We start from the raw sequence: 70,436 nt of genomic DNA on the forward strand, positions 1-70,436 counted from the left end.
TGGAAAGGATCTAGTAAACGGCAAGCTTACCATGAGTCAACGGTGTGATACAGCAGCAAAATAAGCTTATGCTCTTTAAGCTGCATCAGCAAAAGAATAGTGTCCCGATTAATTAACAGTGCTGCTCTATTTTGCCTTGGTCAGATGACATCTGGAATACTGTGTCCAGTTCTGGACACCACAATTTAAGAAGGGTATTGACAAGCTGAAACGTGCAAGGAGGCCGACCAAGATGATCAAGGGCCTGGAAAGCAAGCCTTATGAGGAACGGTTGAAGGAGCTGGGTATGTTTAGCCTGGATAAGAGGAAACCAAGAAGAGATATGATAGCCAGCTTCAAATATCTCGAGGGCTGTGGCACGGCAGATGGGGCAAGCTTGTTTTCTCCTATTCTGGAGGGTAGGACCCAAACCAATAGTTTCAAGTTACAAGAAAGCAGATTCATTCACGAAGAACTTTCTGACGTTAAGAGCTGTTCAACAGCAGAACAGACTCCCTCAGTCGGTGATCAACTCTCCGACCTTTGAAGCAGAAGTTGGTCATCTGTCATGGATGCTATAGTTGAGATTCTTGCATTGCAGGGGGTTGGACTAGATGGCACTTGGGATCTCTTCCAACTCTAATAATAATAATAATTTTTATTTATATCCCGCCCTCCCCAGCCGAAGCCGGGCTCAGGGCGGCTAACAATGGGGGGGGGCAATCTGCCATGCTACTTCTATGTGCATATGACATGAAATCTGGTCCTAAGATAGCAGGGTTCTGAGAGTGTAGAATGGACTGAGGCGAATCACATTTTTGAAAGTTCGTTGCTTTCATGGTGAGTTCCGGCACCCTTTTTCCTAGAAGAATAGCACTGGGTGAAAGGATTTTATTTTGAGCATTACTTTTTGACTGACACCAAGTCAACTCTGGTCTCTTCAATAGCCGTGAAGCAGGAAGCAATAGAGAAAAATATGATCTGCAATTTATACAGGACAACGGTTACACGACAAGCACAAGCTGGATCTATCAAAGCACTCATTAAGGAACAAAAACCCTCTGGCAATCAGGATACGAGATCCATTTTCGGGGGTGAGAGGCTGTGAGCTCACATCTAGGGCTGTCTTGTACATTAAGATGCATCAGCTAGCACTTTGTAAAGTGGTACCTCGGGTTACAGATGCTTCAGGTTACAGACTCTGCTAACCCAGAAATAGTGCCTCGGGTTAAGAACTTTGCTTCAGGATGAGAACAGAAATCGCGCAGCAGCAGAGGGAGGCCCCATTAGCAAAAGTGGTACCTCAGGTTAAGAACAGTTTCAGGTTAAGAACGGACCTCTGGAACGAATTAAGTTCTTAACCCGAGGTACCACTGTACTTCCTATTTATACCGTGGTCGCTGTGTGCCTTCTTTGTGTGCGAAGAACAACACCTAAGAGTCTTATGGCCTGCCAAAGCTTCAGCCATAATAAATGTGTTGATCTTTTGCAGTGTCACACAATTCTTCGGTGCAAAAGTCTTAACATGGCTACTCCTCTGTTGTTGTTGTTGTTGTTTTAATGTGCGTTTACTTTGGGTGTCTCCGCGAATGGAAACCTTGGGGCGAGAAGCGCATCCGAGAGTTTCTTTCTCCTGCACGAGAAGATAAATGCTCATGGTGCTCCCCGCCCACTTTAACATCCTGTCTCGCCCAAGGTGATGCTACTGCTGCCTTGATGTGAGTGGGCTAGCAACGTCGCCATAGCAACGTGGGCCTGTGGGCGGGAGGTTTCAGATGGCATTGTAGGTGTTCCTCTTCCATTCTCCCTGTGGGTTAGTGATGATGAGAGTTGCTTCAGCATGGCTTATCATGAGAGGTATTGGTTGGGATAACTCGAATCTCGTCTGCCTTCTGTCTGTGTGACTGTACGTCTTTCGCACTGCATTTGTGGATATTAGCTCTGTTTCATTGGCTTAGCAGCTTTCAGTAAGGTTACAACGTTCAAATTTTGCTCTCGATGCTGGGTGACAATGTGGTCTAAACCACTGAGCCTCTTGGGCTTGCTGATCGGAAGGTCAGCAGTTCGAATCCCCACGATGGAGTGAACTCCCGTTGCTCTGTCCCAGCTCCTGCCAACCTAGCAGTTCGAAAGCACACCAGTGCAAGTAGATAAATACGTACCGCTGCAGTGGTAAGGTAAACACCATTTCTGTGCGCTCTGGTTTCCATCACAGTGTTCCATTGCACCAGAAGTGGTTTAGTCTTGCTGGCCACATTACCCGGAAAGCTGTCTGTGGACAAACGCCGACTCCCTCGGCCTGAAAGTGAGATGAGCGCCACAACCCCATAGTCGCCTTTGACTGGACTTAACCATCCAGGGGTCCTTTACCTTTACCTTTTACCTTGATGAGTGTGTTGGGTATAAGCAACCTTGCATGCCTCCAGTCAGAAGAGGGCAAAGTTGAGATTAACAGACAGGCAGGGGAAACTAAAACTTGGGGGGGGGGTTCTGTCCCAAACTCCCAGGTTCCAACTCCCCCCCCCCTCCTGTATGTGGCAGCCATGAAACAAGTTCTCATTATGCAGACTTAGAATCCAAAGCCATCCTTTTAAATATGAAGAAATGAGCCTTTTTTCTGTCACCAGTGGAACCCCTGTGTGATTTCATAGAATCATAGAGTTGGAATAGACCACAAGGGCCATCGAGTCCAACCCCCTGCCAAGCAGGAAACACCATCAGAGCATTCCTGACATATGGTTTTCAAGCCTCTGCTTAAAGACCTCCAAAGAAGGAGACTCCACCACACTCCTTGGCAGCAAATTCCGTTTATCTACTCTTTTTAAGTAATGCTGGTCATGTGTGAATGAGACAGAACGTGTGGTAGGAAGGGGAAACTCCAGCTTCTGGGCTTCTAAACCTGCTCTATAAACTATAAACCTATTTTATTTTGAAACCGAAATGAGTGCTGTATTGTTCTTAGATATATTTCAAATCTAAAGTAATACAAAATCTACCCAAACCCCAAAATGACACCCTCCCGCTGGATAACGACAAAGAGATAGGGAAAGTTGGAAACAGGAAAATGGCATACCTCTGGATCTGACCCTCCCCCCCAAAAAAAAGCTTCGTGTTTTTCATACTAAAGCAATGTTCGTTTTCTACGTGCAACCAGAAGCTCACGCAGTAGCCCACCTCCTGACAAGCATGAGTCATCAGGAGCAATTTACGCCAGCTCTCCACTTTCTGCACTGGTTATTAGCAGCTTCAACCCAACATACTGTGGGTCCTGTCCTCTCTGCTATCGTAAACATGAGGATTAACTGAGAACATCTTCTTAAGCGTACCGTCTGCATGCAGTGAGGCACGTCGAGAGATGTTCTCAGAGGCTGCCTCACAACTGCAAACTCCCTTTCTTGTAGAGCTGTTTTCCCACATTTGGGTCCTCAGATGTTGTGGGACTACAATTCCCATCATCCCTGGCCACTGGTTGTACTGGATGTGGATGATGGGAGTTGTAGTCCTACACATCTGGGGACCCCAAGGTTGGAAAAGGCTGCCCTAGAGGTTTGCTGAACCAGTGCATCTTTCAAACACGTCACATATTGGAGCTCATATCCCGACATATTGGAGCTCATGTCCCGACATTTCCGCCAAGGAACTGTACATGGGATATCTCACAACAGCCTTGTGAGGCGGGTGGCTGACCTGAGGACGACAGGTCACCTAAAGAGTACGAGAAAAGGACAAGCCGAAATTAAGCCAGTGGAAAAACAAATGACAGAAGGAAATGAGGGGTCAGACTTTGTTTTACAGTGGTACCTCTGGTTACATACTTAATTCGTTCCGAAGGTCCGTTCTTAACCTGAAACTGTTCTTAGCCTGAAGCACCACTTTAGCTAATGGGGCCTCCCGCTGCTGCCATGCCACTGCCGTGCGATTTCTGTTCTCATCCTGAAGCAAAGTTCTTAACCCGAGGTTAGCGGAGTTTGTAACCTGAAGCGTATGTAACCCGAGATACCACTGTATATGTGTTTAAGGAAACTATCCAATGCTCAGCTTATGCTAATGGTAAAGGTAAAGGTAAAGGGACCCCTGACCATTAGGGCCAATCGCGGACGACTCTGGGGTTGCAGCGCTCCTCTTGCTTTAATGGCCGGGTACAGCTTCCGGGTCGGCATTACTAAGCCGCTTCTGGTGAACCAGAGCAGCGCACGGAAACGCCGTTTACCTTCTCACCGGAGCGGTACCTATTTATCTACTTGCACTTTGACGTGCTTTCGAACTGCTAGGTTGGCAGGAGCAGGGACCGAGCAATGGGAGCTCACCCCGTCGTGGGGATTTGAACCGCTGACCTTCTGATCAGCAAGTCCTAGGCTCTGTGGTTTAACCCACAGCGCTACCCGCGTCCCTTAGCAAGTCTACTCGGAGTTAAATACCATCTGTAAATCATTTTCAAGTGGTTCTCCTTCAGGGAATAAAACGTTCTTGACCATTGGACCCGCTATCGGTCTCGTCCGGAGCCTGTCTGAATGCAGAGGAAGAAACATTCAAGTAAATGCAGTAATTATTTCCTAAGGCTGCAGTTCTCTGGAATCCTATGAACCTAGCAGTACTTCTAACAGTACAGTCCTATATATATGTCTATGCAGAAGTTAAACCCCAGTGAATTCAATGGAACCTGCCTTCATGCAAATGTGCATAAGACTGCAGCCTAAGTAAACATGTACAGGACTGAGTTGCACAAGGGCAGATTGTTAGCTATATTGCCCTTCAACCAGGCATTGTAAAATGGGATCAGTGAGCCCTCCAGTGGTATTTTTCAATGTTACATGATGAGAAAGTAATAGCAAAGAGTATACTGCACATAAGTATGGTAGTCTATTTATATAAAAAGGTAAAGGTACCCCTGCCCGTATGGGCCAGTCTTGACAGACTCTAGGGTTGTGCGCCCATCTCACTCTAGAGGCCGGGAGCCAGCGCTGTCCACAGACACTTCTGAGTCACGTGGCCAGCGTGACGAAGCTGCTCTGGCGACCGGCACCAGAGCAGCACACGGAAACGCCCTTTACCTTCCCGCTATAAAGCGGTACCTATTTATCTACTTGCACTTAAGGGTGCTTTCGAACTGCTAGGTGGGCAGGAGCTGGGACCGAACAACGGGAGCTCACCCCGCTGCAAGGATTCGAACCACCGACCATGCGATCGGCAAATCCTAGGCGCTGAGGTTTTACCCACAGCGCCACCCGCGTCCCTGGGAGTCTATTTATATAGTATTTGCTTTAAAAGGTAAAGGTACCCCTGCCCATACGGGCCAGTCTTGCCAGACTCTAGGGCTGTGTGCTCATCTCACTCTAGAGGCCGGGAGCCAGCGCTGTCTGCAGACACTTCCGGGTCACGTGGCCAGCGTGACAAGCTGCATCTGGCGAGCCAGCGCAACACACGGAACGCCGTTTACCTTCCCGCTGGTAAGCGGTCCCTATGTATCTACTTGCACCCGGGGGTGCTTTTGAACTGCTAGGTTGGCAGGCGCTGGGACTAAACGTATTTGCTTAGTTTTACACAAATTCAATCTTTTGGAAGTTTCACGCAGCATCATTACAGAAAGCCAGTTTGAAGCTGTTGGAATAACCGCCAACCTTGGTACCATCTGTTCCCTTTCGTCTGCCTCCTCATTTGAAAAATATATAAATTACAAAATCTAAACAGAATGTAAGACATTGAACCCAAACCGTTCATAGACCTGAGAAAAGACAAACATTTTGGTTGGTTTTGAGTTTGTTTGTTTTTAGCACAGTGAATAATGCTTTCAAAGGTGAGTGCTGAACTTTCTTTTCAGTTAGGACCTTTGTTTTATTTTCCTCTTTCTGTTTAGGTGATCTTCTGCACAGCCATCATGCTCTACATTTAACAATTATGGGAAGACTTACACCACTGTAACTAGAAAATTTTGAATATAATCTTTTACATACAAATGACTGGTTCAGATGAATACACAAGGCTTATTGGGCCCTTGATGTTAATCCTGGGGATATAACATTTCAAGATTCATAGGAAGGTGTCATTGCATTACTTAACTGTGACTGCAAGCACACAATACATTTAAAGCACATGTCTTCCCCCAAAGAATCCTGGGAATTGTAGTTTGTTAAGAGTGATGGGGTGAACTACTCTTTCCAGCATTCTTTAGGGGACCTTGTGGGCTTTAAATGCACGATGTGTACACAGCCAGAGTCTGGAACTGCAATAGGTAATCTTAAAAAAAAAAAAAAAAACAGATTTAGGAAAAATTGAATACCACACTATTCTGCCTTCAAATTCTGCATTAATAAAAGGAAAGTAGTTACTAAGGGGAAAATATTCTAAATTCCAAATTACCAGCTCCAGTACAGAGCAGGTCAACAATGACTGCTTTCCAAATATTTATGGGCCTTGCTTTATCTGAAGACCCCCAGGCGATGTATATTGGACCAGGAACCAATTTCTGAAAGGAAGATGAAGGGCAGGTTAGATGAGCACAGGTGAGGGATATGTATTCAATTCAGTTGCATTTCCGGCTTAAACAACAATGGCACAGACATTCTGGCATTGGTAAGCCAATTAACACATATAACGTGCTAAATACATATATATGTTTCAATCCACAACTGATAGATCATGAAAGCCATTATGTCAGAATAAATTAATCTTCAAGGTGCTGCAACACTGTTTGTTGTTTTTCTTTGCAGAAGAATGACATGGCTAATGTCCTGGAAATTACTTTACATTTATTATCAAGTCAGTGACACTAAGGCATTGGAAGTACTGTAAACACAACACCAACCAGATGCAAACAATGCTCAGACAAGATAAGAAGACCGCTGGAAATACAACACCCTGACAAATAGATAAGCACACCATGTCTCATTTTGAGAAGGGGCTAGTAGTCGAGAAAGCAGATTCCAACCCATTGGCTAAATGGCCTTTTGCCACCTTAAAGACTAATAAACATATTTATTGTACTCTCTGGAAGTTCATTGTAATGCTAGAGAGGGCTCTTCTGGACTGGTTTGCTTAGATGTTCTGTCGGGAACACTATTTCCTCCCTCTGGCATGGCGTCCTGGTGAGTTTGTGACAGAAGAAAGGTTTGAACGAGGGACTTCCCTACACAGGCTTAAAGAAGTGCCACTCAAAGGGCATGAATGTAAGGCACGGGTGGGGAACCATTTTTAGCCCAAGGGCCACATTGTCTTCTAGGCTAGCTTCTGAGGGCCACATGCCAGTGGAGAGCAGGATCAGAAGTAAAAGTGTGCAGAGCCATGAATGCAAGATTTTACCTTTTCATGGCAGGCTACATAGACTTGCACATCCCTTTCTATCCTCCATTCTGCCAAGCAATAGGCATTTTCAGAGTTCCAGGGCACACTCCAGTCAGGCAAAAGAGCCCATACGGTGTGGGCTAGGGAGAGATTGTGTGGTTTAGGCAGAGTCCCAACAGCCAATGAGAGAAGTCTGAGGGCTGCATCCAGCCCCTGGGCCTGAGGTTCCCCAAACCCCTGGTGTAAGGTCACATTTCTATCCCTCCAACCCCTGGCAGCTCTCCCTCCTAAAAATATATCCTTCGGATCAAAAAGACCCTCCAGAATAAAATGGCCTAGGTGCATGGGCTGAGAGGGGAGAGGCGAATTACAGAAATCCAGGCAGAGGCACATTTAAGACATTATAGCGTTTTTTTGGGGGGGGGGATTTGCAGTCAAACAGTGCTAGTTAGTATGTGAAGAGGTTAAGGACCACAGAGTTCTCAATTTCTAGAGAAGACACTGTGATGTCACATCCCCTCTTCTCCAAGGAGAGAGGAAGTAAGGTTTGCTTCCTGTCCCTCCTAGCCCACCCCGCTGTCTCTTGAACCATGTAACTGAAGCTGAAGCTGGGGCTCCAGACTTAGATCATGTCTTTGATTCCAGCTTCTGTATTTTGTAACCAAGAATACCTAAGCTGTGTAGTTTCTGATGTGGCATTGAACGATACGCAACTGAGACCTCTGATTACTGTAAGTAAAGCTTTTAAACTTACTTGACATTGTAGTCCATTCACTCCGGGATGGTTAGAGGCAAGGGGACCACACTGACAGCACTTAATACTGAGATGATGATGATGATGATAATAATAATAATAATAACAATAATAATAATAATAATAATAATAATAATACTTTATTGTTAATAATAATAATAATAATAATAATAATAATAATAATAATACTTTATTATTTACACCCCGCCAATCTGGCTGGGTTTCCCCAGCCACTCTGGGCGGTTTCCAACAGAATATTAAAATACAATAATCTATTAAACATGAAAAGTTTCCCTTAACAGGGCTGCCTTCAGATGTCTTCTAAAAGTCTGGTAGTTGCTGTTCTCTTTGACATCTGGTGGGAGGACGTTCCACAGGGCGGGTGCCACTACCGAGAAAGCCCTCTGCCTGGTCTAACAGCCTATATTTGCCACTTTGCAAACATTGTGCCTATTTCTTTTTTGGCTAGAGAGTGAGTCAAGTCCTGCATACTTTTTGAATTCAGACAGTCAACTGTTTTTGTTTTGCACTTTCCACACACATGTGGAACTTCAGGATTAACTGGTATTCTCCAGTTATTTCCCAACATTGTGTGGGGAAGGGCTTACTTTACACTTACTTTGACAGTTTTTCTTGCTGCTCCCTTAGCTTGGAGTATGTCTAACTGACCTTTTTTCTATTTGTTTCTCCAGTGTGCATAATGAGGTGAATGCATTTCTGCACCCAGGTGAAACTTTGAACGAGACATCAGCATCCATAAGCGACTATCAGGTGGTCTGGTAGATATAGTACAGTGGTGCCCCGCAAGACGAATGCCTCGCAAGACGGAAAACCTGCTAGACGAAAGGGTTTTCCATTTTGGAGGTGCTTCGCAAAACAAATTTCCTATGGGCTTGCTTCGCAAGACGACAATGCCTTGCGAGTTCCTGCGGGGTTTCCCCCCCCCTTTTCTAAGCCGCTAAGCCGCTTATCCGCTGATCCGATCAGCAGATAAGCTGCTAAAAGCCGCTAATGGCGCTAATCCGTCAATGGGCTTGCTTCGCAAGACGAAAAAACCGCTAGACGAAGAGAATCCGTTCTGTGATTCTCTTCGTCTAGCGGTTTTTTCGTCTTGCGAAGCAAGCCCATTAACGGATTAGCGCTATTAGCGGCTTATCGGATCAGCTGATAAGCGGCTTAGCGGCTTAGAAAAAGGGGGGGCCGCGGGAACTTGCAAGACATTTTTGTCTTGCGAAGCAAGCCCATAGGAGATTCGTTTTGCGAAGCACCTCCAAAACGGAAAACCCTTTTGTCTAGCGAGTTTTCCATCTTGCGAGGCATTCATCTTGCGGGGCACCACTGTATTTAGGATGCTTCACTGGCTTTTATGGAGAATTTAAAGCCCTATTTCTATTGTTTCCAGTGTGAGTGAAGGAGGCACTTTGCTTGAGGTCATGTCACAGACAAATGGGGGCCATGGACCAGTCGTGAACACACTGGGGCTTGTAGAGTAATTCAAGATCAATCAAGCACCCTTTATAAAACAAAACAAGCAGAATATCCAGAAGTCTGTTTAAAAAATAACAATACATTGAAGCTCAGAAATTCAAAGGCCTGGAAGAATTTTTAAAAATGTTTTACTGAGAACTAGAAACTGCAAATAAGAAAGTGGGATTTGGGAACAAACTTCGTTCTATACATAAAGCAACTCCCAGTGATTTGTGTGCAATTGCTGTCTGCTCTCCTTGTCTCCTCAGCAAGGGACAAGTTTCCCCCTTCTCCCTTTCTTACTCCCTTTCCCCTTTGTGCCATATAATTCAGATTGCATACCAGCAAGGAGGGACTGTCTTTATATGGGAATGTTTACAGCAAAGCGGGGCGGGGTGGGGGGGAATGCTTTAAATCCATGACACACCAAATGCAAATTACTTCCATCCTAGTTGTGCAAGAGCCGCTGTCTCCAGTTTAGAAATAGTTTGGGGTGGGGAGAGCCCATATATGCAAAACTGCACAGAAAATTAAAGCACTGGTTTAGCAAACTTTGCACACGGCCAGGAGCGATATAGGTTGCCATAATACCCGGTGGGAGTTTGCTTCAGTGAATTCAAAGCGGGCTTACTCCAGAGTAAGCAGAGAGCTCTGCCCTGTTTGCAATTCCAACGGAAAAGGATGCCGAAAAACCCACCCAAATTTTATGAACGCATTAATGTATAGGTAGGTAGCCGTGTTGGTCTGCCGTAGTCGAAACAAAATAAATTAAATTAAATTAAATTAAAATAAATTAAAATAAATTAAAATAAATTCCTTCCAGCAGCACCTCGCTCGCTCTGCAAGGAGGTAGCCAGGAATACAACCCCTTCCAGGCAGACAGCGGAAACAACCCAAGCGCGCTCCCGCGGCGGCGCGCAATGGGGGGGGCTCGAGGGGAAGAAACTCAAACTCCCACCCAAGTTAAACACGGAACTCGCCCAGACGAGGAGAGTGTGGGGCGCGCACGCGCAGTTCGCGCCTGCCTTCCGGGGAGGAGACAGAGAGAGAGAGAGAGGGGGGCGGGGCGGCAGGGCGTGGAACCGAATCCCCACAGGCCCGCGACAGTCACGCGGGCAGCGCGCGCCCCGATTAGCCCTCCGCCGCCCAATCAGCGTCGAGCTGAGGGATTCAAATCGAGTCCGGGCGGGCGGGTGGGCTGGCTTTAAGGGGCGAGTTAGTTTAGCGCTGCCGCCGTCGTCGCCGCCTGAGGTGGGAGAAGGAGGAGAGAGAGAGAGAGGAAGGGGGCGGTTTCCGTGAGGCGCCCGTGGTCGCCGCCATCATCATCGTCGTCTTCGTCATGGCCCACAAGCAGATCTACTATTCGGACAAGTACTTCGACGAGAACTACGAGTACCGGTGAGGGAGGCCGGGGGGGGGGGGTCCCGGGGCGGCGGCGGGCCTCTTCCTGCCCCTTCGCCTGACGAGGCTGCCGCTGGGCCCGCCGCCCTTTCATGGCGTCCCTCGCCGCCCTCCGCTTTCCCTCCTTTCTTCCCGCCCAGGCTCCCTTCCCAGTACCTCAGGAAACGGGGGGGAGGGGGAACAGAAAACGGCCTCGGGCCTGTTTTTCCTCCCTCCTCCTTTCCCGCCGGCTGTGGGGGTGGGAACGGCCTCGGGACAAAGGACGGCGCGGGGCGAGGCCGGAGGAGGCCGTTGCGCCTGCCCGCTCTTCTCAGGCCCTTTGGGGAAGGGCTGGCGCCGCGGAGGGAAGCGCCTGTTGCGGCGTGCGCGTGATTCGAACCCAGCTCCCTATCCCGCCGCCCCGCTCCATTTTAGCCCCGTGGTAACTTGCCGGGCCAAAATCCGCCGCCGATGAGCTTAGGGAGGGGGTTTGGGTCACGGTCTCTCGGGCCGCCACGGCCATTTCAATAGGCTCGTTTCCGCTTTGGGCCTTTGCAACGTTGACTTTGCGTTTTGCTAACGGGCAGTCTTGCTAGTGGCATAGCCTCCCAGCATTTCTCTGACGAAAATAGGGACGTTCCATTCCATAATAATAATAATTATTATTTATACCCTGCCCATCCGACCCGGTTGCCCCAGCCACTCTTGGCGGTTTTCAACAGACAATATAACAAAAGAGAATATTAAGCATTTTTTTTAAAAAAAAAACTTAACCTATACGGGGCTGCCTTCTGATATCTTCTGAAGATTGTCCAGTTCCTTGGCTCTGGGTTTGCTTCACTCCATACCTGCCAACATTTCTGCGATGAAAATAGGGACATCCTAAGGAAAAGCAGGGCATTCTGGGACAGCTTCTGAAAATCTGGGAATGTCCCTGGAAAATAGGGGCACTTGCAAGTGCCTGCAGATAACACCATAAAAGTCACTTAAAAGATATTTATTGCCCAGTAGTGGGAGAGCCAGACTTTTGTTTCGGGTTTCCTGCATGGATGCAGCTTGCAAGAAGCAAATGGAAGTTTACAAGCCGCCTGATCCTGAGTTTCCTTGTTGCATAGCAAGCTGTCGGGTTTCTCTAAAAGGAATTAAAAATCTAAAGTAGATATGAAAGAACACCTACAGTGCTGTTCCTTCAACTTAGGCTATTATGTACAAGTAATCAAAAATCACAGGCAGAGGTCCAGCATGAAACTTAAATGTTCAAGCAGTTCACAAATGCTATGGAGTCTGACATAAAGCTTCTTTACAAGTTGTACAGAACTAATTGTGGCTGTATAAATGTGACTTGGTGTGTTTTCTGTCCCTGGCAGGCATGTGATGTTGCCAAGAGAGCTGTCAAAGCAAGTACCAAAAACTCATCTAATGACTGAAGAAGAATGGAGAAGACTGGGTGTTCAGCAAAGCCTTGGCTGGGTCCACTACATGATTCATGAACCAGGTAAAAAAGGACATTTCTACCTAACAAGCTATTCCAGAAATACTTTCTGTAAAGCTTTTAGGATGTCTTGACGTGGGAGAGGGACAAAGTCACTTCATACATTAAGTAGCAAGGGCTAGACAGAAAGTGTTTACTGAAAACCCTATATTATCGGCCATTAAGTGGGATGTCTGGCCACAGACTTATAAACAAACTTCCTTTTTTTTCTCTTTACAGAACCACACATCCTTCTATTTAGAAGACCACTTCCAAAAGGCCAGCAGAAATGAACAGCCTCTCTAAGCTTCTGGAACTTTATGTATAAATGTATATATGTTGGTAGTATTCAGTGAATACTTAAGAAAAATATACAAACAAGTCATTACCTGTGCATGAGCTGTATTATTCACAGCAACAGAGCTCAGTAAAATGCAAAGTAGGCTGCTATGGTCTTGAATTCTCACTTAACAAGTTAACAAGTGCCTATTTGATTTTTTTTCAGTTTTGTTCAATAAAGTTCACAACTTTCATGTAATGCGTTGATTATAAAAATCTTCAAAGATCTGTGCCTTTTTATTCTTAGTAATGAAGCTTCTTCCAACTGTTGAAGCAATTCATCCTGTGGCTTTTCAGCTGCTGAAATAAACATATTTTTAATGCTAAATCTATGCATTTCATGATTTTAGTTTGCTACTGTCCACATTATAAAAGCCATATATTGGTACTCTATAAAATGCAATACAATTGATGACAATAATATAGAGGTTTGTTTGTAGTATTTATATCACTTACCTAGAATTTGTTTGCTAGAATCATTTTACAAGAGAAGGAAAAAACAGGCTTAATGGCTCAGGTGAGTACGAATAAGAATGATCTACTGCCCTCATCCAGCTCTGTACAGGTCTGCTCAAGAGAAAGATCCTGTGATGAGCTGCCTGGTTCCCACCTCTCTCCAGTAGCAGCTGGTCATGTCTTCTCTTCACTAGTGTGTCTTTTTATTCAGAGCCAGGTTGGGATAATAGGAAATAGGAAGCAATTGTAAAGGAGGGGGGATAGCAATAGGTCCAAGTTCATTCTTTGGTAGATGCTTTTACCCATGTCAAACTGCACTGAATAGCAGAATACACCCCCAGTTTCCTGCCCCAGAGATTGAAGTTCAGGGGATGGTTGCTGACTTGTCTAAAGGCATTTGCCTAGCATGTTTACTACTGCCGGGTCACAGCAAACAGATTGTGGCTACCTACTTGGGGTGGTCAGAAGTCATTCACTCCTGAATATGGCCGTAGTCGGTAGGTAAAGATAAATGTGGCTTAATTTGACAGTATTGATTTGCATTATCAGCTCTCCATGAAGTTTCTGTTTAGTCTCAATGAAATAGTAAAGTTCTTTGAAAGTGTTAGCCAGAACTCTTCATAGACTGAGTTTTATTGCTTCTTGTAACCTGGAGTCTATTTTCATAGGTCCCAGCAAAGGGAATATTTAATGTGATGCTAAAACATGGCAGTTACCTGGAACATGTTCCCCTTTGATTACTTGTTGCTCATGTACAGCATTTTATTTTATTTTTAAATGTAGAGCAATATATTTTGTATATGAAAAATTCCGATTCCATTTTTTTCCTATAAATGATGGCAATATAGCAGATTTGCTAGTTGTTGGAAGGTGGAAATCTTGTTGAAACACTTTGACTTCAATGAGCTGAGCGTGTTTTGCACAGACACAAATGCATATCTTCAACCACAAGAGCTACCACAAATTAAAGAGATTCTTAGGAAGCTTAATTCTGTACCAATGTCACACTCTGCAAGGTACCTTGCTTGCTCTCAGAATGACCACATCCACATTGCTTCTCAAATCATTCAGTAATCACCAGAATTAATAGATATTCTGGAGACAATTGAATTGTATTTTTAGTTGTGCAAGGATATATTTTTAATTAAATGCTAGATCACATACCTTTCCTAATGTAATTTTCAAAATGGCAGTGCTATAAAATCCAACTTCATTGTTGCCTATGTCACTGTTGTGTTGCAACCTTCACGCCCTGCCCCATACAGATGCAGTGAGAATTCAACTGCTGATTTAGGCTATAGCCAGGTCTATTCAGAAGCAAGCCTTATTCAATTCAATGGGACTTACTCCTAGGTAAGTATGTTTAGTATTACAGCCTTAGACATCTCTGGTGTGGCATGACAGAAATAAAGCAGGCAGCTGTACAGTTTACTGTTACTTATTTATATTGCACCCTTCCAAATGAGTCCAGGGCAGTGAACAAATCAATTTTTTTTTTAAAAAAAAAACATAAATATAGACATCCAACCAGTGATTTCAGGGGTGCCAGGAACAGCCATCAAACGGCTGGGTAAAGGGAATGTGTTTAAATTCCTACTGAAAGCCAAATACTGAGGGAAGCATGCCTTGCCACAGATGAGAAGCTACCACTGAAAAGGCAGTTGGGTCAATTCCAGCCCCTAGTGGTTGACATTGGATAGGTACTCTGTAGTTAGGAAGTCCAAAGCCATTTTGAACTTTATATGCCAGTATTAACGCCTTGAATTGAGCCTGGGAGCTCACTTCCCCAGATACTGGCACAAATGGAAATCAATAATGCCCAGAGCAATAAAAGGCTACACTGCAAAATACAGAAACTTGCTTGGCAAATTATTTTTAGGCTGTTTCATACTTTTTCTTGGTGACCAATTTTGAAAGGATAGCTCTGTGTTTTGTTTAAAACTGCCCTAATAATAGAGTATTATTAATACAGTTGCTATCATTCAGTGTATTTTGTTGTAAGACATTTTGGGTGGGCTACATCCAAAAATGCAGAGTATAAATGATTTTATAAAAAATATGGATGTATATGTTTTTACCCATAAAAATTATATATAATTTCTATGGGTAAAAACAATTCTTAAAAGTAAAACAATTTCTGTTAAAACTTGCATAAATGTTTGCCATTAGTAATCCTGTATCTATAAAGATTGCTCATTTTTATAGCTCACAAGAGATTGAAGCTGCAAAATTTCTGTTGTACACACTGCCTATGCGGTGAAGCTAAAATTGATATAACACATTTTTTATAGTATATAATGTTAGATAAGAAACAGGAAAGTGGTGTCTGTGCATTCATAGCAGTAAGTCATGACTGTCCTTTAGACAACTGATTAAATTATGAGACAAATATATTTGGCACAAAAAAAAGTTTGTAAGTTTAGTTTTATTGATTTTTTTGGTGCAATTGTAAACACAGACGCAACCTCAGCTGCACAAACTATGACTAAAAACATTCAAAATACTACATAATGAGACATCATAAAGAAAGCTCTGCATATACACGAAACTCACTTCCTAGTTGAATCTGGTAAATTATAATGCATGGATTTCCTATTACTGCAGCTGCAGCTGTGTATCTGAAGAAGTGTGCATGCACACGAAAGCTCATACCAAGAACTAACTTAGTTGGTCTTTAAGGTGCTAGTGGAAGTAACTTTTTTATTTTGACTATGGCAGACCAACACGGCTACCTATCTGTAACTGCAGCTGTTTTGTTATTGTTCCAACTATTTTCTTCATTGGAGGAATCCGAAGGTAATGGGTCAATAATATTGATAAGGTGTATTGATACAACCCAGATCATGCCATATGCTGAAACCACTTCCCTTCCTTGCTCTCCGTTATTCGTATATAAACAATCATGCCAAGCAGCGTGGAAAAACTGGCTGCCCATCATCCGCATTAGGAGACGCTAAACAGGCGCGACGGTTTCGGTAGCGCTAAGCCGGCCTTTCCCTGTTGCCCCTGGTGTCATGGCGGCGGTCACGCGAGCCGGGGCGCGGCTGCTGATTGGCCGCGGCCCCTGGCGTTTAACCCTCGAGTCGCGCGCCCGCCGCGTCTTTAGTGCGCGCCGCCGGGCCGGTGGTAGAAGGGCAGGGTGGAAGCCGCCGTTGGTGGGGCGTTGACCTTTTGTCGCCCCCCACCCGCGCCATGTCTTCAGAGAGGGAAGCGGGCAGCGAGGTAAGGCGGGGAAGCGGCGGCGGCGAGGCCGGGTCTGAGGGGAACGGAAGGCGAAAGAGCGGCTGCCTCCAGCCTCCCCGCGCGCCGCGGCTGGTTGTTATGTAAACGGCGGCCGGAGAGGTCCTGGAAGGGGAAAGGCAAAGGCGCTCTCCGTTCTGCTGGCTCCGCTGAACCTGCTCTCGCTTAACGTGTGTGTCTATGGCTCAGGTCCTGGCAGGAGGCCTGAACAAACAAACAAAAAAGGTGGGGGAGGGATGCCCTTAAAAAAAAAAAAATCCCACTCATCCCGAAGAAAGTCTGTTTCTCTCTGCAGAAAGGAAAATGAGGGACAGCAACACCAGAGAGCAAAAAACAAGCCTCCCCTCTCAAGTGGTGCTCAGAAAATAATAATAATAAGTTTGATATAGCATGTCTTTCTTGTGTTGTCATCGGGAGAAGGCACTGCAAACCTTTTCCTCCTTTTTTTTTGGCGTGTAAGAAGTGCAATATTGAGTATATTAGCCAGATTTTTTTTAAAGGACTGCTTCCCCCCCCCCCGGGTTTTAAGCCTTGCCTCTCTGCCCCCCCCTTCAGTGTCTTCTGCTTGCCACCACCAATCTCTTTTCAGGACCCCACTGCTTTGCTTTTAGTGGCTGTGCGATAGGGAAAGGAGCACATGTTGAATTTTTTTTTACCAAACGCGCAAAATACAAGTTTCACCTCCTGAACTGTTGTCGTCTTCGCAGGCAAGACCTCTGACAGGGGAGAGGAATGGCAGCAGCTTGTTTTAAGAATACCGGCTGCGTCGTGTGTCCTAGTCATCAACTTATTATTATTTTATTTTATTTGTTTTATATTTAATTTTTATACCACCCTTCTTCTGAAGAACACAATATAAACTATTGTAGCACTTTGTGCACATAAAATACGTATACAAAAACAGATCACCTTTCTTGATATGGTAGCAGAAACCCAACATTACCGTTTGGCCAAATAGATTTGAACTAAACCAACTTGGTCAAGACTTCGTCAATCATAAGGCTCTGGTTTGGGAAGCTTTTGCTTCCTTCAGAATTGCCTCTTTCCCAGGAATTGCCTCTTTCCCAGGAATAAAATTCCAGAGGTATGACAGTTTTGGGTGCTAGTGCTTTCCTTTCAGTGCAGATATAGTTTACAAACACCAAAAGAGAATAAATGCTGTGTAGCAGAAAAATGGTAGCAAGAGAAACACCTCCCACAGTTGCTCTTTTCACTCCTCTACACTACCCTAGCCTTTCAAGCTAAGCAAAAATAGTTGGTTACTATTATTTGTTTGCATGTAATGTGTAATTTTGTCCAAATGCTTACTGCTTTATTGCAGCATGGCCTAAGTTTTTAGAAGCAATTACCCATTTTGATAACTAGGATTTTGTTACGAATTTCGTGTCAGATTATGCCTAGTAGCTTCAAGGATTACACATTAGTTTTGCTTTGCTAGAGATGAATGTAGTAAATGTAGGGAGAAGTAGTAAAATCTTGTTCTTCACATAGAATTTGATAGGTTGTGCATCCACTCCAGCATAACTCTTGACCATGTGTGCTTTGCAGAATAGCTTCAAATATTTTCCTTTTCTGAATTCAGTTAATCAAAGTTTTTCACTCAGCCTGGAATAGAAGTGTCCTGTTTTTACCTATTTAAATGATACGATAGAAACAAACAAATGAACAATTTGCAGTTTTGCTTTGAAATCAAGTGTGAAAGCTTAATCTTGACTAATTTAGTTTCACTTTGCTGGGGAACAGCTGGATTGGGGCCATTCCATATCTCTGTCCATAGTAAGGAAGGCGAGTAGTAGAACACTTATATTGCATGCAGAAAATCCCTGATTCAATAGCTGTTATTTCCAGGTAAGGCTCGGAACTATTTTTGCCTGAAACAGCTGCCTCCTGGCAGTGTGTAGACAATACTGAGCTGGATGGACCAATAATCTTGACTCTGTATGAAGTAGCTTTCCATATTTTAGCCATTATATAAACCTGAATTCTGTATAATTAAAACCATAGCATTTCCCTAATGGTAATAGTGGGAAACCTGTGGCTGCCAGAGGTTGTTGGACTTTAGGATCCAGCAGTCCCAACCACCATGCCCATTGTTTGGGGATGATGACAGCTGGAGTCTAGCAATATTGGGAAGCCACAAGTTCACCCTATATATGGGTGGTATTTATATTGGGTGTGGTGAGCAGGTGCTGCTTTACAAAGTTTTTTAAATCTGTGATTCTAACATATTTTTTGCCGTAGAATCTGAACACTCGTTCCTGATGTAATAATACAAATAGGTCAGGCAAATATAATAAGGTATCCAGCAAACTCGGCATTTGTGCAACAATATGTACACGGTTTCTAACACAACTATTCATGTTATGGACTAAACCTCTAGACTTGTTTTCAACTAAGTCCTACTCAAAGTAGACCCGTTGAAATTCAAGAGCCCAAGTTAGTAATGGCCATTGGCTTCAATGGGCCCACTCCTGAGTAGGTCTAGCATTTAATACTACCCTTGGTGTCCAGTTGTCCCTCTGTTTCAAATGCAAGTACAACCACCAGAGGGTGTTCAGTGAACAGACTTTTGACTGTCAGCTGAATGCTTTGTTTTCTCTTAGATTCTTGTAGGGCCAGTGCAGATGTAATGCTAGTTTGGTCATTAATTAGGGTGATGGTATTGGGAGTGGGAAGCAGGCTCTTCTTCTTCTTTTTCATACTTCTCTGTACTTCCCTTTCCCCAACTTTAGCATTATGTCACACCAAGAAGCTGAACCTGGGTAAAGGCATGTGTGTGTCTAAGAGAGAAATTCTTGCATGAGAGGGGAGAAGTTGGGGCCAGGAGGGTGCGCATGAGCCTGAAGCCTGCTTCTAGTCTCCTAATCATTCTTAATAGCTAAACCAGCATTGCATCTGTATTGCCTGCCTATAGTGTATTTTCTGCAGCTGCAGAGATTAGTTTCCACCCCCCTTATACAGTGGTGCCTCGCAAGACGAAAAGAATCCGTTCTGTGATTCTCTTCGTCTAGCGGTTTTTTCGTCTTGCGAAGCAAACCCATTGACGGATTAGCGCTTTTAGCGGCTTATCGGATCAGCTGATAAGCGGCTTAGCGGCTTAGAAAAGGGGGGGAGGGGGAAAAACCCGCAGGAACTCGCAAGACATTTTCGTCTTGCGAAGCAAGCCCATAGGAGATTCGTTTTGCGAAGCACCTCCAAAACGGAAAACTCTTTCGTCTAGCGAGTTTTCCGTCTTGCGAGGCATTCGTCTTGCGGGGCACCACTGTAAATGCAAAGTTGAGATGTTGCATGTGCTGCAGCCAGATACTCTCAGAGTTTTTACATTAAAAAGTAAAATGAAACTTCTGTTCTGAAGCAGCAGTTTGCTTAAGCACTAAAATTCTTGGTGCATTTTTCAGTGTTCTGTTACAGATTTATTTTTTTCCTACTCGTTTTGGTTGAGCAGAAGAACGAGGCACCAGCTTCTCCTTCTTGTGTGACAGTTTGGTTCACATAGATGGGGCTTTTCACTTATTTTGGTTAATCTCCAAGTGCATGTAGCCAAAACCCATTTTGTTTCTCAGGGCATCAAGTTATCAGCAGAGGTCAAACCGTTTGTCCCCAAATATGCGGCAGTAACAGTGGCATGGCCAGAACCCTCAGAAGCATGTGTCTTTCCTACATACTATGGTACATGCTACCCATATGTTCAAGAGCCACCAGTGGATAAGTATGTACCCTTCTACGTCTCATTTCTTGGGGGACTGTTAACGTACCTAAGTCTTTAATTTAGATGCCTTAGCTGTTTGGCAAGTTAAGTGCATTTTGGTCATTAATTGGGTAAGCTCATTCAATGTTTTAGGCCACAGCATTGAACCCACCTCTCACGGGACACATTTCAAAGAGGATGGTGACTTTGGGCTTTTGATCCCTAAACATTAGTTTTATTGCACGTGGAATTACTGTAACTGGGATTTTGCTCTCAAAGCCATCTCTCTTTGCTGCTTTGTGGGAAGGTGGTACCTGCACAGTTTTAAACTGTCCTTATTGTTTTGGGTATACATATTGGGGGTTTGTTCTGGCACCTTTTTTCAGTAATCTAAAATCCGCATATTAGCAATCATATATTTAAATAACTACAACTAATCAGCAATTGCTCAGGTTTTTTTTCTCCTGTAAGAAAGAAGAATTTTATGTCTAATGCAGGCTTCCTCAACCTCAGCCCTCCAGATGTTTTGAGACTACAGTTCCCATCATCCCTGACCACTGGTCCTTCTAGCTAGGGATCATGGGAGTTGTAGTCCAAAAACATCTGGAGGGCCAAGGTTGAGGAAGCCTGGTCGAATGGCTACTAAGGATGTGTAGGGGGTTGACTTATTTGAACAAATTAAATCAATTGCAGTACTTTCCCCAAGAACTGACCCCAAAACACAGTGTATTGGGTAGTAATAATACCATGTTCTTTGGTGGGGTGTAGAATCATGTTACCTTATAAATGGGGTTATTTGTCTGTGTGATAGAAGTCCCAGCCCCTAAGGCTTGCATACCTGGGAGGTGTATCATAAGTTCTACAGTAGTCATATGGCTACCATGCTTTTCTATGACATTTACCTAAAGCAAGCTCTAAAGGCTCAGAATGCAGTGTGTCTTTTGCAACATGGTGCTCTAAATTGTGTGTGATTAAGATATAGCTTCAAGTACCTGGGATGGTGGGGCGCTAATTGACTTTCATTGGAAGCAATGGAACTTTTGGGGGATTTCTAAAAAAAAAATTCCATTAAAAAAATATAGTCTACCATTTAATCACCATAGGCAAAACCATGCTCTTTTAAAAGTTAATTATTGTGAAAGGGGAACAGTTCCCTGACCCACCCCCAGGACATATTTTTGAAGGGCACTGGAGACTTCTTGGGAGAAGGAGAATCTGCAAAAAAAAATCTTTCTAGCTCTTCTGTAATTAGTTGGCTCCTGCCAACCTAGCAGTTCGAAAGCACGCCGTGCAAGTAGATAAATAGGTACTGCTCCGGCGCGAAGGTAAACGGCGTTTCCGTGCGCTGCTCTGGTTCGCCAGAAGCGGCTTAGTCATGCTGGCCACATGACCCGGAAGCTGTACGCTGGCTCCCTCGGCCAATAAAGCAAGATGAGCACCACAAGCCCAGAGTCGGCCACGACTGGACCTAATGGTCAGGGGTCCCTTTACTTTTTTACTGGCACAACATCACTAAGATCAGCAATAGGATATCACCTTTTGAATATAATGTACACCTTTTCATTATATTATTGCTTGCAGCTTAGGGAAGACATTCCATACCCTAAATTTGATGCGTGCCCCTCTGATTTTAACAGATCAGCCTTACACCACATATTTTGAACACTACCATTTTATGCTTACTGTTTCTCAAAGGGTTGCTTGGGCTGCAATCCAAACGCCTGGTTGGCTGTGACTGCAGTAGCACCAGTCAGCGCAGAAAGTGGGAAAGAAAATATTGCCACTTCCCTGTACCAGCTCCCAGGCTGGCACAGTGAAGAAACCTGGAGCACGCCTATTGCCATCATATGATGGGCAGCAGGGCTGGCCCCCGGGCACCACTCTCCTCACCCTCCCCACCCCTATTTCGTGGGTTTCTGCTGATCGCCGCCAGCTTCTACCCAGCTCTCGGGTGACTGCATGAAGTTCCTTGATGGCAGGACTTCCTTTCCCTACCTCCAGGGGTGGCGGGGAAGCTGTCAGAGCTGAGCAGAGGGAGATTTTCACCCCCTCCAAGGTCAGATTTGGGGTTCCTGTGTTAGTAAAATAAATGGGTTATTATGCTTATGGCTTAAATAGAATTTGTTTTGTAATCATATGATAAATTCTGTTATAGCCTAAGCATTCGTTTTCATTATATTTTTCCTTGCAAACCTTGTCATGTTTGTCATGTGTCCCACTAAAAATATAATAATATGTTTATTTAATTTAGACAACAGACTCATACTCAAGATGCGCCCTGGGATACTGCCACCTCTCATTCTCAATATCGATCTCAGAGCCTTATGGGATGTGGTTCGCTTGGGGAGTATACCAGTTCTCCTTATTCAGTTAATGCTGCACCAAATGTATATGCAGTTACCAACTTTCAGTGTCCGAACAACAGCCCTAAGCTTTACAGCTCTTCGAAACAGGACAGAGACTATGGCAAACAGACTCCTCATATCCGAAAAGAGGCGGCAGCTTTTTGCCAGGTAAGTAAAGACAGCCTAGTAGATAACGCCTTTCTGTCTTGCTACAGCTTGCATCAGTAACTGGATTGCAGTAATAGCAGGCTTGTTTAGTGCTCCATTTTCAAAGAGGTGGAGTACACCGCCCCCCCGCCCCCCCCAGCATTTCCCCACCCCCACACATTGGGTCTTTCAGCTTTCATTGGTCCCTGCCAGTGCCTATGGTTACTAGGGATCTGTGTGGGATATTCAGTGATTGTGCACTGATCATAACTAGCTTCTGATTCTCTTTGTATGGGGAGTGGGTGGGTTGACTCTACCAAACAGCGGTCGCGGTCTCTACAGGATACTGGCTAGTATTATAAAGCTAAAACAAATTGTTAGCTATTAAAATTCAGTGAAATCTTCATAGCCCAGGTTTGTGTGCAACATGAGCAGCTCTGCAGATTCTAGTGGAACAGTCTGCTTGGGCACAGATGAAACCTTATCCAAGGCAGGAAGCAGCCTGGCCAGCTTTCACGAGTCTAGCAAATACCCTGCTGCAGAAACATAACCCTGTTGAAGTAGCAGGCCTGAGTTTTCCCTCTGCTACTCAACAGTTCGTGAGAAACGTGAGCTTTATAAAATGCTCAGCAGCTGAAGCAAGAATTGGCTGTCATAATCAGATACGTTCCTAGTGTGCATTTTGGAGATAACTGCACTGGAAATGAAAAGTGGACCAGCAATTTATGAGGACGCCCTTTCTGCTTTGAATGATCTGCACTTCTCCATGGCACAACAGATGGATTGGGAGTGGCTTTTGGGGGGGGAGTTTCTGAAAGATATACGTAAGCTAGGACCACATGCCTAGAGGAACTAGACAAAGTTAGCCGAAACCCTGAATTTATCAGGAAATTGGATAATAGCTAAGAGAAGCTCCTACCAATGCTTCCATGGTTGTTTAATGCATCTCTAGTGACAACTTTAACATTATTTGTATCTGGACTTTGAAAATTGCACAAAAAAATTGTACAGATAAAAAAAATTCCTTTTGCAACAGATACCATTATGTACTACTTTTTAGTGTTTGTGTACTGAAGTTCTGCTCTGATGTAATTTGGAATATAGATCTAGTTAGAAGTAGGTAGCCGTGTTGGTCTGCCGTAGTCAAAACAAAATAAAAAATTCCTTCCAGTAGCACCTTAGAGACCAAGTAAGTTTGTTATTTGTATGAGCTTTCATGTGCATGCACACTTCTTGTGTGAAAGGTGATGTTATTATTTTGTACAGAGGCGATCGAAAGACCATGAATCCAAATGGGAGGGTAAGAGACCTGATGGATCCACAGAGAGTTCATCTTACACAGCTCTGCATGGAAGAAATCCTATTAAATCAGGTACTACCGTAACAATTGCAGTATTTTGTACATTGGTGTGAGTAGAAGTTTCTGGGTCATGGGGCCCGCATGACTAAGCCGCCTCTGACGAACCAGAGTAGTACACGGAAACGCCATTTAACTTCCCGCCGGAGCGGTACCTCTTTATCTACTTGCACTTTGCACATGATAATACTGCACTTTCGAACTGCAAGGTTGGCAGGAGCAGGGACCGAGCAACGGGAGCTCATCCTGTCGAGGGGATTTGAACCGCCGTCCTTCTGATCAGCAAGTCCTAGGGGTTTAACCCACAGCGCCAAAATATTGCATACCCTTTAGCAATTAAAAGGAGTTGCTTTGTGTCTTGCAACACTTTTTTTTATATATAAAAAGCTACCTTTCTTGAAGATAGCTAGCAGCCTCAATAATACAATCAATGAAACTCAATTACATACAGTGTGGATGTATGCCTGGGGGTAATCTTCATTGGCACCCAGTACACTCGTTCCATTAGGACAGTTATTTCCATTTGCATTCTCCCCGCTATCCTCTCGCTGCTCAGCCCCCTCATCTGCTCCAGAATGCTTTTTTTTGGGGGGGGGGACACCCAGAACAGGTTTAGGGACCGTGCAAGAAGAGGAGAGAGTTGGAAGGTCCTTGAGCTATGCAACAGGAAAAAGTTCATTGACGTATTGGTTGAATGTTTTAAGGCAAAGGCCTTATGTAAAAGAAAGGTCTTTGTAGGAGAGTGGGCAAGAGAAACCTCTCTCGGGAGGCCAAATTCTGACCGAAAGTGGCATATTTCTAAAACTTGTACTGGATTAAAGCGCAAGACTTTTGCTTGTTTTATAGCTACGCCTCCCCGGCTGAGTGTATCATTTTTACCCAGTTTGTTTTTATTGATCAGCACTTACTGATTATATGTGGTTAAGATGTTGTTAACTTCATTATTTTATGCTTGTGCAATATTGTTAGCTGTGAAGCAGGATCCAAGTATGAATGAGAGAGTTAATAAATATTTTTTTGCTAAAAAGCATTGTATGATGTGTAATGATTACTAAAAGCAATAAACTATTTACATATTGTGGATAAATACGTTACTTTGCATATAAACTCTTTTTTATTATTATTATTAATATTAGACAGGCCCATTAAAGCAGCAAATGGGAAGTTCAAGCAAATTCCAGCAGCTGAGTGTCTTCCAGAACCTGCATTTGAAATTACCCTCTCAGATTTTCCAAAATTGCAAGGCTTGGGAAGTAGTGATCTGTTGGATATAAAAAAATGTGCATGGGGGCCATTGGGCTCGGCTGAAGGAGATAAGCTGCCTCCGAAACCTCCAAGGAAACCAGCCGTTTCAGCTCTGATAACCAAAGAGGTTAGCTATTTCATAGGCTTAGATGCTGAATGATAATGTGTTAATATGAAGCTACTTGCCTGAACAATGTATGCATGTTTAAAAATTGTGGGAAATATGCAAGAGTAAATAGACACATTTTCTTTTCAGTATTATCACATCCTGTTACATGTTAGACTAGCTTTAGAACTGAATTCTTCACCAGTCAGTCAGATTTTCCTAAAGGCTATTTGTCCTATTAGTTTTGTAAGTCCTTGTTCTCCTTTTCTTAAAAAGGCAATCCTATATCATTCTGAAGATCATTTCTCCCCTGTAGCATTAACAGATAATCTTCCGAAAGGTCATCAAGAATATTATTGTTTTGGTGACTTTTATAGCCAAGGAAGGAACAATAGAACAAGAAATCATTTTGGGCTACAGAGAGAGGTAGGCAAGGTTAGACCTCCTAGGGCATAAAGGTACTTCATTTTCTTTCTTTTTTTAATCTTTAGATTTTGTACCTGTTTCTAGAATAATTCCTGCAAGTGGTGACTCATGGTGCTATTTCTCCCTGCAGTAATTTCTGTAGTTCCCTCATGGTGAGATCAGTACATCTTGTGCATGATCCAGTGTGCTTTATATTCCCTCTGCCAGGAGGCACTTAGCAAATGTTAAAAATCATCCTTGCCGAGTACATGTTGTTTAGGAAGCCCAGAACCTATTGATCTAGCAGGAATTCTAGTGTGTATAAGTGCAAGATGATGGCCATGTGAATCAGCCCCTTGTAAAACAAAAGTTCAGCAACATATGGATAAAGCCAGGCTACGTCTTTCCTTCAAGGCAATTTTTATTGACTTGGTGAAATATAATAACCAATAAACAAATAAGGTAGTTCCATTTCTCTCTCCCCCTCCCCAATATCTTATTTGATTTTTTTTCCTGAAGATGAAATATGTCACAATTTTAAAGATGAGTTTCATCTTTGGTAAATTACTTGAAGAAAACAAAGGTTTTCGCACCTCCACTGGAAGAACTTTTATTGATACTTGTAAATTTAGGAGCCAAGGTAAAGAATTCAATTGTGAGCTCAGTTCCAGGAAGTTGAATACAAGTTTTGATCTTTTGACTGCTGCATGGATTAGATAGAGAGACAGAGCAGGTTGCTAAGTTGCTTTTGTGCTAAAGACTGAAATATTCACTTTAGGGAGAAACAACTCTGAAAAAGCATTTCCCAGCAAGACCGTTAAGTTCTTCATCTGATCCTGGAGGTAAGGGCTTTCTGTAGTAATAAATATTTCTTTACTGTTGATATAGCATTCTGTTCACTTAAGGTCTAAAGTCCAAACTTCAGCCCAAGCATGCTTTGAAAGGGTAGAGAAAAGGTATTGGCATGTATCCAGCTAAGTTCTAAGAAGATCCACTAAAATTAATGCACCTATGTCGGTCACACCCATGAATTTCAGTGGGTCTACTCTGAGTAGGACTTAGTTGGCAACAACCCTGTTATTCTGGCTGAAGAAAATCCTTTGGAGGTTAGAGAGTGTCTGGGCTGTTTTGATGTAATTGTTTAAACATTTGTTTGAAGCGTGTCATACAAATCTTGGACCAAAGTACCGTATTTTTTGCTCTATAAGACTCACTTTTTCCCTCCTAAAAAGTAAGGGGTAATATGTGTGTGCGTCTTATGGGGCGAATGCAGGCTGCACAGCTATCCCAGAAGCCAGAACAGCAAGAGGGATTGCTGCTTTCACTGCGCAGTGATCCCTTTTGCTGTTCTGGCTTCTGAGATTCAGAATTTTTTTTTTCTTGTTTTCCTCCTCCAAAAACTAGGTGCGTCTTGTGGTCTGGTGCATCTTATAGAGCGAAAAATACGGTAATTTTTTTTTTAGATTTCAGCACATAATACATCAAAGCAAAAGGGCCAATATTTTATCATTCAAATAGCTACATTTGAAAGATCAATATAGAATGTTGCTGTTTCTTGTATATCTCTCAAAATTGCACCTTTTGTAATGGAAAAAACCCTGTGAACATTTGGCACAGCCCCACTAAAGATTTGTCTTTGTCTCGTTCCGTGAATAGTTTGTTCTGTCTAACATCAGTTTCTCAGGTGTCCCCTTGGCCTGCTGTGTCTTGGGCCACAGTGCTGTCGCAAGCTCCCAAGAGAGTTGTTTCAACTCCAGCTACAGTTCCTGCCGGTAATAATTGTGGCAGTAAAGGAGAAGATGATGTTCCCAAAGATCGTAAGGTAGGATGATGGTTTTTCCAAGCCACTGTTCTGTTACTGTCTTTCGGAATAGCAGCTAACCAGAGTCCCGGACTCAACTCCCTAGTGGATTTATTTGAAAAAATAATATATTGAGAGAAAATGGTCTTATGGGACAGAAAGAACAAACATCAATTCTCCCTTTCTCTTTTAAACCCTTAATTCGCTGTAGCACCCTTCATGTCTATTGAACTTCACTCTTTCTCTTGAGTCAGTCACTTCTTAGAGGCTAAAGTTTCTTATATATATACCCGAGTTTCTCTTTTTCCTTATTGCACTGTGCCTAGCCACTTTCCTGATCATTTCCAAAGGACTTCTACTTTGTATCTCAGTTCATGATCTTGCTCTGTGCTCTTCTTCTGTCCTAGATTGTCTTCCAGCCTTTTAGTTAAAATCTCTTGCTCCAACTGTTCTTCCTTTTTAGCTTCTATTTTAAACTTTTCACATTCCTCTTGCATTTACCCTTCTTACTATAATGTTTATCCCACTTTGGGGTGGAAAACAAGTTTCTTTTGACTCTTTTTCTGCTTGTCTTATTTTTGTGTGTTTGGTTTCCTTTTGAATGTTCTTGAACATGTTATTTGATGCCTTAATTTGCTTTCTGTTTAGATAATTTTTAATCTGGATTCCATTCTTGTCGCTTCTCTGAACCTGCTCCGACTCCTGTTGTTAATAATCTCTTGCTTCTCAAATCACGTGGCAGTTTTCTGTTCTTTTAGTTGATTTCTCTTCAGCTTTTCTCTTACTCTTAACAATGTTAACCGAGTTGAGTTTTCGTGTGCAGTAAATATGGCATGTAAATATATATGTGTGACATATTTTTATTTACAATTTCAGTGTTCACTATACTTTATATGTTAGTTTGTGGTATGGATGGATATGAGATTTGGAAAAGCCTTTGGCTATCTGCACTAAAGTTTATTACTCCCCTCTCCAGAAAGTCTCCTGGCCCTCTGGAGGTACTTTTGATTGATTGATTGATTGATTGGTTGTATATCCCATTTCTTTTCCTCCAAGGAGGTCAAGATGGTGCACATGGATCTCTCCTTTTTCATTTAATCCCCACAACAACCCTGTGGTGTAGTTTAGGCCAAGAGGCAGCGACTGGGCCAAGTTCACCCAGTTTGCTTCATGGCTGAGTGGAGATTTGAACAGTCTGAAACAGACAGTAACAAAACAGACCTTAGGGAACAGAACAAAGATTTTGTGGGCAGATAGAAATATTAGGGAGTGTTTTCATTTCCTATAATTCCAGATCAGAGGCTTATGAGAAAAAGATAGAGTTTGTATTCCGTCCGTTTAGTGTCTTAACTTTAGCTCTCATTGCTATGCGAGCTTGAGTGTAACTTTTCAAAATCCTTCTTGTTTTACTCATTTTGCAATAGTCAGAAACAAGAGAGAATGCTAATGACCATGAAGCTGAAGAAATGGCAGATAAGAAGAAGAAAAAGAAGAAGAAGAAAAAGAAAGAGAAAGTTCAGAGCCAAATCACTTTAGTTCAAGAACCTCCAAGAATTGAGGTACTGAAGTTGGTTTTCTGGTTGCATCAAAAGCTTTGTGTATGGGCCATTAAGCAAACTGTGTATCAACTTGAAGTTGCAGATATTAAGGAGTACCTATGCTTGGTGCTCAGACACAATGTCTCTTTTTATCTATCGAATAGGACAATGAATCATTTTGAAAGATTAACATAAGGTCAAACAAGTCTACCTTGGCTGTACTGCATTTAACAATCCATGTGGCATAATGCACTTTCAGATCACATTTTTAAAAACCTGTATTGCAAGTGAGGATTAGTGATGTGACCCCAAGGCTTCTCTGACCAACCCTTACCTACCATTGGCCATGTTGGGTGGGCCTGGGGGGAGTTGGGTCCAACAGCATCAGGAAAGCACCACCCGTAGACTAGTAGATCTGACTTAAGAGTTGAAAGTTGCTGTTTTCCTGTCTCCTCTGTTTTAGGTTGTAAGCTTCACAGGGCAGGGATCTTTCGTCATCTTTCTGATTACTGTCTGCAGTGCTGTGTATACAGTGGTACCTCGGGTTACATGCGCTTCAGGTTACATACGCTTCAGGTTACAGACTCCGCTAACCCAGAAATAGTACCTCAGGTTAAGAACTTTGCTTCCAGATGAGAACAGAAATCGTGCTCCGGCGGCGCGGCAGCAGCAGGAGGCCCCATTAGCTAAAGTGGTGCTTCAGGTTAAGAACAGTTTCAGGTTAAGTACGGACCTCCGGAATGAATTAAGTGCTTAACCCGAGGTACCACGGCAGTGATAACCTTGTATAAATTACAGGCATTCATAGTTGTAATCTGAGTGTCATGATACAAGGCCTCTCACAAGTCTGATAATCTTGAATGATATACCTTAAGCATATTTTAACTTCTTTGGATCAGTACAATCCCCATCACAGACAGTTAAACAAGTAAATTTGTCCACACAAGGATTTGTTTTTACAATTTGAATGTGTGAATTCAGATTTTATGGTGTGTTTTTCTCAGAAATAGTAACTTCCTCTGTGGCATTTTTGCACAAGTCAGTTAGCTTAGCAAGCTGTCGAAGCATTTCATGTAGTATCCTACAGCTGAAATGATTTGTGTTAGCACTGATCAGAAGCCCCAGCCAGAGATTATCACATTTTCACTTCCAGTGGGATAGGGAAGTACACATTTTTAATTGTTCAGTTGACAGAATGGGACTTGAAAGTGCTTAGCATTGGCTGGGTCCTGCTCGTTGTTAATAATAATAAAAAATTGTAATTGTAATTAAGAGTACTCAGCATATATATTCTGCTTCGTAACATTAAAAGCATTTCACATACATTATCATATTGCACTCCTTACCATAACCCTGTACGGTAAGGTAGCATTCACATATTCATATCACTGATACAGTGGTGCCCCGCAAGACGAAATTAATTCGTTCCGCAATTTTTGTTGTTTAGCGAATTTTTCGTCTTGCGAAGCACGAAATCCCATAGGAATGCATTGAAAATCAATTAATGCGTTCCTATGGTCCAAAAAAGTCCAAACAAAGCCAAATTTGGTACAACAACAGTTTATTAACTGCTCTTTAAAGTCACACATACTGTAAAGAGCAGTTCAAAAATTTAAGGGAAAATAAATTAACTTTATAAACAAAACATGTCTTTGTTTTTAGTCAAAGAAAAAAAAGTCGCAAGACGTTTTCGTCTTGCGAAGCAAGCCCATAGGGGAAATTCGTCTTGCGAGGCAAATCGCGAACGGAAAAACCTTTCGTCTAGCGAGTTTTTTGTCTTGCGAGGCATTCGTCTTGCGGGGCACCACTGTAGTGTGAAGGTGCTCTAAGGTCACCTAGCAGAGGAGAGGTTCAGAGTTTGGGAGTTCCTTATTCTTAGATCCTGGGGATATCAGCTGCAATCCTAACTCCACTAAACGGAACTAAGCCCCACTGGCATGACAAGGACTTACTTCTGAGTAGACACAGTTAGGAGTGCGCTATTACAGGGGTCGGCAAGGTTTACCCCCTCTGGGCCGGTTCACTCCATCAGAGATCCCTCTATGGGCTGGATTGCGTGTACACAGCTGCGCTTTCCGGCATCTGAGCATGCTCAGACGCAATTTCAGGCATTGCAGAAGCGAGTCCCTGCATCGCGCTGCCCCAGTTTAGCGCAGCGTGCGGGGACTTGCTGAGCAGGTGCCTTTGTTCGGGGGCGGCTTGGGGGCCGGTTAAACGACCCCTGTGGGCCAGTTGTGGCCCATGGGCCTTAGGTTGCCTACCCCTGCGCTATTGGCTACTACAGTGGTACCTCGGGTTAAGTACTTAATTTGTTCCGGGGGTCCATTCTGAACCTGAAACTGTTCTTAACCTGGAGCACCACTTTAGCTAATGGGGCCTCCTGCTGCTGCCGCACCGCCGGAGCGCGATTTCTGTTCTCATCCTGAAGCAAAGTGCTTAACCCGAGGTACTATTTCTGGGTTAGCGGAGTCTGTAACCTGAAGTGTATGTAACCCAAGGTACCACTGTATACTACACCAGCTCTTTTTACACGTCGCAAATAATTCAGGGGTCGTATGTGGTTTTCCAGCAACTTCTCTCCCCCCCCCCTTTATCGATGAGAAGAGAGAAGCATATCAATATAAAATGTTTGATTTCTTAAGAAAAATAAAGATCTAGAACAGTGGTGGTGAACCTATGGCACGCATGCCAGAGGGGGCACTCAGAGCCCTCTCTGTGGGCATGCGCACCGTCGCCCCAGTAGGGCCATAGCTAGGGGGTGAAACTGATGCTCCAGCACTGCAGGAGGTTCCTGGGCGCTTCCAACATGGTCCCAGCGCTGCTAGGGCACCATTTTCACCCTTGGGGCTGCGCCGGGAAACTGCCGCTCCGTCCAAAGCCTGTGGGACCGCTAATCAAGTCACCAACCAAGCCCATCTGCCACCGCAACCAAACCTAACAGCTGCCTCTGGGCTGGTCCTGCCTCCCCACCATCAAGCTCAGTTGTGCCCGACCCGCCTTCCTGCTCTGCTCTCGGGTGCATTTAGAGCCGTGGTGACCCGGGCAAGCGAGGGGCTGAGCAGGCGTCGACTTTAGATGCGCCAGGGCCTCCCGCCAGTCTGTTGTTCCTACTCGGGAGGGAGCCGCCTTGAGTTCAGCAAGGTTAGACAAATTATCAGCATGCGTACAACAGCAAAAATCACATTAATTGTTCAAAAGCATGCCAAATTCAGGGTAGGGACGCGGGCGGCGCTGTGGGTTAAACCACAGAGCCTAGGACTTGCTGATCAGAAGGTTGGCGGTTCGAATCCCCGTGACGGGGTGAGCTCCCGTTGCTTGGTCCCTGCTCCTGCCAACCTAGCAGCTTGAAAGCATGTCAAAGTGCAAGTAGATAAATAGGTACCGCTCTGGTGGGAAGGTAAACGGCGTTTCCGTGTGCTGCTCTGGTTCACCAGAAGCAGCTTGGTCATGCTGGCCACATGACCCGGAAGCAGTACGCCGGCTCCCTCTGCCAATAAAGCGAGATGAGCGCCGCAACCCCAGAGTCGGTCACGACTGGACCTAATGGTCAGGAGTCCCTTTAGCCTTTACCTTTACTATGCCAAATACAAACTTTTACCTTTCAGTAAAAAAAATGTTTGTATCATTGAAAGCTCTGTCATTGTGTTTTTCTTTTAAGACAAAAGATGTTAATGTGCGAGTTGTTGTTTCTAAACTAAAACCTCGGTGTTCAGGTTAAATTGCCGTGTTGGCACCTTGCGATAAATAAGTGGGTTTTGGGTTACAGTTTGGGCACTCGGGTCTCTAAAAGTTTCGCCATCACTGATCTAGAATATGAAGGATGCATAGCAATGCTAGCACATCAAATAGTCTGGGGTGCCACAGCTGTCAACGTTTCCCTTTTTTTAAGGGAAATTCCCTTATTCCGAATAGGATTCCTTGCAAGAAAAGGGAAAAGTTGACAGCTATGCCGGGTGCTGAAGTGGGGAAGGCCACTTTTAATCTAAATTGTGTGTGTAATGTTGCCTAAGTTAACACTTTATTTCCATTTCCTCAGGACGTTGAAGAATTTCCAAACCTAGCAGCTGCTACTGACAAAAAATACAGGCCCACTCAAAAGCAGTTTTGTTCAACGCCACTTACCAAGGAGCACATTGACGTAAGGCACCTTCAGTTACCTTGGTCTTCTAGTTAACCTTCCCCATTTGTTTTCCCTTATTGGCAATCCTTACTCTTCAGCCATTTCAGGACTCAGCAACTCTATCAAATTTTAGATTATGGCATGGCCAAAAAGCCTAGTGTGACTCACAAGGGGGCGCGAAATGTGAGGGTGGCAAAACAAGTTCTCACATTCTAATGTTGCAACTTCTTTAGATTTTGTTTGTGATGCTGCAGCTATTCTATAGCACACTGTGATTTGAAATGTGAAGTCCTTACTGCTAGAGCTTGTTTTCTGCTGTAGAACCTGGCTACTGTCAAAGTGGTGGGTCTGTGCAGCAAAGAAACTCAAAAAATCTTCCCCTTGAGATATTTATCTGAGTGTAGCTTGCGCACATCTCTTTGTTCGTTCATAGCATTTGTCTTGTATTTTTTTTTTAATGAAAAAATTCTTTATTGAAATTCATTAATGTCATTACAGATTTAACTGCACACATACACATACATACTCTCTCTATATATATATACTTAAATTAGTTTAACTTAGAATGTTAATTTGACCTTCAAATTCCACTTAGATATCAGCTAAGCTAAAATCATATAATGGTACATAAAATAAAATAAAACAACAACAAACTGAAGTAAAATAAATATATAGACTTCCCATCATTTCCCGATATAGTTGACATTTGTGATTTTGAATGTACTTATAATTATTACCGTACATTTAATATACTTTCTTACAACCTAGCGTACTGATTTCCCTTTATTTCTTAATATTTTATGTACACATTTGTCTTGTATTTCTGTACTTCAAAGGGAAGAACAAGGGAATTTGGGTTTGAGTCTCTCGTTGGTTCTCCTCAAAATGAATTGGTAGCTCTCAATTCAGACACGTCATTGGCAAGAAAAGCTCACAAGCAAGTGCCTCCCACTCCAACAGAAAAAAGGAAAATGCAGGTAAAATTGTTCTTTCCACGATAACGTTGGCTTGCTTCAAAACAAAAGTAATATTTATGAGTGAATCATGTGCACATAAATTTTACTCACTAGATAAAATGCAAGACCAAGGGGGAAGAAACGTGTTTCCCTTTCTTCTCCTGCAGCAACCGCCCAAGAGCAGTGGAAAGAAGAGTCAGGATCCTGTGCGGCTCGATTTGGGAGGGATGCTGGCTGCTTTGGAACAAAAACAATATTCGGAAAAATCAAAACCGTCCAAGCCTGTGGTGCTTTCAGGTAGAAGTTTTGAGAGTGCTTTCATTGCATGATGCTTTTTCAGAGTACTTTTTTTCTTTCTTTTTTTAATGGCTATCTCCTGAGGTAGGCTTAAACATTGCAAGAATTCACTACAGTGGAAAAGTTCTGGCAGAATGAAAGAGAAGCCAGCTTTGTGAAGTAAAATGAAAAAGATGAACTGCAATTTCCTGAACACACTGATGTCTAGGAGAGATTAGTGGAAGTGTAACTATTTCTCTTCTGCTTTTTCTCAGGTGGTGGTTTTTATTTATGAAAATTAAGGATAGTCAGTTTCTACAGGTTGTTGTTTTTTGTAATTCAATAGCTGGGAGAGAGTCTTTTCAAAATGATTGGCTATAAATAGGTAACTGTCAGATTTTACATGCTATACTTTGAAACCCTTAGTCTGGAGTCCAAGTCCACATTTCAAAGTAATAGCCTATCTTTTGAAGGAAGGTTTTACTCATCCGGCATCTAAGAAAGTCGAACTACAATACAAAGTACAGTGGTACCTCAGGTTAAGTACTTAATTCATTCCGGAGGTCCGTTCTTAACCTGAAACTGTTCTTAACCTGAAGCACCACTTTAGGTAATGGGGCCTCCTGCTGCCGCCACACGCCAGAGCACAATTTCTGTTCTCATCCTGAAGCAAAGTTCTTAACCTGAAGCACTATTTCTGGGTTAGCAGAGTCTGTAACCTGAAGTGTATGTAACCTGAAGCGTATGTAACCTGAGGTACCACTGTATACTGCAGAAGCTCCCATTGCTAATCACAGTCTGTATAATAGCACATAAAGTTATGGTGATGGAAATTCTTTACCGTTGCTTTCCAAAAGTGGTGGGGAAATAGTGCTTAAAGTGTTATGGATTTTTCAGTATTCACAGAATTAGATTGCTATCAGTATAGAAATTGTCAAAAGATGGCATGCATCCATGTGGAGGATAGCAAAGGGTTTGTGTAACCACTTCTAATGTACCATGCAAGTTGTCCACAATAAATCATGTCAGACTTTGTTCACAGATCTGAAGTGCACTTTGGGAAAGAATAAATGCAGCAGATGTCTCCACTGAGATAAAGTGCTAATGTTTAATGATTCCTCTTAAGTATTACGTCCATGCAATGCAACTACAAAACTGCTTTGCTTGCAATAAGTGATATCAAGGATTGGGCTTAAGCCCATTCTGGAAGGAGAGCAACACATGGGTGAAAGAAATTCGTAGAGAATTTAGTAGCATTTGTCCAGAAAGAATTCTAAACCAGACTGTTTACTATTGAATACTTTCAGTAACATCAAAAGCTGTGTTATCCTGACTCAGACAATTGCTCTAGCTAGCTGACACTGACTGACCGCGATTCTCCAGAGTTTCAGACATTTGCTGCCCTATTTGAGACCTTTTGCATGCAAAATAGATGATCTGCCACTGACCTTTCCGGAGTATTTGCCATATTGTATTTTCCGTTTTCGTACGCTGCTCTGGTTCGCCAGAAGTGGCTTAGTCATGCTGGCCACATGACCCGGAAGCTGTACGCTGGCTTCCTCGGCCAATAAAGCGAGATGAGCGCTGCAACCCCCGAGTCGTCCTTGACTGGACCTAATGGTCAGGGGTCCCTTTACCTTTACTGTATTTTTGCAGATACATAAATAAGAATCTTTATTTAAAGATTATAGTAGATTTAAGTAATGAGGTACAGTGGTACGTCGGGTTAAGTACTTAATTCATTCCGGAGGTCTGTACTTAACCTGAAGCTGTTTTTAACCTGAAGCACCACTTTAGCTAATGGGGCCTTCTGCTGCTGCCGCGCCGCCAGAGCACGATTTCTGTTCTCATCCTGAAGCAAAGTTCTTAACCTGAAGCACTGTTTCTGGGTTAGCGGCGTCTGTAACCTGAAGCATATGTAACCTGAAGCATATGTAACCCGAGGTGCCACTGTATTTTACAAAAATGCAGCATTCACGGTACAGACCTGCTGCAATTGAAAGCCACACTGACGAAGCTAAGCACACTTTGTAATGTGCTGAATCAGGAAAGGAATGCATTCTTTATATGTATACCTGGGTGTCTGTATTGCTTGTGTGCTGAGCTGAGTGCTAAAACCGAGTTATGCTCCAATCCTAAACATATTTGCTCAGAAGAGTCCCAATTGATACTGATTGTGCTTCCTGTTAAGTATGGATTTCAGACTTGGCCATTGTCACCTGATAGCAGGTTTGCTTTTGTTTTAGTCGGTAGCGCAGTACCATTGCATTCCAAGGAACCCGTGACGGTAACAAAAAGTCAGCAATTAAACCAAGGGAAGACCCCACATAACCCGTTGGACTCGAGTGCACCCCTCGTTAAGAAGGGAAAGCAGAGAGAAGTCCCTAAAGCGAAGAAGCCAACGTCGCTCAAAAAGGTACAACAAGCAATAATCCTTTATCAAAGTTTAGTGTAGCTGTTGCCTTTTAGAATTCAGCCAGACCGGTATTTCTTACTTTGGTTTGTGCCTGGCTATAACTTTGTCTTTTTTATTAAAAAATAATAATTGGAAAAAGTGTGAAGTACTTTCAGATTGTTGCTGTGGGAGAGGACTAATTAAACTATGTAATCTTATCTAATCCCAGAGGTGGGAGGAAAGTGAGCAGATCTAATTTGGGGTTAATCCATTCCTTATAAGACTAGAACAGCCCAAAGGTGATTTGAAAGGATAGCTTGCAGTGATTATATTAATGTTTTCTACACTAGCACTCTCATGTGACCCACCTTTCAGCCTGCCAGTAGAACCGTCATGTATTGCTTATATGAACTAGAACAAAATTTTAAAAGGAGAATATTTTAAGAGTGTTCCCATCAATTTAATTTTTGAAAGAGGTCGCTCCCTGAATGGCTATAAGTGGAGCTGCAGTTAGCAACTTGCCTGCTTTATCAGTGGTGTAAAGCAGTTGCCGCAGATAAGCAAATTGAATGATAACTAAAAATTGCCAAACTCTTAAAATTAAATCAAGCCTTTTCCCACCTCCCACGGAAAAGTAAACATTAAAGGCTGTAAAGTACATATATTGTGCCAAAAAAGTATTTCAGAAATAAAGAACTTGTCTGGAAACTATATTGCAATGAAGTGTTTCCTTTTCAGATTATTTTGAAAGAGAGAGAACAGCGGAAACAGCAGCACCTTTTGGAACTGACGGCGATACCAAATGAGAGTGATGCTGTCCAGCAGGGTGCAGCTTCTGAGATGACTGAGAATCAGACATTTTCTGAGGACACCAAACCAGGTACCCCTTGAATCAGGGGTGCGGCTCGTTTTCATTTCTGTCCAGGGGGTGTCTAAGCAGGGAAATGCTGCTTTTGCAAATTTCTTCAGCGAGCATTCTTTAAAATTGGTTTTTGGGTGTGAGGAATTCAAATCTGCTATTGTTTTTGTGACCGGACAACATTTAGTTTGGTAAATCTGTGATTAAAAAGTGCATAAACTGCTCTCAGAAAACCAAAGAATTTTATCTTACGAAAATGTCAGGTAATGCTATAAAAAAAATAGTTTCTCCACATAAAACATACCCTACTAAGCCTACAACATTATCTTCTAATTATAAGACGATATTAGAAAGTAATGACATCCTTTAATAATAAATTTAATCAACTAGTTTAATCAAGTATTGTTTTGATTACTTCTTGGACATCAGCTGCCAACTTACTTCTTGGCCTCTGATGTAGCCGTTAACGTTTCTCATGTGTATATAATTTAGCAAAGCTACATTATATTAATTTTATATCTTTTGAATTCCCAAGTCATGTTACAACTTTTTAGCATCCCTCATTTTTGGAATTTGAAAGCTGAAAAATTCAACACCCCATATTGCCGGATAGCTGTTGCGATAGTGTTTTCTGAGATGCAGCTGCCACAGTAATGTAAAATAAAGGTGAAAATGAGCTGGTTGCAATACATGGTAATTCAAACAATGATTTAGTGAGACTACATGAACTCCTGCAGAGGAGATCACACCCACTGTTCTCTTCTCCTGTCCTTTTTACTGCTGTACTGAGCCTAGGTTTGGCTTAGCATGTTGTCTGAACCTCAGATTCATGGCAAAGCTTTCCCACTAACTACAAACTGTAACCAAGACCAAACCTGGGATTCTTCTCTACCCGTTTTATTCCTTAAACCTCCAAAAGATTAACTGAGTATTCTTGTTTGGGCCTGGGATTGAATTTCCTCCTGAACAAATGCCTTTTCAGAAGAAGTGGAAGTTTGAAATGGAAAGGTCTGCCAAGTCACAGGCTGACATCTCTTCCTTTGTTTTGCCTTGTTCAGTTTATTTGCTCCAACATCCTATGGGAGATTTTGCCTGCCGTTGGCAGAAATAGCTGTCGAGACAGTTCTCTGCGCAATTGGCTTCAATCCCTTTATTTCATGTATTGCTCTACATTGTGTAATGATTTGCTTGTATGTTTTTAATATGCATTTTTAAGCCCTGTGGTCAAAACAGTGCTTGTGACCCTATTTATCATTGGAGTAGCTCTCTAGTAGCATTGAATAATTTGTGTAGTTATTAGAATTTTTTACTGTTAAAACTGACATTCTGCCTACTTTAAACTGCAAATCGTAAATATGGAAGGCAGGCCATGCTCTTTTGTGGTCTAGCTGTTGTTTCCCCCTAAATCTAAAAGTTGCTTAAACTGTAAATGGATATCTGTAAAAACAGCCTAACTGTCCTAGGCCAGGGCCTTGTCTGTCTTTTTTGCAGTTATCCCTTCATATATGTTCAGGGCTTCTTTTTCTTTTTTTTTAAGCACATTTATTTCATGCCATTTTCATCTTGACCCTGGGCTGAAACTGAAACAAGCTCCTAAGGTTTCTAATAGCGATCTGAAGTTCCTCTTCAACCAAAATAATCCCTTTTGTATTTGACTTTCCTTTGGGTTCAGAAAGCGCAGATGAAGGCCTTACAGATCCTGCAATTGCAGCCCAAGATAGTTCAGACGTGTCACTGGAATGTACAGCGTTGAGTGGATCCACGAATAATTCCCCTGTCCCAACACAGCTGAATTCCAACCTTCCCAAAATCCACAGCCGAAGGTTTAGAGAGTAAGTATTCTGGTGTCGGTCATGCCAATCCTTTCCATGCATTTTTGTTGTTGAGCTTAGTGGGGTGCCTCTCAGTTTGAATGTAAAACCCTAATGCAGGGGTCGGCAAACTTTTCCAGCAGGGGGCCGGTCCGCTGTCCCTCAGACCTTGTGGGGGGCTGGACTATATTTGGGGGGAAAGAATGATGCAAGAGCACCACGAGCCCCGGTGGCTGCTTACCTGTGTCCTGCGAGCAGCAGAAGCTGGCTATGGCAGAGGTAAGATGAGTGGCGTGCGAAAGGGCTCCCAAGAGGGGCTGCTTAAAATGGCGGCTGCTCGAGCGCTGCTGCTGCTGGCACCAACAAAGCCCAGCCTCCTTCCTCCTCTAGGCAGGGCAGGGAGAAGCCAGGAGGAGGTGCTGCCGCCGCCGTGTGAGGGAGAGGGAAAGAACGCGCACGCTGGCATTCCATGCGGTGATTCCCAGACTGTCCGCGGGCCGGATCCAGAAGGCAGTTGGGCCTAATCTGGCCCCTGGGCCTTACAGTGGTGCCTCGCAAGACGAAATTAATCCGTTCCGCAAGTCTCTTCGTCTTGCGGTTTTTTCGTCTTGCGAAGCACGGCTATTAGCGGCTTAGCGGCTATTAGCGGCTTAGCGGCTATTAACGGCTTAGCGGCTTTAAGAAAAAGGAAACAAACTCGCAAGAACTCGCAAGACGTTTCGTCTTGCGAAGCAAGCCCATAGGGAAATTCGTCTTGCGGAACGACTCAAAAAACGGAAAACTCTTTCGTCTTGCGCGTTTTTCGTCTTGCGAGGCATTCGTCCTGCGAGGTACCACTGTGGTTTGCTGACCCATGTCCTAATGTGTTTACATGAAGGCTTTTGACCCTTAGTCAGACATGGATTTCTCGACCTTCAAATATCAAACTGTTGATATTTTAACCCCTCCCATTGACAGAATCTCCTGATCTGATGTTTTGAGAAAGGAGGGAGTGGAAACTGCTCTTCTACTCTTCCGCTCCTGCCTGACTGTGTGTGTGGAGAGTCTCTTATCTATGTAGTGACTAGATGGCTGAGTGGGAGCTGTAACATTCATGCAAGCCAGTAGTTCTTTAGTTTGTAGTAGCTATTAGAAATAAAAGGAGTTATGCTTCACAGCTAGCTTCCGTGTTATTTATAGTCTGCATGAGTCTGGTGCTCACAATACACAGTTGTGGGTCCAGTGCCTTGGGACCTGCTTTCCAGGATTGGGAGGTCTCTGAAAGTGCTCCAGTCGCCTAGTCCAGTTGGGACAGAACCAGTTATTGAGCCCAGTTGCTGACATCGATTGAAAGGCTTACTGACACAAACATGCTAATTACTTCTGGATATAGTTTGCTAATTTTGTGTGTGTGTGTGTCTTTGGATAGAGTGGATGAGAAAGAAAGGAAGGTGGGGAGAATCAGGCACTTGCCATAATACTGAAACAATTGGTTCTTTCTTTAGTTACTGCACCCAAGTACTCAGCAAAGAGGTTGACAGCTGCGTAACAGATCTCCTGAAAGAATTGGTGCGCTTCCAAGACCGCCTTTATCAGAAGGACCCAGTCAAGGCTAAGACGAAGCGCCGGCTTGTTATGGGGCTCAGAGAAGTGCTGAAACACTTGAAGCTGAAAAAGTTGAAATGTGTCATCATTTCCCCCAACTGTGAAAGAATCCAGTCAAAGGGTGAGCCTTTCTATTTAAAAGTATCACGAACTGAAGCAAATGCTGATCAGATTTCCGGTGGAGGGGTGTAGCTGAAAGAACAAGCAGTGCTGGTTTTCTCTTAAGATGTATCTGGGTGAATGAAGCCCTTTTGCCAGCAATGCTAATGAAATTGACCTGTTCTGATGCTTTTAATCCTCTTATTTGTTTTACCCCAGGTGGGTTGGATGAGACTCTGCATCTCATCATTGACTCCGCTTGTGAACAGAACATCCCATTTGTGTTTGCTCTCAATCGCAAAGCTCTCGGGCGTTGCGTGAACAAAGCCGTGCCAGTCAGTGTGGTGGGGATTTTCAGTTACGATGGCGCTCAGGTGAGTTGTGCGAAAGCTGCCGTTGTGCCCTGTTCTGCATTATGCATTTCAGTTTCAATGCAGTGGTACCTTGGTTCTCAAACTTAATCCATTCCGGAAGTCCATTCCAAAACCAAGGCGCGCTTTCCCATAGAAAGTAATGCAAAACAGATTAATCCGTTCCAGACTTTTAAAAACAACCCCTAAAACAGCAATTTAACATGCATTTTACTATCTAACAAGACCATTGATCCATGAAACGAACAGTGTACTACAGTCATACAATCAATCAGTAGCTGAACACACAGTCACAAAAACAAAACAAAAAGACCCACAAAAACACAAAATAAATAGCAAAAACAGACAGACCTCAGCGTAACACTCAAAACAGAAGTGTGGCACTCAAAACAGAGCACGTTTGGCTTCCGAAAAAAGTTCGCAAACCGGAACACTTCTGGGTTTGCAGTGTTTGGGTTCTGAGTTGTTTGAGTACCAAGGCGTTTGAGAACCAAGGTACCACTGTAGAAGCTTTTAAACTCTTTGGCAGCTAATGCTGAAATGTTTTAAAATATTAACCATCCTTAATTGTCTGGGAGTACTGTGTCCTTAAATCACCTTAGCCCTGTTGAGCTATTCTATTTACTTTAATGCTAGTGCCCTTCCCATCACCCTCCGCAAGTTTGAGCGCAGTTACCTGAACAAACAGAGCTTAGGGGGAAATCGACAAATAAATCCTCAACAACGTTCTGCTGCTGGGACCACTGAACAACAATTTTGGAATCTTTAATCTTTTTCTCTTTAAACATTCGTGTGAAATAAAATTGTGGAGCACGTTATCTTCTTGGGTTTGTGGAGAAAATGCTGTAAGCTTGGCGAAGCACTAACCCAAAATCCGATCTTAGTTTCTCGCTGCCTTTATACCCCTAGGACTATTTTCACAAAATGGTGGAGCTGACAATGGAAGCGAGGCTGGCCTATAAGGAAATGATTGCGGCATTGCAGAAAGAGTCAGCTGAAGAAGAGAAGGAAAGTGACTCTGCAAACTTGAAAACCCTTTGTAGAGAGCCCAGTCCACTAGATGCTGGTGAAGTTCCCCTTCCAGAGTCTGATGAGGATGTCCCAAATTACAGTGAGTTGTGTGTGTGCGTGATTTAATGTGGGCAGTCTTCTCTCTGGTATTAATCGGCCATCTTGACTGTTTGGAACAGGGTTAGCAACCTTTTTCAGCCGTAGGCCGGTCCACTGTCCCTCAGACCATGTGGTGGGCCGGACTATATTTGGGGGAGGGTGTGATGAATAAATTCCTATGCCCCACAAATAACGCAGAGATGCATTTTAAATAAAAGCACACATTCTACTCATGTAAAAACACCAGGCAGGCCCCACAAATAACCCAGAGGTGCTTTTTCAATAAAAGGACACGATCTATTCACGTAAAAACACGCTGATTCCTGGACTGTCCACGGGCCGGAGAGAGAAGGCAACTGGGCCGCATCTAGCCCCCAGGCCTTAGGTTGCCTACCCCTGGTTTGGAACATGAATGGTCTGGCACAACTCTTTAATTTCTGGTCTTTCTTGATTTGTCAGATATGCTGGTGCTAACTTTGCTCACTTCGAAAAAAAGGAGCAATCTCACGTCCATGTGTGTTACCTTTTGGGCTGCCAAGTTCAGTGACTTTGGCCACATAAATATGAGTGACTGCCCCCAACCAGTCTCTTCTGGCTATGAAATTGCTGTAGCAAGGCCTCTTGGGTGACTAGCACAGTGTGCAGGGAGCTCTATGATACCCATATGCAAAGGAGTGTGTGTGAGAGGGAAATAGAAAATCGTATTGGCCTGTCTGGGGAAACCAAACCTGACAAGCAAAACAAGTGTTGCTTTGTCCATCTCAGTTGTTGTAATGAAGGCTGGCATTACGGTAAACACTCTCAGGCCTGCCAACCTTCTTGCCCATCCATCATCTTTGGGTACCAAACTTAATCAACATTGTAGGATCCCCCTGCAGAAATCTACCTCAGTTCCAAGCTACCTCCAGCTGAGAACATGATTTCTTTGCACCTGCTGTCAGTGATTCTTCAGGTTTACAGACCCTTCCCTTTTTCTTCATACGGGTCGAAATATTTTTATTTTATCGTTTTGCTGCATTTGACCAGTCATGGGAAATATTGATGCGATGGCAACCACCAAGTTTATTTTGCGGGTGCCAAACATCACTTTGTGAGAGCATCACACTTCCTCTACAACAGGATAAATCCTTCACTGATCTTTCCGGAGTTCTGGGGCTCAGAGTGCTGAGCCACTGAGCTACCGTGTGATTGTTTTCAGATGGAGCCCTGCCAGTCTGACTGTTGCTTGTCTGTGTCTCGGAGAGAGAGTGAAAGCGAGCTGTTCCTTTCTCTTGTGTCATGGAACATATGGGGCTGTTCATCTCGCTTTGCTGCCCTCTACAGCTTCCAGTGTTAGCTGCGTGCTCTTTTCTAATTTCAGCTGATAAACTTTGCTTCAAACGATAGATTCGACTGGGAATTATAAAAGTTCGTTTGACAGAGCTCTCTAGCTTATGCTTTCATAGAAGAGCGTAACAAAAAGCAATACAAAATAGATAACTGACAGTTGACAACAAATTAAGCAAAGCTCTTATCACATGGAGCCTCTGTCCTTCCCCTTCTTGAAACATGGCCCAGTTCCGCTGCCTAGATTATCTTGTTTCCTGCGTAAGGAGGCTAATCCTTGAGTCCTTGAATTATCAAGCGTTTGGGGATCTCACTGGCTGATAAAGCAATTCGAAGGTTTAAAGTGTGTATGAAAGCATTTCCTGATGCAGTTTTCTCAAGGCTGTGGTGCAAACAAAGCATTGCACCCCCATAGCTGTCCTTGCATTTGTTAGTCTGAAAAAAAATGTAACTCTAACCTTCATACATTTTTTCCCCCTAGTTAAAATCTGGAAGCGGAAGCTTGAAGAGGAGTATAACCCATACACACTGGAGCTGGAAAAATAGTCAACTTCTGAAATGTTGACCTTGGGTTTTGAAGAACCTCAGTAAATCCAGACTACCTTATTTGGCCTTATTTGACTTTTTTTTTAATTCAGAAAAATTAAGTGTATGTATATATAGATATGTAAATAACTAAATTATCTATGATTAATTATCCAAACAATATGGCTTATAATGTTAAAAAATTGTCTTATGATTGTACCTGGCAAATAATCACAATGGAACACGCCGTTCTGGAAACGTGGTTTGTTAAACCTTACAAAGCCACTGCTGACTTGGTTGTTTAAAGGTACCTTAGGGTCTTCTGAGGTTGTTTGCGGGCTCTTTGATGCTGGGGAATGCAGTGGTTTCATTCCTTCTGCACTGAAGTTGGTGGCCTGTGCTAGTGGAATGATGGAAGCGGACCTATTTAGATTACCCTCCAGCCATAGCCAAGTCCTTTAGACCCAAGTACGTGATGCCGGCCTCTGCTGTGTAAAGGCAGGGAGTCCATCTGACAGATCTCACTAGTGAACTTGGCTTTAGGCAACATGCTGCCTCATCATCTATGGGAGCAGCTTACTTTGCGACCATGTGAAGGAGAGGGCGGAGAGAGGAAACAATGACCATCACCTTTGTACTTTCTCCATCTGCTGTGTCAGTGGATATACCGTACTTTTCAGTGTATAAGATGATGTTTTTTTACTGCAAAGAATGTTAAAAATGGGGGGGGGGTCCGTCATCTCATACACAGATAGTGTAGAGGGGGGAACGGGTGTTTGGTTGATGTCGCGAGCAGGAGCTTTTAAGCTGTGATTGGGTGGGTGAATGGTGTCTGCTGGTGGCTCCTTTGGATTGGTGGCGGCTGCTGTGGCAATTGTGTGTGTGATTTGTGGCTGCTTGCGGCGATCTGGCAGATGCTCGGTGGGTTATGTTGCACGTGCAATTGGTAGCATCTTGTCAGTCAGTTGAGTGATTTTCGGCATTTCCCCCCCCCACACACAAAGGCTTTAGTCCCCCAAAATAGGGGGCATCTTATACATGGGGGCATGTTATACACGGGAAAATACGGTAGTGGTTGCTGTTTCGATGTTCAGCAGCCCTGCCACTTACGTGAAGGTTCAGTTCTGGGGGTCCGCAGGGAATTGCAACATCGGGCAAAGGCAGAGACCCCTGGAACAACCCATCAGTGAGGTGGATGCTTGCTTGCCAGGCTCTGGGAACGTTGGAGGAGGACTCAGGGGTGCTCCCAGAGCCAGCTAAGCAAGGAAAACCTACTGGGTGTTCAGGTGGTGGTGGGGATAAATGGAGAGTGAGAAATAGCAGGTTTTCTTCACTCTCCATTTATTCCCCCCCCCCCACACACCTGCAATAGGAAGTTGTTTGCCCAGTGTACACCTTCCTCAGCCCCTAGCTCACACTTCTCAATATAACCCTGTGTGCCGTATTTTTTGCTCCATAAGACACACTTTTTTCCTCCTAAAAAGTAAGGGGAAATGTGTGTGCGTCTTATGGAGCGAATGCAGGTGGGGGGGTCTTGCTGGAGCCGTGCTCTTTGTAAAGAGCGTGTGTGCGGCTCTCGGGGGCTTTTCCGCAAGGTGGGAGAAGGGACTGATGGGCTGCCCTCTGTCCCTTAACCCACCTCCCGGAAAAGCCAGCAAGAGCTGCTGCCAGGCTCTGCTCAGCGCTCCCTTGTAAGGGCTCCCTTTCGTCCCTCATCCCGATTTGCTGGGAAGCCAGAAGAAGAAGAGGTGCTGCGCACCTATCGCTCTTGTTCTGCTGGCTTCAGCGAGAGCTGTGCAGCTTGCTCTGCTGGCTTCTCAGTGAAGTGGGAGGAGGGACGCAAGGGTTTAAAGCAAGAAAAGTGAGAGCCGCTTACATGCTCTGCGCAGAATATTTTTTTCCTGCTTTCCCCCTCTAAAAACTAGATGCGTCTTATGGTCAGGTGCGTCTGATGGAGAGAAAAATATGGTAATTGCAGGTCAAAGCTCTCACGTATGAGCTTGCTTTCCGATAAGGTGTGGTTTTTCATTTTAATCTTAACTTTCTCTCTACTGACAAGAGTGTTGTAGAGCCTCTTTACAAAACTTGCAACGCCCCCCAGTTTCATGCTTTGATGAGGTTGCAGGTACCATAGGGGTACCTTGAGACCTCCAGGTAAAGGGTGGTATATAAATTCAATAAATAATAATAATGATAATAGGGCAACTTGGTGTGTAGATCAACTATTATGGACAAGCCTATTACCAAAAAAAATAAAAATAAAAGAGAGAGAGAGAACTAGGCTTATTTCAAATATAATCCCACCTAGTAGAGCATTCAGCTGCTTATTAAACACTGATAAGTGGTATTTGGAAGTATGGAAGACTTTAAAAACTAATTTCTTCAAAGTCCCTAAAAAGATGCCAGGGAGAAAATGGTTAACAAAAAAAAGAACTGTGATGATATGCGATGGCATTTAAGAAGACTGATCATAAACTGGATTGTCTTTTACAATAATATGAGAGAAGTACTGAGAAATTACTGTTCCTCAGATTCCACTTTGGCACAGCAACAGTTTTGACCCCACGTGAACTGGAAGGTGAGAGGCATGGGGCGAAGCTTGGTTTGGGCTATCATCAGGACGCCTACAGTGACAAAGGGCTTTTGATTTCAGCCGGGAGCACCAACTGCTGTGGAGGAGTTTGGCACTCTCCTCCCAAAAATGTTCAGCTGCTCATATTCCAGCCAGAGAGACTTGGAGGACTCCTGTCCTTCGCTGACCGTTTTGTACTGTGCCTTCCCAAACTTTTCTATGTCTTCAGCGAGCTTGGGTTATTTGGTAACTGTAAAACAAAGCTAAATGGCTTACAACATAACATTTGTGCTTAAGTAATAGGTGCTCTTTCCTGGTACTGTGGCCAGACTTTTATTGCAGGGACCAAAAGGCTGTTTTTTTGCCTTCGCTGTATCTTGTGTGTTTTTTATTTTATTTTTTAAGATGGACACTTTTCTTGTCCATTCTTGTAATTCAGTAACATCGGGTTTCTTCCCCTACTGTACTGAACTTAGCAGGTGCTGTTTGCCCTTTTCATAGTGTGGCTTTTACGTAAGACTTAAAGCAAGAGACTTGATGTTCGTTCAAAAAGCACATTCTGCAAGGTTACAATTCAAGGACAGGACTGGGGAACAGGACAGGACAGGACTGGCTTATACCTGTGGCCAGTTGCCAAGCAATGCCTTAGTGCCAGGTAACTGATAGTTGGTGCGATAGCTGTGAGATAGCTCAGTCAGTAGAGCATGAGGCTCTTAATCTCAGGGCTGTGGGTTTGAGCCCCACATTGGACAAAAGATTCCTGCATTGCAGGGGGCTGGACTAGAATGATCCTAGCGGTCCCTTCCAACTCTACACAACTTGGTGGTTATACTAGGCAGGGTCAGTAGCAAGGGCATTTGGCTAACTATTTGTTGTTGTTGTTTAGTCGTTTAGTCGTGTCCGACTCTTCGTGACCCCCATGGACCAGAGCACGCCAGGCACTTCTGTCTTCCACTGCTTCCCGCAGTTTGGTCAGACTCATGCTGGCAGCTTCAAGAACACTGTCCAACCATCTCATCCTCTGTTGCCCCTTCTCCTTGTGCCCTCAATCTTTCCCAACATCAGGCTCTTTTCCAGGGAGTCTTCTCTTCTCATGAGGTGGCCAAAGTATTGGAGCCTCAGCTTCATTATCTGTCCTTCCAGTGAGCACTCAGGGCTTTCCTTAAGAATGGATACATTTGATCTTCTTGCAGTCCATAGGACTCTCAGGAGTCTTCTCCAGCACCATAATTCAAAAGCATCAATTCTTCGGCAATCAGCCTTCTTTGTGGTCCAGCTCTCACTTCCATACATGACTACTGGGAAAACCATGGCTTTAACTATACAGGCCTTTGTCGGCAAGGTGACGTCTCTGCTTTTTAAGATGCTGTCTAGGTTTGCCATCGCCTTCCTCGCAAGGAGCAGACGTCTTTTAATTTCGTGGCTGCTGTCACCATCTGCAGTGATCATGGAGCCCAAGAAAGTAAAATCTCTCACTGCCTCCATTTCTTCCCCTTCTATTTGCCAGGAGGTGATGGGACCAGTGGCCATGATCTTCGTTTTTTTGATGTTGAGCTTCAGACCATATTTTGCTAATGAAACTATTTGTAGGACCCGCTTTAATTCCCTAAAACTCTAAGCCTTGATACTTCATTTAACAAAACCTACTACCATAAAATGTGTCAGCCGGCTTCAGATCCTGTGACCCAACTGTGACAAGTGTATGGCGGAACACTTGAAAGCAGCACATTATTACTACTTGAAACAACAGTGGAAACTTATTTTGAGGGTTGGCGGTAGTGTTACACAATAGCAGTGGGCAAAGATGTCCAGAAAGCCTGGTTAACGGAAATTGCAATTTATCCCATTTATCTGGGAGTAAGCTCTATGAAAGTTCTTGAGACTTCCTTCCAATTAGATATGTACAGGAGTGTGATGTGAAGAACTTTCTCTGTTGAATTTGACCTGGCTCATACTACTGTTTGGTCTGCAACAGCGCGGCCATTGCCTTTCGCTGATCATGAAAGCAATTGTTTCCACCCCGGTTTGATTTGTTTTGTTAGATCTTGGCTTTCTAACAGGAGAAGTGGATAACTGCAAGTGTTTACCACAAATGTATGTGGAATATTGCTAGTACAACAAAAGGCACAATTTAAAACTAGATGTGGGGGAGCACAGACCACATCTCAGGGAGAGCTCTAGGCTTGGCATGTGTGTCCAGCTGGCTTGGCACGTTCATTCATAACAAGGAACGATAATCACTGGCGTTATCCTGCAAAAGTAGGCAGCGCCGTTGGGAGTATACAAGCTGCCATCTGCCCTGTAACAATTCTGTTGAAATGCTGACCCCATTTCAGCTAATGAAACATTAAATCGCAATCAAACAGCAAACCTTTCTCACTTTCACCAAGTGATTCGTCAATGTATTTATAGCGTCGTGAACCAAACCAGATCGTATGCTCGGCAAAAATGCCCGTGCCCAATGTATATTTTTTTCCTGTTTCTCCTTTTGACATCTGTGTAAGAAGAAGTTTGAGTGGGTGGGGATGCTTGTGAAAGGGAAATGTAAACAGTGTTGAGCATTCAGATCTGGTCTGGTATGCACTTATCTCTGCCATATGACACAAGAGTTTAACTTGATGAGTATTTGCGTTTAAAGGTGAAAGTAGGTGTTTTTTGGTGTGTGTTTTTTTGTTTGTTTGTTTTAAGGCATATTGTGGCAGTGGAAGACTTCTTAGGCTTTGGTTGCTATATATTTTAGCTCAGAGATGGAAAACCTGTAGCAGCCTCCTAGCCATTGGACCACAGCTCCCATCTTTGGTTACCAGTGGTTACTGGATGGACTTGATGGAAGTTGGAGTTCACTAGTCAGGTGGTCCCTATTTTACCATTAGTTTCACAGGAAAGTGAGCTGACCAGTAAAAGGTAAAGGTACCCCTGCCCATACGGGCCAGTCTTGACAGACTCTAGGGTTGTGCGCCCATCTCACTTAAGAGGCCGGGAGCCAGCGCTGTCCGCAGACACTTCCGGGTCACGTGGCCAGCGTGATGAAGCTGCTCTGGCGAGCCAGCACCAGCGCAGCACACGGAAACGCCGTTTACCTTCCCGCTATAAAGCGGTACCTATTTATCTACTTGCACTTAAGGGTGCTTTCGAACTGCTAGATGGGCAGGAGCTGGGACCGAACGACGGGAGCTCACCCCGCCGCAGGGATTCGAACCGCCGACCATGCGATCGGCAAGTCCTAGGCGCTGAGGTTGTACCCACAGCGCCACCTGCGTCCCTGAGGTGACCAGTAGGACTGGGCAATATATCAATACATTGTCCAAAACCGGTTTGAAGCCCACATCGCCACATCGGTTATGCTGTTCTTGACCTGGCAATATATCGTGAATCATGGTGTGTGTGTGTGCGCGCGCGCGCGTGCGTGTTGTGCAAAAATCACAATGTGGGAAAAGCTGCAAAGCCAGTACGTTGTTGAAAGCCAGATATTGCCCAGCCCTACTGACCAGCCAATGTAGGTGTTAGAATTCCCACAGTGTGGGTATGAAACTGTATTTGCACAAATGAATTCTCTGGGAAAGTCACAACTATTTGTTTCTACAGCGCTCCTTGAGGGAAATTGATCCTGTGTACAAACACAGAGGGCTGAAAGCCTTCAGCCACCTGCTTTGCAGTCGGCATTAACAATATTTTAATTGCTGCTATGCAGTCGTGAAATTTAATTTACTATAGCCCATTGCCGAAGCACAAGAGACCCAGTATTCATGGTCTGTTTAACAGGCTGAGGCAAAAGTCAGGGCTGTGGAGTTTATAAACAACACATTACCAAACCTCATATATTCATTCTTTTCCTTTTGATGGTGGAGATAGATGAGTCTAATAGCAACACACTGTTATATATATATTGTTCAAGTCAGTCACAAAACAACAGATAGGAAGCAGTGTTCTTCAAAGCAGCGAAGAGACTGCTGTGCTGCCAAATGTCAAAGGGCTCTTCCATCGCAAGCTGTTTCCAGTTCTCAGTCACCACTTCCTGCTTCTCATACTGCGCCTTTCCGATTGCAGCTTTCCTAAATAAGAATGAATCGGGACAGAGAAAAAGCATTTTAATTCTCCCGTGCCACTAGTCTACATCAAACTTCGCTTTCCATGAACTTAGTAGTTAAATTACGAATCTCATTTTCCACTGATAATTAAGAGCTATCAACTGTATAATCAAGACTTTGCACGTTCTCCATAATTTGCACTGCACTGTAATATCTTATTCAGCCTCATTGCTGTTTTCCAGTAAATTTCAGCCCAGCAGAACTGACGAAAACTGACAGCAGTTCTGTTAATTCTGCTCAGAAAAGAGAGGTGTGGTGGGAAGAACAACTGAAGATTGGTATCTCACTGCTGTGTGCAAAGCAATAAAGCGCAGCTTAGGAAATCTAAAATTTATCTTTAAAGGATGTCCATGAGAAAGTACAGATCCTCAGTAAACTTTTCTGGGAAAGGTCTATCTTCCATAAAGCAGGGAAATTTGGACCCGCCAGGCTTCAGTGCTTATCGTCTCATAAGCCTGGGGTATGGGGCCTCCCTGTTCAAGCATGGAGCGAGGCTCTAGCTGTGTTCTGAACTATGCAATTTGTGAGAAGTAACAGTATGCCTTGAGGGGGCTGGTGTAGATGCCAGCTTCCTTTCTTGGGACTGCCTTGGTGTGTGTGTGATGCTTTTGGTCAAGAACGCCAGAGGCATGTAAGATCAGGCAGGAAGACTAGTGGGGAGCATTGCTTTAGCAGCTGTATGTGTCACTCTGATGGGTCTCGCATCTCAGCATGGCTGTGTAAGCAACACTCCCATCACCTTTGATGTGTAATGAGCATATGTCTCTAGCTATCGGAATCAAATGTGGCGAGAAGAGGAAAGGGGGAGGTTGGTCTGCCAGGCTGCAACAAACCAGTACCAAGAGATATGCTGGGTTTGATAGTCGCTGCGATCTCCAAACCATTGTGGGGCGCATGTGCGTGCATATTAACACTTTAAAGTGCAAAAATGCCAAGGGTCTCTTTTTCTCTTGGCCAGGTAACAGACCTCAAATGCAAAGCACCAGATGTCTCCAAACTGGGCAGCAGAATGTGGGTACGTGTTTGCCTGTTTCATACCACCTACCCAAGTTTTTTTCCAGCTCTCCATCCTTCTGTCATGCTCGCTGACGACGCTTCTCCAGTTAGCAAATTCCTTTGACCAGGTATCCTGGTAGCTGCTGCCTGCAAGCAGTAAGCAATTAAATGACAAAGCTGGCACCTGTTAAGAATTCAAGCACTGGTTTCTTTAAAAAGATCATTTCAAAGTGCCATAACTGGGACTTCCCTCCTAAACATTTGACCTTTTCTGATACTTATCATACCCAAGTAGCAATTGTGAAAACCAAAACTTTCGTTCAGCATGGCAACATTTCAGGGAACGCACAAACAGGCACACAGCCCGCCCCTGCAAATGGCAGTCAACTCTTGTGCAGTTTGCAAAACCTAAGAAGATGAATATGAGTTTCACATATAGAATGGATTGGGTGGTAGTAAGAGCACATATATGGGACGCGGGTGGCACTGGGTTAAACCACAGAGCCTAGGGCTTGCCGATCAGAAGGTTGGTGGTTCAAATCCCCACAACGGGGTGAGCTCCCGTTGCTCAGTCCCTGCTCCTGCCAACCTAGCAGTTCGAAAGCACATCAAAGTGTAAGTAGATAAATAGGTACCCCTTTGGTGGGAAGGTAAACGGCGTTTTCGTGCGCTGCTCTGGTTTGCCAGAAGCGGCTTAGTCATGCTGGCCACATGACCCGGAAGCTGTACGCCTGCCCCCTCGGCCAATCAAGTGAGATGAGCACCACAACCTCAGAGTTGGTCTGGTGTCCCTTTATCCTTGAGAGCGTATATGCGTGGACCAGTGTGTTTGCTTCTATTAAACTGCCCAGCATTAGGATTCCAGCTTTTCCCACAGTTCACGACCTCTGCTGCCTTCTATTGTGACTACAACCAATGACTTGTGACAAAATGAGTCTGTGTTTTTAAGTGCCACTAACTTGTATCTCACAAAAGGGAGTGAATCAAAATAAAGGGGGATTCTTGCGCCTCTCTGGGTTTATGCCGCCTTTGTAGGTGACACCAGATCTGAAGTTCTGCCTGCTTACATTTCCCAAAACACGTCACTCCTCGACGTCGCACCATTACCTTCAACAGTGATGTAGGATGTGGAGGTTTTGGTTCCAGCTTTGGAGATCACACGGCAGCAGTATTCCGAATCTTGCGCTATAGCATCTTTTACCCAGCTTAGAAGATGCCGTCTTCCATCAGCCAGAGCTTGGGTCTGCTGGCTCACACACGCTTCCATTTTCTGCCCATTTTTCCCCCAAACGAAATATGCATCTCTGGGCCCTGTGGAAAATTGCAGTTGGCTAATTATTGTGACAGATGGTACACGAAGTCCTTTTAAAGCAGGCATTGGGAACTGCAGGTGACGAGGCCTCACCTGGACTCATTTGGCGCATGAGGCCATCTTCTCCCAGGCACACCCACCTATCATTCACCTGATGTCACACGATATACTACTACTACTAATTAAATTTATATACCTCCTTATACCCAGGGGTCTCAGGGCGGTTCACAGAATAAAATCAATATATAAAACAACAAAATATATAATAATAATAATAGAAACAACAACCCAATAGCCCCCCAAAAAACCCCCACATTTTAAAAGGGCATAGGATGTCAACCAAAGGCCTGGTTAAAAAGGAACATTCCCTGGGGAGAGTGTTCCACAGATGGGGAGCCACTGCAGAGAAGGCCCTTTTTCGTGTTGCCATCCTCCGGACCTCTCAAGCACACGAAGAAAGGCCTCAGAAGATGATCTCAGAGTCTGGGTAGGTTCATAAGGAAAGAGGCGGTTCTTGAGGTATTGCGGTCCTGAGCCGTTTAAGGCTTCATAGGTCAAAACCAGCACTTTGAATCAGGCCCGGAAACTAATTGGTAGCCAGTGCAGTCGGACCAGGATCGGTGTAATATGCTCAAACCGTCTTGCTCCGGTGAGCAACCTGACCGCTGAATTCTGTGCTGGCTGAAGTTTCCGAACCATCTTCAGAGGCAGCCCTTTGCAGTAATCTGACCATGAGGTCACCAGAGCATAGTCAACAGTAGTTAGGCTATCCCTGTCCAGATAGGGGCGTAGCTGGGCCACCAGCCGAAGCTGATGGAAAGCACTCCGGGCTAATAATAATAATAATATAACAACAACTACTTTGTTATTTGTGCCCCACCCATCTGACTGGGTTTCCCCAGCCACTCTGGGCGGCTTGCAGCACATACAAAAACATAATAAAACATTGAACATTAAAAACTTCCCAATACAGGGCTGCCTCCAGATGTTTTCTAAAAGTTGTATAGTTCTTTATCTATACATCTGATGGCAGGGCATTCCACAAGGCGGGCACCACCACTAAGAAGGCCCTCTGCCTGGTTCCCTGTAACCTCACTTCTCGCAGTGAGGGAACTGCCAGAAGGTCCTTAGAGCTGGACCTCGGGGTCCGGGCTAAACAATGGGGGTGGAGACGCTCCTTCAGGTATATATAGGCGCAAAGGAACAATGCTGACCCTTGGAGCACACTCCTTTGGAAGCGTAGCTTGTGTTCACTGTCTTTTTCAAATGTGGAAACAGCAGTGGAATTTTTCCAACTCTCCCTAGGAAATGGAAATGGAAGTGTTTTGCACTTTAGCAAAAACACCCTTTTTTGAACCTGGAAACTTCCTTTATAATGAGATGCAACACTTCTCCCTTCAAAGCACTGGTCTCTTTTCATGCACTTCTCTTTCATGTGATGCCTTTGGTCCAGCTTGTAAATTTTGCTGTGGCTAGCTATCCTTTTATTTGAGCCTTTTAATTGAGACCATGGCAAGGCCCAATCTGCAGGATGAGAGCTGAGAGCATGGCAGGGCCAGCTCACAGCTGTACCAGGTTATATTGGGTCGACAATATTTTAGGGGTGTCAGTGAAGCACACTGCACAGACACATATCAGAATGCCCTGACTACTTGGGAATCATATGACTGTGTGTGATTCAAGTGTTGTCCGCCAGCACAACCGATGGCATTTGCAAGAGATCATGGAGAGAACTTCTCAGATCACACGACATGGAGCAGCAAAGTATCCGGAAGTGCTTTGAACACATAGGCCAAAGTAGTCTACAAACTCCTGCCTAATTTCCCGCTTATAGCAGTAGGTGGAACAAGAGGCTATTGGGGAGATGTGTGTCCACACAAGCAGAGGGTTAATACAATCTGCAGATTGGGGTGGGGGAAAGCGGAAGAATATGAAGGAGCTGCTGGACCAAATCCACCGCTCTGCAATTCTAAAGACACTATTATCTCAATATTATTTCCAAAACGTCAGTCCTCTTGGAAGCCGGTCAAAACATATAATTCACACAACTCATTTTCCAAGCAGGCTACCCAAAAGAAACAATCTCTTCCGATATAGCCTGCAGATAACTTCAGCAACCTACAATCTTTTTGGTGGCTTCCCAATCGTGGACAGGCAATCTGGGGGGGTGAGAGAGTAAGTGCTAGCTGCGCTGCTTTGCTCTGTTTCCTGTGATCATCTCAGGAAGCAGGACTTGTCTCTCTCCTCCGCTTCCTCCAGCACAAACTATAGGTGTGCATTCATTTATTTTACGCAAAACGAAAATCTCAGCAGCAAGATGCAAGTCCTTTGCTGGACCCTCTTGGTTGCACTTTGTGGAAGGAGATGCATCTTTCTTGGGGCTGTGCATGTACAAAGAATCCAATTCACAGCATCCCATAAAAACCTACCCTTTTTGTTTGTAGGAATGGAATGCTACAAAACATCCTTATCTTCCTGACACCTTCATCTGTTTTCTTTCTTTCTGATGGGCAAGGGAGCACTTCAGTGAACAGATATAATTTGCTTCCTCTCCCTGCAATGGTCTTCCCATTCATTCCAGGGGAAGAGGCAGTTCAGCCTGGCTCCTTCACAGGCATGAATGGGGCGGCAGAGATCCACAAGCATTGCTGAGTGCAAGCAACATCTCTCAACCTTTCTGAAGAAATCAAAGATCTCTGAAATATGCATAGTTTTTCCCGTATCAGTGGGCTAAAAAGCAACTTCAAGTGCACTGCCGTTTTATGAAAGTGTTGTTCTACTTTAAAACATAAGAGCGGCGCTTGTGGATGTACGAAAGGTCCAACTAATTCAGCATCTTGTTCCACAAAGAGGCCAGTAATTATTATTAGAGCCACATGGCTCTAAGAAACTGACATGGAAGGCAGGAAGGAAATAGCCCTCTCTTGCTGCTACTCCCCAGCCCATTTCAGTTCCTTGTATGCTTGCTCTATACTTGCTCTATAGCGTATCACAAAATGCTATTTGTATTTATTTTTTAAGTGGGTGCAATATGAAATGTGATTGGGGGATAGCAGCATCCGTTTTGTTGTTTTAATTTATTGTTTTATCTCATTGTTTTATTGTTCTAACTCCCCTAAACTGTGAGGCTGCATGAAGCTGGGCTGAGACCTTTGCTAGGCAGTGCCAAACGCAAGGTCAAGCCAAAGTTTACAAGATACTAGTTATAAATTAAGGAAGAGAAACATCTTGATTATCAGAACTGTTGACGAGCAAGCCCAGGTGGCAGAGAGTCTCCAAAACGTTCTCTTCTGCTGGATGGCCCTGACGCCGGACTCGTAAATTCAAGGCCGCCACATTAGGAGATAATTGATTTCTGCAAACGGCCGAGGAATAATCATAATTATTATGGTACTTATTAGAAAGAACTGCAAAGATCTGGGAATCATGTCAGATTTGTTAATTAGCTCCCCAGAACCCCGAAGGAGACAGAGCAAAATCACACATTATTTTCTCCAAAAGGAGAAGGGTAAGAGGGAACTGAATGAGTTAATTCTAGATTAGGCCATTCCTCCGCCTTCCACTGTTCTGGATTGGTCAACTCATCTTTTTTGTTTAAAAAAATATATATTTATTAAAGTTTTAAAAATATAACAATGAAAAAGAATAAAAAAGAAAAAGAAAAACAAAATACAAAATACAACATAAGAACATTTAAAAAACAAATAATTTTCCGTAACATATCTTCCATACACTTATTTCCTCCGGCCTCCTCATACCTCCCTTCTTTGTATTCCACTTCAATTTGTTAGTTCAGCAAATCCTTACCATTAAGCTTTTACCCATTTATAAACCTTTTTTTCGTATCTCCTAAAGCATTACAGCTGGAAACCCCTTAATTTCTATCCAACATCCTTCTAACATTCATTAATTTTACAGTATTTCTGTAAATAGTCTTTAAATTTCTTCCAGTCTTCTTTCACCGACTCTTCTCCCTGGTCTCGGATTCTGCCAGTCATTTCTGCCAATTCCATATAGTCAATCACTGGTCAATTCATCTTAAAGGTCTCTGACAAGATTCCGAAAATATTAACTACCCAACAAGCCTGGCTCAAGAACTGGCCTTAGCTGAGAGATCCTCTAAGGCAAATATAACTGATATAACGACCCAGAGGCCACCTTCTGAGCTAACAACATCCCATACAATGCTATTAGGAGGAGTCGTTTCAACCACAGCTATGACTTCAGTAATTGTAATCCACAATTAAACCAGCAGCCCCAGTTTGGATCACAAGGGTCTTTACAGTCCGTCAAGGAAACAATCAAAACATTTTGAATACTTACGTTCCACTGTATCTCCTCCTGGATGCTTGAAGGATCAAAGAAGTCAAAAGTTATAGGGTGTGTCAATTAAAAGGCACACAAAATAATTAGTACATTGGGGTCAATAAGAAGGTATTCAGAAGAACATACACTGTCAGATTTTATTTTTTGAAAGTACAGGAATGCACAAAAGGAAAAGAAGAAATAACCTATCTGGAACTCGGAGACTTTGTGTGTGTGTTTTCCAGTTTTGCAGGACACGCACCTTCTCTATGAAAAAGGCCGGCCTATAGCTATTTCCACATGGAATCAGTATCTGACCCAGGAGACAGCTGCCTCAGTGTAAAATTCTATGCAGCTCTGGTGAAAAACAAAGAATTCAAGTGAGTTCGGCCACTTGGTGAGCCACTACTAAAAGCCTTCTATCAGGGTTCTGAGTCCCATCTTCCACAATATTGTCTACACTGACTGATGGTGGCTCTCTGGGACTTCAGACACATTGCCTCTCTCTGCCCAAGGACTGAACTTGGGAGCTTTCGCATGCAAAGAAGATGCTCTACCGCAGAACGTCAACCCTTCCCCAGGCATAGCTCCCCTAAGGAACCCCCACACAGATGCAATTTGGCTTTGCAAATCTATGCACAAGAATAATACAAGATTAAATCCCACTGGTCACAATGGAACATACCGCTGAGTAGATTTGTATAGGATTATGTTACATTTCTTCCATTCGCTCAAGGCTCTTAATGCAATTATATTTTGCAAGTACACAGCTCCCTACTTATCAGATTTATCATCCTGTTTGCTTTTATTCACACAGCGCCATCAACGTAATTGGCATTTCAGAAAGCCTCCTAAGCGTGGAAAAGGGGTAGATGACATGATTCACCCCCTGCTTCCCTTGGTTGAACACTACCTGAGGGTCTGTGCTGTTAAGGCACATTGGGGAAAGGTTCCTGCTCCCTAGGGGTAAACCTAGGGATGCAGGTGGCCCTGTGGCCTAAACCACTGAGCCTCTTGGGCTTGCCAATCAGAAGGCTGGCAGTTGGAATCTGCACAACAAGGTGAGCTATTGCTCTGTCCCAGCTTCTGCCAACTTAGCAGTTCTAAAGCACACCAGTGCAAGTAGATAAATAGGTACTTCTGCAGTGGGAAGGGAAAACTGTGTTTCTGTGCACTCTGGTTTCCGTCATGGTGTCCCATTGTGCCAGAAGCTACTGTTAGATCCATCATGAGACCTCTGCCAGCTTCTAATCAGATACCAGCAGCCTTCAAGCAAGCAAACTTGCCTTATTATCGCTCCCCAGCATCCCACTGCCAGAGGATTGCCTCTTTCCATTCACCAGTTTGCCTCCTCCAAGTAGAAGAAACCTGGGCAGTACTGAATGTCACATCTATTGCCAGGTGTGTCCTGCTGGAAATGAAAAAGGGCTTTCCCCTTGGCCTGCCTTTATATCCACTCAGTTGCCAAGTGCTTTTGTGACATCACAAGAAACCCACAGCCAATGGCAACAGCTGGGGAGGCATCGTCTTCATTGCTTTGCGCCTCACAATGGTGGGTGGACCTATCAGTGATTGTGTGCTTGTTTATTCAGGAAGTGGGTGGAGCTCTGGTCTAAACCACTGAGCCTCTTGGGCTTCCCAATCAGAAGGTTGGCGGTTCGAATCAGTGTGACGGGGTGAGCTCGCTTTGCTCTGTCCCAGCTCCTGCCAACCTAGCAGTTTGAAAGTACGCCAGTGCAAGTGGATAAATAGATACCACTATGGCAGGAAGGTAAATGGTGTTCCCATGCGCTCTGGTTTCTGTCACAGTGTCCCATTGTGCCAAAAGCAGTTTAGTCCTGCTGGTCAGGTGACCTGGAAAGCTGTCCGTAGACAAATGCTGGCTCCCTCGGCCTGAAAGCGAGATGAGCGCCGCAACCCCATAGTCGCCTTGGACTCGGGAGTGCACCTTGCTGCCATTACAGGACAGACATTCCTTTCTCTGCAACAGTAACAACCCTGGGAAATCAAGACTTCTAAAACACATGTGGAGCCTACAAAAGTGTGTTCACCCTCCAACCACTGGAGGGGTCATGTAAGAGCACTCCTCTCCTCTCGATGCTAAATGTGTGGTGAAAGCAGCACAAAAAAAGGCCCCTCTATGGCAGACGCTCTCTGTTGGGCCTGTGATGTTTGAAAGTATTCACCAGGTGACTCACTCACCCCTGTACACAGTTCCAGGCACATCTGGTATTGCTATGTTTCATCTTGTAACATGATGCAGGTGAGCACTTTAGGATGTTCCAGGCCAGGTCAGAATACCAGTTCCAGGAAAAGATGTCTTTAGTGGCATCTCTGTTGTACCTATATTCTCCCTCCACCCCACATCACCCCCTTTAAAGGAACACTATTAAAACCAGCCCCATTGTTGCAGGGCATGGCACTTTCTCTAGCTGAAGCTCTGGCAATATGGCTGGGGGAGGAGAAAGAGACTCAGGCTAAGGAGACTTGTGTTCAGTCGTTCCAGCTCTGTTCTGGAAGTCCGTTCAACTTCCAAAACGTTCAGAAACCAAAGCACGGCTTCTGATTGGCTGCAGAAAGCTCCGGAAGCCAACCAGAAGCCGCAGAAACCCCATTGGACGTTCGGCTTCCAAAAATCGTTCGCAAACCAGAACAGTTCTGGGTTTGCAGCATTTGGGGAGCCAAAACGTTCTGGAACTAAGCTGTTTGGAAACCAAGGTATGATTGTACTTGTGGCTGCTGCCACAAGTCCTTTGTGTGCCACAGCTCACCAACTAGACAAGAGACTTGCCAAGCAGATTCTCTTCCCCACACCCATTCACCACCTTCATGCGACTGTGAAACATTCCTTTGGAGGTGCTGAGGAAAGCACATGCTAACAAACTAACCTACATGGTGAAGCAGTGGACATTAATTTCTTGGGAGTCTCCACCAAAGCCCAGTAGCCTCCGTCACTGCACAGCACAAAGCTGTCCTCAGAAGAGAGAACCAATTCACACAACCAAGTCCCCCCCCCCCCCAGGTGGTGAATTTCCTCCCACCTGCTGCTGCTAGGCTGACTTGGATTTTGGAAGCCTCAGAAATGTGTATCGTCAAGATTCATGGAGAACCTTGAATTCCATGTGGATCCAAGTCTAGGGAGACTGAAAAATAAATTAATAATTGACTGCATGTTGGGGAAACTGGTTAAACCTGTGTATTGTTCCAGAAATCCAAGAAGACTTGCGGAATACTGAATGCTTGAAGATTATCTACTTCCTGCTACTATTGGGCAATAGTCAATATCAGTTGTACCCACAGCAGACCTGTTGAAAACAGTGCCCTTAAATCCATTAATTTCAGAGGGTCTACTCTGAGTTTAACTAACAGGGTATTTATTATTATGATTCACATGAAAAGCTTCCTTGGGTTAGTAACACTGGACTGAGCAGAGGTGCAGATGAATGAGCCTTCTGCTGTAAAACTCATGTTTCCAGCAAGTAGCCCCCCTTGCCAAAACAAACCCAGTTAAGGTAATATCAAATCACCTAAGGAAAGCTTTGCAAGTCAGAATAAACCGAGAGGCGGCCAACGCCATCCTTCAAATTAATTTACTGCCTGTCCTATTTCTGGAGCTAATCTTAGATGAGGTCTCCCTGAAGGTCGCTGAAAATGAGATTATCAAGGATGGAAATCAAGTAGAGAGATGTGAGTAGCGGCGAAGTACGACTGCCAGGTAAGCTGCCAGGAAGAATAAAGAGCTTAGAGAATTGCTCTTGGGCTGCGGAAATCTTTTATTGGGTACCAATTCAGTGACATTAGCTGTGATCACCATTCTGGTGGCACACAAAGGAGCACAGGGGCCAGACCCATGGCCCACAGAGCTCAGTGTTGTCTAAAATGACCGTCAGCGGCTATCCAAGGTTTCTCCTGGTCCTACCTGGAGACTGAATGTGGGGTCTTCTGTAAGTGCCATCTTCCAGAGCTATAGTCCCTCCACATGTCAAAACGGAAGACATTTGGGCCAACCTAATAAAAATGTCTCATGTTCCACTGGTGCTTATCACAGTCCATCAGGGGAAACAACTGAACCAAGACTACCCTATCGCCAATTCCTAATAAAGTTGTAAACAGCAAGAGATTTTAAGAACTACTATCTGTCCGTCTGTCGATGTATCATATATTTTGTTTTCTGTCACAAAGGAAATCTGCTAGATGAAGGCTCCAGAAGCGTGAAAAGTGGGTATGTGACCACAGTAAAATTTAATCTCTGAAACGAATGCAACATCTGGCACAATTCCCCCATGTTGAGCTTTGCTGCGAGCTGAACGCGTAAGGATTTGAAACGCTATAACTTCGAAGATCCTTTCATGCAAAGCAAGCATTTGCTATGGCTTCTTGTGGCCCGGGTAGGAGGGAGAACTGGCAAGCCATGGCAGATCCCCTAAGTGGTGGGCAGGAAGTGTTTTCCCTGTGATCCTGCAAAGGCGCGCCCATATCCAGCTGATGTTTGGGATAATTCATGCAGCTGTTTTAAACTCTTGTTCAGCAAACCCTGTGACTCCGTGGGGAAGACAAGCACAAGCAGACATCCTAATGAACTGGCACGGGAGGCTCTATGCCTGGCCGTGGCTTGAGATAACTGAGGAACATTAAGGGGCTTCTGCCGTGTCAGCTCCTGCCAAATCCAGCACGAGGGGGAGATGGCCTGTGGTCTGCGCTGGATTTCTAATGAGAGATTCCTGGACTTGAGCTTCCCTGGCTGCCCACCTCCAGATGTGCGATGACAGTCTCGGATTGCCGAGCGGGGAGGAAAACACTTTGCACAGCAGATGCTTGCTAGCCCTCTCATTTATTGCGCAGGAAATAATGAATGAGCCCAGGCATTAAAAATAGGCCCTGGCCTTGGTCTGTGTGGAATCAGGCACCGGACGAGATTGTATCTCTTTGAGGTAGAACATGGCCAGTATTTCCAGTACAGTGGTACCTTGGGTTACATACGCTTCAGGTTACATAGGCTTCAGGTTACAGACTCTGCTAACCCAGAAATAGTGCTTCAGGTTAAGAACTTTGCTTCAGGATGAGAACAGAAATTATGCTCTGGCAATGCGGCAGCAGCAGGAGGCCCCATTAGCTAAAGTGGTCTTCAGGTTAACAGTTTCAGGTTAAGAATGGACCTCCGGAACGAATTAAGTACTTAACCTGAGGTACCACTGTACTCAAAGTGTCCCTGGCACGCTCAAGCTGCCTAAGGTGGGTTGCAACTCCCCCACTCCTTTCCCATTGCTGTACTCCCATTATTTGAAGTGGTAGCACCATCCTCCTCTCCATGCTGCCCCCCCATGTCTCTTACTACAGTGGTACCTCAGGTTACAGACGCTTCAGGTTACAGACTCCGCTAACCCAGAAATAGTACCTTGGGTTAAGAACTTTGCTTCAGGATGAGAACAGAAATCGTGCTCTGGTGGCGCAGCGGTATCAGGAGGCCCCATTAGCTAAAGTGGCGCTTCAGGTTAAGAACAGTTTCAGGTTAAGAACGGACCTCCAGAACGAATTAAGTTCTTAACCCGAGGTACCACTGTACTAACTTGCTTGTTCTTTTTTTGCTGTTGCAGTTCTTCTTCTGCTGCCCACCCTCCTGATGAACAGGTCCTTTCGCAGAGTGAGGAACTCTGGGTATCGTATCTCAGAGCCTGCCTTGTGAATGCCACCGTGAGCTGCCACGGTGGGGAAACGCGCTCTCTTCCAGATCCTGCGCTCGGAATTCCTCACTCTGTGGAAGGGCCACCTCGGTCCCTCCTCATTGAGGAGGTGGGGTGTGTGTGTGGCAGAGACCCTTGCCTTGCTGGATAGCTGAAGGCACCTAAAAAAGGTGGAACTGGAGGCTAACAATGAGGCGAGCAAAGGGGTCAAACTTGCTGCCCACGGTATCGTTCTGTGGACCCAGGCTCCCTTGTGCCCTTGGTAAAAAGAGCTGTTTTGGAACCTCCAAAGTCGGGAGAGAGACCATGTTTCCTTTTGTGCTCCACCAGTGACTTCCTCTGCAGCCATTGGGGTTGGGTCTGCTCTGCCCTTCCTCCCCATCTCCTTCGTCAGTCCATCCGTCTGTCTGCTAAACTCCCTCCCTCTGCTGGCTGCTTTCCCTTCTGCCTCCATCCTCCCTCCCTTTCTCCTCTTCCTGCTACTCTTGCCCTCTCTTTCTTCCCTCCACCCACACTTCTAATAGTACCACTGGCCCACTGGGGAGGGGGCCCCACGGGGCTGCTGCGATGGCCAACACCAGCGACTGGATTCCTTCACCAAGGCACCCAGAGAAGACGTATGTGCCTTGCCCAGCCTCCCAGAGCAGCAGAGTGGCCTGGGGAGCTTGTGGACGGGCTCCTGGCCACTCTAAGATTTTTTCACCCTTGGCAGGGGCCAACCTACCCGGCCCCTAGGTATGCCCTAGAATCTGCATTCTGATTGGGCCAGTCCTGGCCACCTTGTTCCAAATGGTTATTTATATTCCATGTCAGAAGGTTCCTTCTCTCCAGGAAGTCTATATTTAGAGAAAGAAAAAGAACCAGATAACATGGAATTGGAGGTATGTAAGGCCCACACCAGACCTACAGAGACTTGATTTTTACAAGAAATGCCACAAGTCCACTATTTTGTCCATCTCACATTCCTAAGAGCAAGAGTTGCAAAATCAGATTCTTACACCAGTTCAATGAATCCAGAATTCAGAATCCTAGACAGGGACTGAAATGACGACTCCACACACGGAAGCAAGAGAAAAATTGAGCAGAGAAGTGGATTTAGGGGCTAAATTCTCTTTTGAGGCATCTGCCTTATGAGCTGAAACTGATAATTAAAACAGTACAGAAGAGCTTTCTTGAAAACCAGGCAAAGTCAAGAAGTGACTAGTGTGAAGTCTAGGTCACTTGTACCTACTGAAAAGTACAGTGGTACCTCGGGTTTACATATGCTTCAGGTTACAGACTCCGCTAACCCAGAAATAGTGCTTCAGGTTAAAAACTTTGCTTCAGGATGAGAACAGAAATCGTGCTCCGGCGGCGCGGCAGCTAATGTGGTGCTCCAGGTTAAGAACAGCTTCAGGTTAAGTACGGACCTCCGGAACGAATTAAGTACTTAACCCAAGGTACCACTGTAGTTTTGTTTTGTTTTAAGGTGCATTTCACAGGATGAGAAAAGCTTATGGCTACATTTCTGCAAGGAATAAGACGGCCACATCAGCAAGTTCCAGACTATGCAGAAGTTCCGTTTTAATCTCTGCCTCTTGCTATCCTTTTCGGAATTTTGGCTGAGAATCCTAGCTGATACTGTGTTTTCTGAGTAACACCCTATCTTAAAAGAAACAAAATGAAAAAGTAACCTGATTTTGCACAGTGAGCTACTTTGTTCAATTGCTTGCTATTTTGCAAAAAGTAAAGGAGGAATCAGATCTCTCTCGACGATAAGCTGCTTTGTGAATGTTATAAACCACAAGCAAGCCGGGAAGAGTTGCCACAGCCTCGTTCAGGAATGTGAAACTCCACAGATATATCAGGATAAGAAAACACAAGACTTCAGAAGCAAAGAACTCTGCTGGATCAGATGAAACGTCCACCCACTGCCAGCTGCTGCTTCTGGAAGTGTGGAGAGATGGAGGCTACAAGCTTCCTTCATTTCTTCCCTAGCAACTGATATTTAAGGGTGTGCTGTACCCTTAGAGGATGCCACTGCTTATTTCCTTCCACTGTGAAGACTCTTTAACTCTTCCCTTGTGTTTCCAGTTCTTTTGATCAATTACTGACTTACAACAGGCATCTGACGTCTTGTCCAAGGTCTGCCAGGCTTACTCAGGAGCCTCTAGTGAGGGACTTTATCAAAAGCTCGTTTGAAGTCTGTGGATATGGTATCTACTGAATTACCTGCATCTACACATGCTTGGAGGGACGCGGGTGGCGCTGTGGGTTAAACCACAGAGCCTAGGACTTGCCAATCAGAAGGTCGGCAGTTCGAATCCCCATGACGGGGTGAGCTCCCATTGCTCGGTCTCTGCTCCTGCCCACCTAGCCGTTCGAAAGCACATCGTGGAAGTAGATAAATAGGTACCACTCCGGCGGGAAGGTAAACGGCATTTCCGTGCGCTGCTCTGGTTCGCCAGAAGCAGCTTAGTCCTGCTGGCCACGTGACCCGGAAGCTGTACGCCGGCTCCCTCGGCCAATAAAGCGAGATGAGCGCCACAACCCCAGAGTCGTCCGCGACTGGACCTAATGGTCAGGGGTCCCTTTACCTTTACATATGCTTGATGCTCTCATAGAAATCCAATGGCTGCAGAGGCAGAACTTCCTCATGCAGAAGTTACTCCAGTTCTTTTTCAGAAGTCTGCTGTCCCAACTCTTCATCCTGACTTACCCCCAAGAACCTCAAAAAGTAGTCTTAAATTGCATACCTTCCAATTTTTGGCAGAGACTGATCTTACTGTCAAATGAATTATTATTAGAATCTAGTTCTCCAAGGACTCTTTACTATCTGGGTTCAGAGATTAGTTTTTTAGCTAGTCCACTAGACCAGGTTTTGGGGGTCCCTCAGACAAGTCTATGCAGCCTTTCTCCCTTCAGTTTGCCATTGCTAATGCCTGCTCACTCGCCCAGACAAGTAGCTGGCAGACAAGGCGCAGTGAGGAAAATGAGTATCTGTCACAGATGCTTCCCAATCAACATACTTTGGTTTTATTTTTGCTTTCTTACACTTTTACCCATCTTGTTGTTGTTGTTTTTTACGCTGACGTTAATTCTCAATGCAAATCATTTTGGACAGAAAGGCAGGATGCAAACACTTCAAATAAAATAAAATAAACTCTAGCTGTTTTTATGCACAGGTTTATAAATAAAATGTGTATCATGCTCTTTGACCCCAGGTTCAACAACAGTTGCACTTGCTGACATCCTGTTGTATGTTAAGAGCAAGAACGCTGCAACAGCTGGTGGCAGAAAACGTGCCCGTTTAGATTTATCTAATCCTTCATTAAACAAATTCACTTAAAATGTAGTTTTGAACAGAATCTGAACAGGTTTATAGAGGAAATCAGAATTTAAGAGCAAGTTTAGATGTTGCATTTCTCAATTCACGTCGGCAATGCAGGCTGTCAGCATTGTGCCTACACCAAGGAAGCCCTGCTCCTCTTCTCTGGCTTCTGTAGTCACAGCAGCTGGAGAAAGCACTCAGAAAAGTCTGAAATTGCCGTAGTATCTTAACACGTCCTTGGCATACTTCTGAAATTGTGCTGCTTCAGAGCAAGACTGGATGTGTATCCTAAGCTACATTTTGCAATTCTTAAAGTTGTGAAATCCAGCTGATGAAGCAAGGCTTTTTGTTCTTCTAAACGAGACCTTGTAGAAATAATTAACTAGATCTCTGGGAAGACATGGGAGGGGAGGAGAAATACTTTTATTATCAGAAGAGGGAAGAAGGGAAGTACCAACCAAGCAAAGTTGTAGCAAACTAAACATAGTACAAAAGCACATCTGATATTTGACGTCAATGGGCCAATTTCAGTACAGTGGTACCTTGGGTTACATACACTTCAGGTTACAGACGCTTCAGGTTACAGACTCCGCTAACCCAGAAATAGTACCTCGGGTTAAGAACTTTGCTTCAGGATGAGAACAGAAATCGTGCCCCAGCGGCGCGGCAGCAGCAGAAGGCCCCATTAGCTAAAGTGGTGCTTCAGGTTAAGAACAGTTTCAGGTTACGAACGGACAATAGGAAGGCACTGGACATAGTAAAAGATCCATCGCATCCTGGTCACTGTCTCTTCGAGCTCTTGCCGTCGGGACGGAGATACAGGACGATGAAGACAAGAACGAGCCGTCTTAAGAACAGCTTCTTCTCTAGAGCGATCTCGGCCCTGAATGGGAAGCCCGGACTTTAAAAGTCATCTAATCTCCCTTGCTGTATTATACTGTATTGTTTTAATTAGTGTTTTTATGGAGCAGTCAAGTAATTTCGTTGTCCCCGAAGGGGGCAATGACAATAAAGATATTATTATTATTATTATTATTATTATTATTATTATTATTATGTATTTAACCCAAAGTACCACTGTACTGTACCTACAAACTGAATCACAAGAAGGAGAATAGCATAGATAAGATGTTTCTTGCCGTGCAGATGCATAAAAGAGTGTGATCCACACAATAGTCAACATTCCCATTGCCCAAGATAAGACTCACACAACCTACTTCCTTTGGTGTGATAGAATCGACAGGTGTTTAAAAAAAATATTTTTAGTAGAGTATATTATTTTAACTTCCCTTGTGCAACGTCTCAACCCTTGCACAATCAAGAGTTTGCTAGACCCTTAAAAATGTAGTATAAACACCAACAATTAGGAAACACTTGCCTGTGAGCGCTCCAGTTGGAGAACAGCCTTTTCCAAAAGTGCCATGGGCTTTGAAGACACTCGAACTCAGGATGCAAGGGAGAAACGTGCTAAGAGGAAGGCATGCTTGGCAAATCCACACCGTGATCAACTCCCGCCCGGAAACCAATGTCCCCTCTGTGGAAGGACGTGTGGATCCAGAATTGGCCTCCACAGTCACTTACGGACTCAATGTTAAAACCGTGTTCATGGAAGGTGATCTTACTCAGCTATGAGTGATCACCAAAGAAGAGGAGACCCTGGAAAATCCAGGAAAAGGTGAACCAGGCTGTGGAGAGTCCTCACTTGGGGAAACATCTAACGATTCTAACCATTCTGCAATACCAGTTCCACACACCATTACACATAGAAAGCATTAAGCAGAACTTCAGCAATAGTGTCCATATGCTTATATTGTAGCAGGAAGTGGTAATATGATTGAATCACCATGAGCAAGCAAAGAACTGCAAATAGAACCTTGAAGGAAGCAGCATTACGTTTGTAATCTGATCAGCTGGATAACCAGCAGGGCTAAGTCATGGCGGCACCTGATGATCTATAATAAATCACATTAAGCAGCCCAAGGGCAGTTCTTACCAATGTACTTATGGTACTAAGCCCTTTGGCCTAATTAGAAGACACACAACAGCTACGGGATGCAACATTTTATTTATTTCATCAGCTTGGTATATTAAGAGCAAGCCGAGTTATGGGATAAATCTTCAACACAGATTCCAAGGTCAGAAACAAGATGCATTTAGTCAAAATAAAAAAATTCCTTCCAGTAGCACCTTAAAGACCAACTAAGTTAGTTCTTGGTATGAGCTTTCGTGTGCATGCACACTTCTTCAGATACTAAGATGCATTTAGAAATGGCAGAAAATTTCATTTAACTAGATTGGTGTTTGAAGGGACAAGAGGTCATGTTGTTCAGCTATGGAACTGTACATTCTATTCATTTAAAGAATTCGGTTTTATAGCTTTGTTTGGATTGCTATGTTCCAAAATTCTGATTTTAATTCAAAGCAAACAAAGGAAAATCACCTAACTCAAGTGTTTCCCAAACTTGGATCTCCAGCTGTTTTCAGACTACAATTCTCATCATTCCTGATCACAGGTCTTGCAAGCTAGAGATGATGGGAGCTGGTAGTGAAAGAATGTTGAGATGGTTTACTTGGAAATTGCATGCCTATCCTGAAAAGTTTAGATCTGAAGAACTGTAAATAAAGAGCTGGATTATTTAAAGAACCAAAACTAAAGATCACATCCCACCAACCCATGATTTTTTTAAACACAGATTGGGAGACATACATCAACACAGCATAGATTTCTAGATGGAAAAACCGTGCTTTAGCCTTAATATGGTTAACTCCAGCAGATGATATTTGACATAAGCCAGTTTATTAAAATTGTGAGTACAGTGGACCCTCCAGATATGAAGTTAATTCGTTCCAGGGTCAGTTCGCACCCCGAAAATTATGTAAATAGAAGCGTGCTTCTGCACATACACACACGGCAAAACCTGGACGTATACACTTCCGGGTTTGCCATGGCGTAACCTGAAGATTCTGTATCCAGAGGGATACGTAAGTAGAGGTCAGACTGTACTTGTAAATACAAAATTCCTGAAAAAGATGCTCTCAAATATACAGCACAAATAAACCAAAGTTTGGCAACATTTTTTGATCTGGAAAATGTTTCCGAAATGTCATTAAAGTTGCGGTGATGCTCATATTTCCTGTAGCCACGTACGAAGGAAAAGACATTGGGGACTGATTCTAATGACTGACGTAAGAGAAGTTGTTAGAAGGGCTGCTTTTAAACTCCGTGTGCACAACTTGCAGGATGCATAAGGCCCTTCCAAGCTGACATCACTGATTTCTGCTGCCTGGGGAGACCGTACACCCCCATTTTTTGCCACCCAACAATACTGCCTGTGATGGGAGGAAGGACCACAGTTTCCCATCCTCAGCACAAACCTTTTTGGAGCCCTGACCTCTCTTGCCATTCGACTCCTTGGGCTCGTGCAGAAAAGAAGTTAAAGCAAATGCGATTTGGTGAATGCAACCTGCAGGAATGGGTAACAGCATCCTCCGACTTACCCGTAGCTTGGCAGAAGAGGAAGAAGGTGGTCTGGGCACCCACGCGCCGGATCTGGTCACTTAGGAACGGTGGCATCAAGGTGACTGTGGCAAAATCTGCGCTAGACCAAACATCGGGCTGGGGACTGATGGATGGAGGACGTGAGTCACTTTCCATACAGGACAAAGAGGAGGAACCAGTAGGAGGGAAAGTTATGGGAGATGAAGCTGTGGCCGAAGAGGACAGAAGAGGAAAAAGAAGAAGAA

General features: G+C 44.2%; 3 protein-coding genes and 1 long non-coding RNA gene across 8 annotated transcripts in view; 3 read left to right on the forward strand and 1 right to left on the reverse strand.

The window, feature by feature from the left end:
* Window positions 1-7,498: 7,498 nt before the first annotated feature.
* Window positions 7,499-10,489, forward strand: LOC310688383. The gene is made up of 3 exons (XR_014516913.1): window positions 7,499-7,988; window positions 8,704-8,807; window positions 9,360-10,489. It is a non-coding gene; the product is annotated as an uncharacterized lncRNA (long non-coding RNA).
* Window positions 10,490-10,643: 154 nt separating this feature from the next.
* Window positions 10,644-12,996, forward strand: CKS2 (CDC28 protein kinase regulatory subunit 2). Its single transcript, XM_083465074.1, has 3 exons — window positions 10,644-10,876; window positions 12,226-12,353; window positions 12,570-12,996. The coding sequence occupies exons 1-3, from the start codon at window positions 10,818-10,820 to the stop codon at window positions 12,620-12,622; spliced, it is 240 nt and encodes a 79-aa protein (XP_083321200.1). The 5' UTR covers window positions 10,644-10,817; the 3' UTR covers window positions 12,623-12,996.
* Window positions 12,997-16,187: 3,191 nt separating this feature from the next.
* SECISBP2 (SECIS binding protein 2) lies at window positions 16,188-44,509 on the forward strand. 2 transcript variants are annotated; one of them, XM_083464834.1, is made up of 18 exons: window positions 16,188-16,346; window positions 19,928-20,073; window positions 22,304-22,565; window positions 23,811-23,916; window positions 25,038-25,273; window positions 26,436-26,499; window positions 27,334-27,479; window positions 28,883-29,017; window positions 33,033-33,134; window positions 33,953-34,093; window positions 34,240-34,369; window positions 36,595-36,764; window positions 37,482-37,623; window positions 39,275-39,434; window positions 40,898-41,118; window positions 41,316-41,470; window positions 42,377-42,578; window positions 44,385-44,509. In XM_083464834.1, exons 1-18 carry the CDS (start codon window positions 16,317-16,319, stop codon window positions 44,447-44,449), a joined length of 2,613 nt encoding a protein of 870 aa, XP_083320960.1. In that variant the 5' UTR covers window positions 16,188-16,316; the 3' UTR covers window positions 44,450-44,509. The 2 variants fall into 2 exon arrangements, with proteins under 2 accessions (XP_083320960.1, XP_083320961.1); XM_083464835.1 differs by lacking the exon at window positions 19,928-20,073 and having other exon boundaries at window positions 16,208-16,346.
* A 6,181-nt stretch (window positions 44,510-50,690) lies between these two features.
* LOC310688492 (uncharacterized protein) overlaps window positions 50,691-70,436 on the reverse strand; it is a 193,396-nt gene continuing 173,650 nt past the window's right edge. For 3 of the 4 annotated variants that reach the window (XM_083465072.1, XM_083465071.1, XM_083465070.1), the window contains exons 2-4: window positions 53,192-53,395; window positions 52,134-52,231; window positions 50,691-51,052 (exon numbers count right to left, since the gene is read on the reverse strand). In XM_083465072.1, coding sequence (XP_083321198.1) covers window positions 51,023-51,052; window positions 52,134-52,231; window positions 53,192-53,351 — 288 coding nt within the window. In that variant the 5' untranslated portion in view covers window positions 53,352-53,395 and the 3' untranslated portion in view covers window positions 50,691-51,022. Of the gene's footprint in view, window positions 51,053-52,133; window positions 52,232-53,191; window positions 53,396-58,987; window positions 59,102-70,436 lie in introns of those variants that run through there. The other variant, XM_083465073.1, reaches the window with a different exon arrangement.

This window comes from Podarcis liolepis (assembly GCF_965112155.1).
Source record: "Podarcis liolepis genome assembly, chromosome: 11".
Classification (NCBI taxonomy): Eukaryota; Metazoa; Chordata; class Lepidosauria; order Squamata; family Lacertidae; genus Podarcis; species Podarcis liolepis.

Bases quoted from the DNA above. Each gene is read 5' to 3' on its own strand.
- CKS2 (XM_083465074.1), top strand. From the start codon at position 10,818: ATGGCCCACAAGCAGATCTACTATTCGGACAAGTACTTCGACGAGAAC. The intron at 10,877-12,225 runs GTGAGGGAGGCC...TGTCCCTGGCAG, and splicing joins GACGAGAACTACGAGTACCG to GCATGTGATGTTGCCAAGAG. The intron at 12,354-12,569 runs GTAAAAAAGGAC...TTCTCTTTACAG, and splicing joins CTACATGATTCATGAACCAG to AACCACACATCCTTCTATTT.
- SECISBP2 (XM_083464834.1), top strand. From the start codon at position 16,317: ATGTCTTCAGAGAGGGAAGCGGGCAGCGAG. The intron at 27,480-28,882 runs GTAGGATGATGG...ATTTTGCAATAG, and splicing joins ATGTTCCCAAAGATCGTAAG to TCAGAAACAAGAGAGAATGC. The intron at 42,579-44,384 runs GTGAGTTGTGTG...TTTTCCCCCTAG, and splicing joins TGAGGATGTCCCAAATTACA to TTAAAATCTGGAAGCGGAAG.